General features: G+C 37.5%; 4 protein-coding genes across 8 annotated transcripts; 1 reads left to right on the top strand and 3 right to left on the bottom strand.

Moving 5' to 3' along the window:
• Nucleotides 1–13,886: 13,886 nt before the first annotated feature.
• On the bottom strand, nt 13,887–29,854 carry LOC145778666 (solute carrier family 49 member A3-like). 3 transcript variants are annotated; one of them, XM_082590205.1, is made up of 8 exons: nt 29,374–29,854; nt 22,341–22,545; nt 21,787–22,002; nt 21,053–21,176; nt 19,280–19,544; nt 18,590–18,822; nt 17,324–17,503; nt 13,892–14,468 (listed from the first exon to the last, which is right to left on the bottom strand). In XM_082590205.1, the coding sequence occupies exons 1-8, from the start codon at nt 29,587–29,589 to the stop codon at nt 14,375–14,377; spliced, it is 1,533 nt and encodes a 510-aa protein (XP_082446331.1). In that variant the 5' UTR covers nt 29,590–29,854; the 3' UTR covers nt 13,892–14,374. The 3 variants fall into 3 exon arrangements, with proteins under 3 accessions (XP_082446333.1, XP_082446332.1, XP_082446331.1); XM_082590207.1 differs by lacking the exon at nt 17,324–17,503 and having other exon boundaries at nt 13,887–14,468; nt 18,689–18,822; XM_082590206.1 differs by lacking the exon at nt 17,324–17,503 and having other exon boundaries at nt 13,888–14,468.
• A 9,441-nt stretch (nt 29,855–39,295) lies between these two features.
• On the top strand, nt 39,296–42,438 carry LOC145778652 (uncharacterized). The gene is made up of 6 exons (XM_082590188.1): nt 39,296–39,655; nt 39,927–40,112; nt 40,332–40,575; nt 40,769–40,940; nt 41,083–41,231; nt 41,441–42,438. The coding sequence occupies exons 1-6, from the start codon at nt 39,497–39,499 to the stop codon at nt 41,635–41,637; spliced, it is 1,107 nt and encodes a 368-aa protein (XP_082446314.1). The 5' UTR covers nt 39,296–39,496; the 3' UTR covers nt 41,638–42,438.
• Nucleotides 41,962–43,775, bottom strand: LOC145779049 (uncharacterized). The gene is made up of 2 exons (XM_082590628.1): nt 43,612–43,775; nt 41,962–42,355 (listed from the first exon to the last, which is right to left on the bottom strand). Exons 1-2 carry the CDS (start codon nt 43,773–43,775, stop codon nt 41,962–41,964), a joined length of 558 nt encoding a protein of 185 aa, XP_082446754.1.
• Nucleotides 43,776–44,674: 899 nt separating this feature from the next.
• LOC145778696 (solute carrier family 49 member A3-like) lies at nt 44,675–57,053 on the bottom strand. 3 transcript variants are annotated; one of them, XM_082590250.1, is made up of 9 exons: nt 56,930–57,053; nt 55,657–55,908; nt 54,451–54,655; nt 53,127–53,342; nt 52,163–52,286; nt 51,596–51,860; nt 50,036–50,268; nt 48,647–48,826; nt 44,675–46,566 (listed from the first exon to the last, which is right to left on the bottom strand). In XM_082590250.1, exons 2-9 carry the CDS (start codon nt 55,897–55,899, stop codon nt 46,350–46,352), a joined length of 1,683 nt encoding a protein of 560 aa, XP_082446376.1. In that variant the 5' UTR covers nt 55,900–55,908; nt 56,930–57,053; the 3' UTR covers nt 44,675–46,349. The 3 variants fall into 3 exon arrangements, with proteins under 3 accessions (XP_082446376.1, XP_082446377.1, XP_082446378.1); XM_082590252.1 differs by lacking the exon at nt 44,675–46,566 and adding an exon at nt 47,920–48,013; XM_082590251.1 differs by lacking the exon at nt 56,930–57,053 and having other exon boundaries at nt 55,657–55,945.
• Between the last annotated feature and the right edge of the window lie 14,460 nt (nt 57,054–71,513).

Genomic DNA, 71,513 nt, shown 5'->3' with positions numbered 1-71,513 from the left:
GGCGTTACAGCTGAGCTGATGATTAGCCTATTGTAAAAATAGCAACAAACAGTTTATTACATCAAACCTATAAGCGAATGATACGCTACATTATAGCGATTATAACGTAGGCCTATAGCTCAACAAAATCAAAACAAATGAAATATTCACTAATACTGATGTGATGTCGAAAGGAAGTGGTTTTTTGGTGTTTGAAAAGTATTGTTTTGTTAAGCGTTTTACGAACCAATTTACCTTGTATTTGCTTGCAGGTTTCCTTACCAATGTGGTAAAACCTAATTTTTAAATAACATTTGGACACAGTTTTGACTAGCGTAAAAATGTGATTATCGGTAACGGTGCATTCAAACACATGATCCGTGAGATTAGTAAATATCTTGGAATGATTTACGGTATACGGTATTTCCAAGCACAGCTACCGCAATAGCTTCCACAATGCGTCAATGCCTGGACAAAGAGGTAATTTCCCAGCTGTGGTAGTTAGTAACCGTTTAATGCATTATTCAGTTTCCTCACAAATATATACAACACTGAAAGAAGGTTTAAAAAGTCCACTTCTATCTTTAAACGATAAGAAGCTGGGTTGAACAGGTAAAGTGTGTGAACTCAGTTCAAAATGGCACCTTGCACATGACGTTATCTTTGCGCACATTTTGGCAGCATAACCAGCAATGTACGAAATTGCAGCTTTTTTGTAAACTGACAAAACGGAAATGTTTGGAATGTCAGCATAATGCAACGTTTTGCTACAACGGAGAAAATTGAAAGCAATCAATCTCTATTGAACAGAATCCTGGTAAAAGCTGCGGTTGTGTTGTTGCATAGAAAACTATTTGTTTTGTCAATTATTTGTTCACAACAACTGAGTTTTTTAAGAAACGCAAGTATTATGGGAGAATTACATTTTGTAGAAAGTTAAGTTGTGTTCAGTCGTGTTCTCATTGCTTTAAGAATTGGCGCTCCAGTTGTTTTAGGAACGAGGAGGCGACTGATTCTTAACTAATTCATCTACTTCTACTTGTTTTAAAAGTATCAGGTTTGGTGGCCGTGCTTAACTACTGTATATTTATCGATTCATATACCGCAATATTAGATCCTTTCATGCACGTCTTAAACCATTATGGTTTTGCCACCTTTTCCTTTTGTTGGTTTTGTTCCTGTATTTCTTTTTCACAATATCATTTCTTTTACATTCTGACAAGGAAAAATAAATTGAATTGAATTAAAAACAATGAAAATTCATTACGGGTCCCTACAAAAGCATTGACAAACGTGCGGAATAGGTACACTAACAATCAGTGGCGCGGGAATTATTTTTCTCTAGGGGGGGCTGAAGCTGTCGTAGTGTTGTCAGCTTCTGGGGGGCTTCGCCCCCCAGACCCCCCCTTTGTGCGAGTACATTTATAAAACTGGTAGTGGCCATCCTGGCGCCTCCTGTATAAGATTAACGACGCCAAAACACACACATTGCAATCGAACAAATTAAAAAGTTATATGAAATCGACATTTTGTGGAAATGAGCTCTCACACGCTTCCGAAGATTGATTTTCGCTCAGATGTCGTTTTGTCTATGAACTGTGTCATGAGTTCTTTGACATCGACAGTGTCCAAAATGTTTTGGTGAACATGCATTAACGCAAGATGAGTAGCCTACCGTGAGTCTTTTTTGTGTCATTGAGCTTCTCAACCACGTTTTCAGGCGTCTTAGAGCAGAAAAAGAACGTTGTGATGATGCAGCTGAAACCAAGAGGTAAAGGCAGAGCACGAATTTTCGCGTTTCTTTGAAAAGATCTAGTGTTTGAGGGTTTAGTTGCAATAATAGCTCAGCAACCTTTCGAACGGTGTTTGCGGTTTTTTCACTTACAACATCGCTGAGCAAAGTAAGTTTCGTTTTTAGGCGATGGCATCGGGTAAGCTGATCTCAGTATCAGATCTTTCCTCACCGTTTACACAGCTCAAAAGGGCCTTTTCTCTGTTGGCTGCTGTAAGCAGATCCGCCTGGCCGAATCTTCGATCAAGCTCAGCTTGAACCAAATCAAGGGCTTCGATGTATTGCCGTTTCCAAGCTCCTTCTCCCGCAGACGACAAACTATCCGATTCCTCTGTGTTTGAAATCTTGCTGGAGTTTTGCTCACTCGGGGATCTTTTGGCGTCTTTAGGTTATTAGCAGACGCAAAGACGTTCGCTGCTTCCATAAGCTTGGAAACGAATTCATCTTTTCTGAGATTTCTGATCCGTTCGCGGAAAATGGTGACGATTGATTCCAAAGCTGAAGAAGCAAAGATCTTGTTTTGGAGCTGTCTTGCGATGGCTTCTGCAGGCTGAAAAACTTCACCGCTGCAGGTAATCGCAAAATAAAGCCGCATAGTGCGTGCTTGTTTTACCAAGCCGAATATGTTTGCATGTGCGTCTCCTCTCATTGCACTATCTTCTATCATGTTGGTCAGACATGACAAAGCAATATCATAAATTATTGTAATGTTCAGAAGTAGCCTACAGCATGAAATGCAAATATTGCAGAATGATGTCCAATAAACGATGGACCGCCGTGTTAGTAGGGAGGGTGGCTAGTACCGCTACTGCGAGGTAGCCTATATAGCTCCCTATGATTGACGACTCTTTATTGCAAATCATGAGCGCGACCACACGTGACAAGAACTCGATTCATCGTAGCAATATTATTGTTCAAAAAAATTTTTGAAAATATGATTTAGACCCACCTTAAATTGTCAGAATTTTCTAGGGGGGGCTGAAGCAATTATTGAAAATTCCAGGGGGGGCTGAGTTTGTTCTAGGGGGGGCTGCAGCCCCTTGAGCACCCCTACTTCCCGCGCCCTTGCTAACAATGGCTGACGTCTGAACGTGCTTTCCTCAAAAATCGTAAACGAGAGAAGTGACGATGCGCGGTCTAGTTATAATAAGATGTCAATGCTCAAAACCGAAGTCCGCTGATCGCAGTTTCCGCAAACACTTTTCCGCAGTTTCCGCTAACCCTAACCATAGAGTAATCTATGCTCTAACCCAAACCCTCGCTGATCGCAGTTTCTGCACAATTTTTTCCGCAGTTTCCGTTAACCCTTACCCTAATTCTAACCATAATAGAGTAATCTATGCTCTAACCCTCGCTGATCGCAGTTTCCGCAAACATTTTTCGGCAGTTTCCGCTAACTTTTACCCTAACCACAGAATAATTTATGCTCTAACCCTCGCTGATCGCAGTTTCTGCAAACATTTTTCCGCAGTTTCCGCTAACCGCAGTTTCCGTTTACCCTAACTCTAACCATAGAGTAATCTATGCTCTAACCCAGTGGTTCCCAATCTGGGGTTCGCGGACCCCTTGGGGGTCCGTGAGAAAGCATTTGGGGGTCCGTGATTACCTTGATGAATTTTGGGAAAAAACTTTGTTCTATGGAGCACCAGCTATGCTCGGGAACAAATCCGGATTTGCTGCTTTAGTAAAAAACTAAGCTCCTCGCGTGGTTGTTATCCATTGCTTCTTGCACAGGTACGCCTTAGCAGTAAAACCTTTACCAGTAAGTCTCAAAAAAATTCTGACGAATTGCGTGAAAGTCATTAATTTCATCAAAAGCAGAGCTGTAAACCACCGTACTTAGCGCTCTGTCAAGAAGTAGGGTCAGATGACGGTGAACTTTTGTATCATTCTGAGGTACGTTGGTTATCTAGAGAAGTTTTAAAACGACTGAAGCAGCTAAAAAATGAGGTATCAACTCTTTTGAAAGCAAAAGGAAGTGCCCTTTTAAAATTATTCGAGAGTAAAGGTTTTCTATACGGCATGGCCTACTTAGCCGATATTTTCGGTCATATTAACAATGTTAATCGTGGCATTCAAGGACCAGGTGTGACAATAATTGATGCAGCTGAAAAACTGAAAGCATTTTTAGCCAAGTTGCCGGTTGGAAACGCAGATTGGAAGCAGGTAATTACGCTAACTTTCCAATGTTAGAAGATCTTGATGGATGAAACTCAAAGAGAATGTAGGCTACTCTTTTGATCTCTATGAGAGAAAAATTTTGCGCACACTTGAAACCCTGCAAATCTCATTTCAATGTTATTTTAATTTAGAACACCTGCCGAACGAAGTTGAAACATGGATTCGAAATTCTTTTCTTTTTGACTTGAACAACATTAGCGATGACGATCTCAGTAAAGATGACCTAATCGATTTGAGATCAAAAGAGTTATTACGCATTGAGTTTCATTCAAAAGCTGTGGAAGAATTTTGGTGCTCACAACTGCAAACCTACCCATTCTTGGCAAAGCAAGCGATTATTGTTTTGTTACCATTCATAACCACTTAACCTTTGCGAGGCAGGATTCTCAGCTCTTGTTACAATAAAAACAACAGCGAAATCGCCTGGCCAGTGGACGTTGAAGATGACATGCGTGTTGCATTGTCAAAAACTCAACCACAGTTCAGTCGTTTAGTTCGGTAGGCACTTTTACGTATTGCACTGCCCGAAGAGGCAACCGCAACCATGCGTATCGTATATGACATTACTGGTGTTTTAGTCACAACTTTTCTCATAAACTCCATTGTTTGCAGTCACTACGATTCTTCTTGCACTCAGTTCAGTTGAAGAAGAAAAAATAGTATTTGCAGAGGGTGGGAATCGAACCCATGCAATCGAAATTATTACTCCTCTGCCCTAACCATTAGGCAACGTTGGTTGTGGCGATGCATGCAGTTAAATTTCTTTGTATCAAAATCTTTCGATAAAGACGACCAGTTAATCACGTGTTGAGTCATGTCACGCATGATAGCGCTACCAACGTCAACGATGTCGTATGTCACGCATGGTTGCGGTTACCTTTTCGGGCAGTGCAATACGTAAAAGTGTCTACCGTTTAGTTCAGGAAAGGCAACAACAACCATCTCATTAAATTTGCTTACCTTGAAAAAGTTTCGGCATGGCACTTTGGGTCACTTTAATATTCAAATACTGCTGACATTTCTTGAACAATCCATTCATTTGGTTATTTGAGCAACTGTTTAAGCTGATAATTGCCGCAGGAGTCACAGCGGCAATGCAACATGACACCGTACAGTAGTTGAGTAGCATAATTATTACAATAGTCAATAGTAGGCTACTGTGATTAAACTGACTCGTGTGAAAATAAATTTTTTTGCAATAGTCAATAGTAGGTTAATTTAGTTTCAGGCAAAATTTAGGTAGGGGTCCGCAGAATTAATAATTTGTTTAAAGGGGTCCGTGACAACAAAAAGGTTGGGAACCCTGCTCTAACCCTAACCTTCGCGGTAGGCACTTTAACATTACCCACTGGTCGAAGAGGTACGCAATCATGCGTGACATGTTCATTCGCGATTCAGCTGATTTCAGTCATGTGACTCGTGACGTGATATTCTGATCGAAAAATTTTGATACAAAGAAATTTAACTGAATGCTTCACCAGAACCACCGTTGCCTAATGGTTAGGGCAGAGGAGTATAGTAATTTCGATTTCGTGGGTTCGATTCCCACCCTCTGCTAATACTATTTTTTCTTCTGCAACTGAACTGAGTGCAAGAAGGATTTTAATGGTAGCCACTTTAACAAGTCGAAATTGTGACTAAAACACAAATATTGATTGAACATGTCACGCATGATTGCGTACCTCTTCGACCAGTGGGTAATGTTAAAGTGCCTACCAACCTTCGCTGATCGCAGTTTCCACAAACATTTTTCCGCAGTTTCGCAATTTCCGCTAACCGCAGTTTCCGCTAACCCTAACCCTCGAGTTTGTTTCAAATTGTTCGGGGAAACTCCGATCAGCGACTTCGGCTTTGTGCTATTAAACTGCGATCAGCGACTTCGGCTTTTTTTAATTTTTTCTCTCGATCTTTTCATGGTACAACTTCCCCCCTTTGGCACGCGTGTGACGTCACGATATTGAGAATGATGCTTTCAGTCTAAAAAAAAATTGCCTAATTTTAAACGAAACTGCATTAAAAGAGCGAGTTTTGCCAATACCAAACATTCAAACATTTCAGCCAGGAACTAGCAACAAGAAAACATAGAGACTTAGCTTTATTTCCGAAAAATGCCCAAGAAAACATGATCTTATCCTTTTTCTATGCCACCGGACAGCACCATTTTACAAGAATATTCATACCAGCATTTTTGTTGAAAATACTCTCAGAATGCACTAAATTCAAAGTAATTTTTCAAAATTTTCTGGGGGAGGCCCCCCAGACCCCCCGCCGCTGGGTCGTCAAAACTCCCCCTTTCAAAATTCTTGGCTACGCTACTGGGTCCAGGGTTGCCAGACTAAAAATTGTAAAAAAGGCCAAACTCACCAAAAAAATAGACCAATTTGAGGCCAAACAGGTAGAAAAAAGGCCAAATTTAAGCAAAACTCAAACAAGATAAAATAAGCATTGTAAGTCGTGACTCAATATGCCAGAATTTGAGCTTGGATTTGTTCTTGTTGAATATCAGCATTCAGCAGCAGAGTTGTCAGACTATGAAAAGGTCTTAAAGCCAAAATAATACGATAGTCCGCCCAGTGGTTACGCGCCCGACTCAAGATCACGCGGCGCTGGTTCGACTCTCGAGGTGTGCGCTTGAGCAACGCACGTGAAGGACTGCTCTCCACTCAGCGGCATCTAATGGATGGAATTGTTCCCCGGCAACAACACTTCGGAAACTCCACTCTGTCAATCTCGGTGACTGAGCCAGCGTCAGTGATCCAAAGCCTCTACAAGTAGGCTACCTATGCGAAACTGCCAGGATTAAGCTCTACAAGAAGCTTTCCCAGTCCGAGGATAAAGATTTAATCAATCAATTCTGTCTGCCATAGCCCTGAGAAAGGCCGTAGGAATTTCTCTCTTGAGCAGCCAGGGCCGTAGCCAGACCGCAGAGCAACGGGGGCCAACTTTTTTTAGGGGGGGGGCCGAAAAAATTGAATCATTATAATTGTAGCTGATGCTCGAGAATGTTGAGATTTTGCCAGGGGGGGGGGGGGGCGCGGCCCCCCTAGCCCCCGGCTGGTTACGGGACTATGAGCAGCTCACTGTTCATAGGCTAATAATTGGTATCGGGCCAGAAATCAAAGCAAATTGTCCTCTCAACGGCCCTATTCACTGAAAACCAAGTCACTGTTAGCATGGTTTTGTTTTATAGCTACAGCCCAAATAGGCTTAGTAAGAAACAATAAAAGCAGACAAAAATTGGAAATGTTAACAGCAGATGGGCCTACACGTTTTTTGTTTTTCTTTATTTCTGACACAGAAAATTTCTTGGCTATATAATTATTGCTATCAGAACAAAAACTTATGTTTTCCTAAACCTCGATTTAGACAAAAATAATCAGTATAGGCTACCGTAGCATTGACAGGGGGATCCAAGAAGTGAGGAGATCAGGAACCACTGTGACAAAATAGCTTTTCTTTAATAACTCAAATAATTTTTGAACAATGAATACCAAACCACCTAAAAAGTTCCATCTTTTACTCACACCTTCAAAACATTTCAACATTTTTTTTAAATATCTAATGTTTATGTTTAAGTTTCAAATGCCTCCCTAAAGTGTCCCACTCGTGCCTAACTTAAGGGAGCAGTGGAACACTTCAGAAATGTGTTTATTGCAACAAAAAACAAAGATTTAACATCGCTTTAATGCATGCAATTGTGAATTACAAGGCATCGTTTCGACACTTTACATCAAAAAACACTAAAAAAAATAATTGTAATGGTTTGACTCAGTAAAACTCTCAACCTTATAAAACAAACTGAAAACAAAGCAGAACACACAGTCGTTCATACTGTCCCACAGGTCCTTGAACAAAACGTCCCACTGGTGCATGAACCTGATTTTGAAATATTTTTGCCACTCAGCCGAAAACTTGAAAAAAAAAGCTTTGCAGCTTTTGGTTAATGGAAGTAGGCAACAAGTTATAAGGATTAACTCAATCTAAAAACTTCCTACAAAGTTGCTGTTTGAACCAAACTACAAAAGGAATCTGACTATATTTTACTTAAAACGATGCACTGTACTTAGTATTTTGTATAATTATGTAATATGTTTAATATGTAAATAATATGTAATATGTTTAATAAGTTATGTAATAATATGCCGTATGTTCATTATTTATTCTTAAATGCTCGTGTTGTTGATTTTTCTTTTTTATATTGGTTGTAAGGTTTAGTCGTCCCCGCATGGTTTCATCAACTGGCACACCTCCAGTTGCTTTAGGTAGCCTATGTGGAGCCAACTGGTTCTTCCAACTAATTTATCTACTTTAAACTGTTGGGTTTGGTGGCCGTGCTTAATAGGGTGCCACAGGCGCCCCTCAAAAATTAAAATTGCGTCCAATACACCTGAACTTTTTTTTGTATGTGACACTTGGTAAAAAAAGCGTATGTGAGAAATTTCAATAAGTTTTGATAAAATTTGGACGTGCAGATTAAGTTTAAAGTTTTTAAAGGTAAATTTTCACAATTTCAATAGTAAAATCCTCTCTAAATCATCAAAACTCAGACATTTCTTCTCAGTTACGGAGTATTTGAACTTCGAATACTTTCTGGTGAACTTACTCACTAATTTACAATCGTACAGACCATGTGTCAATTGTATATGTTCAACAATTTATGAAAAATGCCTAAAAATATGAGGTTTCATGCATTAGACAATTCTTCCCGCTTGCTGGCAAGCAGATCAATTTCCTCGTGCGATTTTGATGTATGAAAACAACCTGATGCGCTATCAGAAAGAGTTTGAAAATTGCTTTTAAAGCGTTGAAATATGGAAATGTTGGGTCCACTGCTGCTTTCTATTTTGAGTTCTTCCCAAACATGTGTCAGTATTATCTCCCCAATATGATGCCTGCATGCTGCCCAAAGTAGGTCTTTTCCAAGATGATCTTGTGTTTGGATACAGGCCGCAGTTTTGTGGCCGTATTGCTACTTGTGGTGTCAAACACCATTGCAGCAAGACATGCAGTACAGTTCTAATTGTTTAACAATTCCATGCTTGCATTGGCTATTTGCTTTCCTTTTGGATCGGATGTTTGTGCAGGCAAATAAGGAACACCAAGCAGTTTTGAGCCTCCAATACCTGATAGTAATATCGGAAGCTTATCAACTTGCTTATTAGGGTTTGTTAGTGACTCCATCATTTTACCATCCCAATGAATGGTTCCAACTTCAGGAGGTATCCAACCTTTTTTAACCGCTTCAGAAATATTGAAAATCGTTTCAACTCTATACCTTTGAGCCGTCATGTGGTTTAAGTTTACGCGAATAGTTTCACCAGAACAACTCTTGATTAACGAGTGTAGTGTTGCAGATAATGCAGTTGGTGTTATTCTGTTTAGTAAACTTGTGGCCACTAAACCAGGTGATCGTAAAATGTCGTGTGGTACAAATATTGCGGTACCGGTTTTTACAACTCGACGGCAGGGGCGGATCCAGGTATTCACGTTAGGGGGGGCGATGTCATTGACATTCAGACAAGTGATCAGCCAGGCACAAACAACGACGGGGGTCTCTCCTAGAAAATTTAGATCGAATGTGATGCGTTGAAAGCATTTCGAACACAAAGTATGAGAAATTGAAATTCTATCACTTAAAAAATCTTCAACAATGCTGTTGTTTAACAAAGGGAGGGATGAAGAGCTGATATGCCTTTGCCATGTCAAGTTGAAGCCTGAGCAACCTAGCCGCATTTATAGTTGAGACTGAAGGTTGCACTCTTGATCAGTAGCGTAGCCAGGAATTTTGAAAGGGGGGGAGGGTTTGACGACCTAGCGGCGGGGGGTCTGGGGGTCCTCCCCCAGAAAATTTTGAAAAATTACATTGAATTTGGTGCATTCTGAGAGCACTTTCAACAAAAATGTGGGTATGAATATTCTTGTAAAATGGTGTTGTCCGGTGGCATAGCGAAAGGATAAGATCATATTTTCTTCGGCATTTTTCAGAAATAAAGCTATAAGTCTCTATGTTTTCTTGTTGCTAATTCCTGGCTGAGATGTTTGAATGTTTGGTGTTGGAAAAACTCGCTCTTTTAATGCAGTTTGTATAAAATTAGGCAATTTTTTTTAGACTGAAAGCATCATTCTCATTATCGTGACGTCACACGCGTGCCAAAGGGGGGGTTGTAACCCCCAACCCCCCCCCCTCCTTGGCACGCCACTGCTCTTGATTGTTTTACGGCAATTTAAAAATTGACCTCGGAAAGATAATAACAGGTAATTCTGTTTTCCCAATATTGATACAAACATTGAAGTTATTATTTTGAGGTTTTATTCCTCTGACAAGTTTTGAATTGTTATAAAGAGCAATGAGGAAAGGTTATGCATACACTCAACATAATGAGTAACAAAAGTGGGGGCCAGGTCAAAACACTGGGTCATGCTCCACCCCGTAGAATCGCCACTATAGGCTAGGTATCAATTGTAAATTTTAATTTGGACCAGCAAAACACTACAATTTGTACAATAGAATGGCAGTTAAACATAATTAAATGACGACCAAAAGATATAGTCCTCCTTAAAACGTGTCATGCACGGTCGCTGCACCAGACAAAAAAAAAACTAACAATAACAGAAACAACTATTTCTGTGGACTTCACAAATAAAACGAAAATAAAAAGCTACTTTGCCGGTACGGGTAATACTAACAGGTGTCGTACCTTTGACTACAACACTAAGTCAAGTTTACGGTTTCTACAGTGGCTAATCGACTTATCACGGAGTCTGTGTCAATTAAAATGTCCCGATGCTGGTATAGTAAGGCCAATCCATTCAGTCTTTCCTCGCCGATGTTGTTCCTCAGCCAGGTTTTCAACGACCGAAGAGATGAAAAGCTTCTTTCGGCTGATGCTACGCTGACTGGCAAGGTTAATAGTATTTTTAGAAGAGAGTCTACGATTGTGTACACATTTTCATCACACAATTGTAAAGCTTCTTCCGCAGTCATCGGTAAGACTGCAGCAGTCGCCGGAACAGTTTTGTTTTCCCACTTCTTCCATAGTTGGATCTCTAAACCTAGAGCAGATTCCACACTATATATATGAGGTAACAAGCCGTTGTAGGCATTGCAAATGACTTTTGTCAATGCTATCGGGTCGGTACTTAAGCAATTTCGTGGTAGCAATGATGTTAGGTGTCAAGATGCTGAAGTCTCATTGAAAAAAATTGAGCTTTGCTGTTTCTAGATGCAATTTCAAGGTAGAATTTCAATGGTTTTAGTTCCACGTCTGACCGTCAAAGTTGCCAATAACTTGCTCTGTCAACCAAATTATCTAGGCTAAGGGATTTATCGCTATGCTCTACAGTGCCGGCAAAAAGTTTAGAAACTTTTTAAATTTTAGTAATTTCGTTCGGTAATTAGACTCTGCGACGAAATAATAGCCTTACACTATGTTATTATTGTAGCCTACCCTAGCCTAACCTAATCTTTGAACATGGCGAAAGACTTATTCAGCATTGCTTTCGATATGTTGTTTTCCAAATCGTATACATATAAATGAAGAATAAAGCTACTTTCTTGGGTTTTAGGGGGGGCGATCGCCCCAATCGCCCCCCTCTGGATCCGCCCCTGCTCGACGGTGACTCCTTTTACTTCCTGTGGATGTAGAAGGCTCGGCAGTGTTAACTGCAATCACTTCATCACTGGTATCATTGCTAGAAGAAAGTAAAATGTTACTTTTGCTGCTGGATTCAGCCTCTTGACGTTTTATTTCTTTTTTTCATTTGCACTTCTGCTTCTTTTCTAGAATGTTTTCGTTTCAACATCTTACGCAAAGCATTGTCTCTCCCTGCCATTGACGCCTCTCTGGTAGTTTGCATGCTCCACAAAAATTCTTTATCTTCCTCAATTGACTTCTTCTTCATTACATCGCGAGGCCAGAAAGGAAAGGTCAATTGAATTTCTTTTTAAATTCCTTAATCCTTTCCGATTGCTTTCCATCACTCCTATGGAAGTATTCCATCTGAATTTTGAAGATAAGACTCATTTCATCTCGAAAAGATTGAATTTTTTGAGCCATTTTTTTTGGATGAATTGTTGGAATATTAGCTTTGTAGTAAAACGTTAAGATGTCCTTCACTGTCTCGTTTGCTGCATCTACTGATATTTCGATTTTCCTTTTCGTGGGATTTTGAGATTCAAGCTCCTGCTAAAAGGCAAGAAAGCTTAAAATCACTTGATGATAAGTTGGCAGTTTACTTCCCTTGATTTTCTGATCATCTTTCGTTGGAATAGTAGAAAGAAGATACTGTTTCTCAGCATTCTGAGACTGACTGTTCATGATTGTAATACTAACCAGACCGATTTGTAAAAGCACTACCGTATCAATTATCATTAGTAGAATAACCTAAAAAACAATACAACCATAGGTTTTACAACATTATTAGCCTTTCCTGCAAGAAGCAAAGGTAACACAACCCTTTCTTACAGTAGGTTACCTGTCTTATCTTTGCTGTCTGCTATATTCTCCCAGATTAAGTCACAACTTGCATGGGTTTAATACTAAGCTTTCCTGGGCGCTGCAATACTGATTCAACAGAAGAAGAAATACTAAAGCCATTATTCCAAGACCCTGAGTGAGGTCAAGCCAGCTATGTTGATTCAATGTTGCAAGATGGTGAATCAATGTAACAGGCGCGGAGCTGTCATGCTTGACTTCAATTGAGATCTTGATTCTTGACATACTGGCACTGGTCTCCTAACCTAATTCTTGAATTTACCTTGTTTCAATGTTGAGAAAAAGATGAGAAATAGCAAAAAAACTGATGTTCAAACTAGGGAAATCCCCTAATTTTACTGTATTTCAGTTTAGACTTTCATTTTCAATCTGCACATCCAATTTTTGTCCAATCTCAATCAAACTTTGCAAAGTGCCTTAATATGTGAAATGTCACACCAGAAAAAAAGTTCAGGTGATTTCGGCCACATGAGGGCGCCTGTGGCACCCTAGTGCTTAATTTACTTTCGTGTACGTAACCTTTAAATTTGCATCGCATGCACGTTTTAAACTTTTGTAGTTTTGCCACCTTTTCCTTTTGTTGGTTTTGTTCCCGTTCACTATTTGTAACTTTATCATTGCTGTTGTTTTCCGACAAAGAAAAATAAATTGAATTGAATTGACCACTCTAGTTTCCAAAAATCTAGTTTGCAAAAATCTCAGTCATGTAGCCTACGTTCGCCACGATTCAAGAAAATGGTAGTGTTCCACTGGTAAAGCGTCCCACTAGTAACCCATCTTCTCTATACTTTTGGATTCGGGCACGGGATAATTTTAGGGCCCTGGAACCACTTCAAGGGGTCCAAAAACATAAAAAAACAACAGCGTATTCTGTAGATACAGTGCATTTTTCTTATAAATGTCTTGATTTGGGACCCAAGAATATCATTGGTAGCCTACTGGACCCGAAATATCTTCTCAATGGCCCTAAAAATAATTAGGCTAAAACTTTTGCGCCATTAATGAAATATACATTACTCATGTGAGAAAGCCATAACGGCAATAAAACGACGTAAAAGTTCAGATATCACATTTAATGGGTGTGATTGAACCCCAACCAACGAGGATAAAGATTTTAGTAGCCTAATGCAGAAACTCATAAAATACCTCTAGGTTATCTTTAAAATTCTCGAAAACCGTTCAATCAAACGCGTCAATTTACCTCAGGAGCGGAGTCGCAAGATTGCGTTAAGACACGCACGAGCAAGCGTACGCTTTCGCAGAGGTGTGTTCTGTATGAATAGCATCTGCGCTTACAGTAAACGTGCATTTTTTGTTGCTAATTCTACTTTGCCAACATAACCAACCGAAAACCAGCCTACTAGACAGCGAGCAAACTTGCAATTTTTTTTTCTAAGATGCAAAAACGCAAAGCAATTGTGCACGTGAAAAGAGGTAACAAAGCGATGCGGCATCTGATTGGTAAATCATGGCAAAAATAGTGCATTCAACAACTTGCAAACAACGTTTGCTACTAATATTGTCATCCTAGGTCTACCAACCTATATAGCCTACTGTCAAATTCAATTGTAGGACACACACACAAACAAATTAGACCTACTGGTTAAAAAGCAATAAAAATATCAGTTCTTTGCGCTTGTACGCAACAAAACCTTTCTATCGAAACATGCTGCAGACAAATTATTTTTACTGCAACGCTACATCAAATATCAAACGTAAACATAAAAAATAATCTCTTTAATTTTCAAGTTTTCAACAAAACTTCTAAAAATCACCTACTCTTTTTATGCAGACTGAATACAGTCTAGCTAAAAAGCCTGGGCTATGCAAAACGTTAAGTCACCACAAACAATTCGCCTCAGAAAATTTATAACTTCCAAAAAGCATGGAAAGTTTATTTTCACAGAAACACATCGGACGCAAACTATCACTTTGTTTGGTTCGTTTCTACTTCACTTTCTGAAACGTGAAGTTGCTGAATATCTTCGGAATGAAGAGTGTTCCTGGCGAGTGCAAGTGACCTGTAAACTTTCAGCAGTTATGTTAGAGAAATTTACATCGATTCATTTAATCGTAGCCTACGTTGAAAATAAAGCTATTTGTTTAAATGTAGGCTATAAATATGCAATTACGGTACTAATGTTTTTTTGCCTTCTAAATTTTACTGCCTAAAACCGTCGAAGCTGCAGGGAAAGATTCATTACTATAGGGATGCGAAAAAAATCTTGCCCAAGCCGGCCTAGGCCTATAGGCTAATCGTTTGTGTCCAAATAATTTTTGCGACAAGTTATACAGTAGGTTGTTTTAAACTTTTCTACTGCTATCAGTTGTTTTATTGATCTAAGAAAGAAACGTAAGCTAACTTGGCAATTTTCGTCACATTTTGTACAAATGTATGCTCCACCATTCTATTATCATTAGGTCTCAATTTTGATCAATTTAGAAACTAAATAAAGGTTTGAAAGTTAATACCCAAACTTTTAGCAAATCACTTTAAAATATCAAAAAGTTGAAAGATATTTTTTAAGTCTTACAAAATTAAACATGCACAGATTCAGTTTAACAAGTAGCCCATGAACTTTGTAAGCTAGCCTATAGGCTATATTTGATGCGTAACTTTTGTAATTATTAGGCCTTAAATAACCTTATTTTAAAAAGAAAAACTAAACAGCAGTTTAAAATTTTGTACCCAAATTTTAGAAAATCTGTTTAGAATTCCAGTAAGTTAAAAATTATTTTTGAAATCTTACAAAGTAAACCAAGCACATGATTGTGTCGTTGAATACGGTAACTTTATGTGTAGGTTGCAGTGAGGTGCCGAATTTAATTAGATTGCAGAGCATAGCCTTGATTATTATGCAAAGATGCTGAAATTTCTTGCTCGAGTCCTTGACGAATTGAATGTATCGCACCCCTTGCACCCTCAACCCCCATAGTTATGAAAGCCTCCACTGATTAAGGCTATCACGCAGGAAAGTTTATAAATTCTGTTAGATAAACGCAGAAAGTTCAACAACTGCAGTGTAGTTAGAAAGAATAATGGTATTAAGTTTTCTGTTTCAAATGTTCAGTAAACTTTAAGATTTTTAATGTTTTGTTTGGTACATCATCCGTTGTGTATCATTTCTTCGCTGCACACCATAGCTACCATAGCTACAGTAAGAACAAATAGGCGACAAAAAGTGGGAAGGAAAACTGTTTCCCGAAACTTGTCGCTGGAACAAAGGTTGGCAAAGGCTCAAAAAAACGGAATATTTTCGGTTTATTTTGTAAGTAGACCTACGTGCAAAACTACACGAGCTATTTCAATTAGTCTATTTCTACTGATACGACGCTAATGCAGATTAACGTCAGCCATTATAAAATAAACCGCAGTATTTATCAGAATTGAAGTTGTAAAATTTTCGCTTGTGGGAAAATAAATTCGTTGGTGTGGATTTTTACTGTTCCGCATCTTTAAAGTTGTTTAATATTTTCTTCAGCTTAAGAAATACTTTTAGCCTATATGTTATTGCTAGATGAAATATGCTTTTTTGGTTACAGTTAACCTTTTGAACTCATAGAAACGAAACATTAAGTGGTTTGGCGGGTTTCGGAAAAGCAACTACAACTAGCACTTTACCGCATGTAATTGATGAAGCATAGGATATACAGTATAAGCAGCCTAGTTAAAATTAATAACTTCTTTGTGCCATCATTTGCAGTAGCCTACGTGAGTGTAATCATAAAGGCACTGCAGGCTACACCGCAAGAATAAGAGTTGCAAAAACGTGAAAATAACCTACTGCAGTTGATTCTTTTTTGTTTGCGCCTTTAGGGATAAGTGTCTATCGTTTTACCACCCCGGGTTAGCAATGTTTGTCCTGACTACACTGAGAGGCTACCAGAGAGCAGCTAATATTCGGCCTCATCACCAACAACAAGCAGACTTCCTGCTCTATTTTTTGGTGACGAGGAAAAAGAAGAATCTTTCTTATACAATTAAAAAACGAGAGTTTTCACAGGAATTTGTGCAATTTACAAATAATGCAACTAAAAACATTTAATGTTTTATAAAAAAAATATCATATAGGCCTATCTAGAAAACAAAAAAGTCAACTCTTCATAAGAGCCTACACACAATTCTATACAGTGCTGAATGACTGGACAAGATATTTGAGTTTAAAAAAGAAAATGCGTGAAAGAGTTTTAAACAAGTAGTCTCCTACTCCATTATCTTGTATTTTGGTGAAATAATATTATTTAATCAAAAAATAATATTTTCAAATGAAGATATGCTAGCCTACTATTGTTGTTTGTTGATTGAATGAAAAGTTAACAACCAGAAACAATAAAACAGCACAATGGAAACAAAATTGCAGAACGAAACACGCGGGGTCGTATTTTTCAATTTGACTAAAACGTCTCCTTTTTAATCGAAAACCTTGGTAAATTCCCAAACACTTCTAAGTAAACCTTTGGAATCACTGAAAAATTTATATTGCGTTTCGTTTTCTAATATTCTGGTACTGGCTACTTCCAACCCAAAAACCTGTCCATAAAATCTGTCTTGATTATAAAGCCAACCAGTGGGTTTTCGTACAAGAGTTAGAGGCCCAGGGCATCTTTACAAAGTAACATTTTAAACTGTGAAGGTGTTCGAAAGCATAGGTAGGCTATAGGTAAAGGTCCCAAACTCAGTTACTGAGGTTTGGGGAATGATGAGATAAAGTTTTCATCACACTAAGTTTTCGGCACTAACGAGAGTAAGGTGGCCAGTTCCCTTTTCTCAGTCGCCTAAGAAAACATAACACACCATAAAAAGATCGTAGTGAGAAACAGTGTCTAGATCTTTAGAAAATGCAACTAATGACACATTCTGCATCCATCATCTCACCGTTTTGCTTCTGCTTTTTCTACGTTAATTCTTCTATTTCTAGACCGGTAAAATAAAACAAAGATTAAGCAAACGAAAGCACCATATCCCAGCATGACATAGCACGGTACTGTCATGTTTTTTATTTGGACGGGTTCCTCACCAGACCCAGAAAATACTGTCTCTTCTTCAGTGTGGCACCTACAAAGCATAAAAGTTTGTCGTTTAATTTTACAGCAACACTATGTAAATTGTCTTGCCTAACTACTATTTGTTTAGACCAGTTGGGTGCAAAATAGCGTCAACAAACAGTCTTTGGGATTTTTAGCCAATTCTCGTAATTCTTCTGGGCTGTGTTCTGTAAGAAATTCAATTCTTCGCATGAAAGTTTGTGCTGGTCTTTTTTGGTGGCCTAAGTAAATTATTATTATTATTATTACTAACTACGCCTACTGTTATGAGTTTCATTTGCAATTGCTGAGAGTTTTTATACGTTAAAAACTTTAAGGTGTGACGGTCTAACTAACTTCATTTGTTTGAAAAGTTACAGCAAAGACTTGATGCCTTTGCAATCAAGCCTTTGAGTACATAGGCTACAACTCTCATGGACTCTGCATACTCTCAACTGCTTAGTCAGGTTAAGTTAGAATAAATAAAACTTTTAAAGCAGTACGTTGCGCCATAAAAGGGATAATCAAGATGGTAGCAAAAATCTCTAAGAGGTCATCGAGTCAGTCCCCACATAACAACAAACCCAATTACCCACTCATACACACAGATGTGCAGACTGTTGAGACAGGCTCACTATTTCAATGACCGAAAGAGATATGCAAGCAACCTTAAACATAAGCAACTGTATTTTTGTGGAGTCAAATCTAGAGGTCACAAAATATCGAAGTTTCACTAGGCAACGGAAAAAACGTAACAAGCACCACAATTACGTAAAAACAATGTAAAGAATGGTTTCAGAATTTTTAAAGACTTCAGAGGAACTTCAACTTGGTGCTTTTAAAAAGTTAAAAGAATTTTTATTTTTTCCCACAGTCGAACCTTCCAATACCTACTCAAACAAAAAAATCTGTCATTTTTACATTGATTCAACGTCTGCAGACGTTGAATCAATGTAAAAATGACGGATTTTACTGTCTGGGTACTTTCAGCATATTGACCATAAATATATTTTTAACCTTTCAAAAATAACTTAGACCTTTTGAAGACTTCACCAGCAACTGCCTTTCTAGATAGTATTGACGTATAGCCCACACAAAATGAAGTGCAAGAGTCTACCTTGAGATGTTGCTATATTCTGGAGCCATAGGAGTTGCTACTGCTTGGAGGCCAATTATCAAAAGGATTCCTTGCAATTGGCCGCTCAGGATCACTAACCCGGTAGTGGCTGTTGGTTCTACAGGGTAAGTAGTCTCGACAACCATCTCATTTGAAAGAGGAAGTAATGGCATTCCGAAGAATCCCGTTAACGCACAGCCGATGGCTACTAATGCTTGCTGGTTTTGCTTGTTCTGAAATTTAAGGAATGATTAGATAAGCAACGCAAATGATAGTTGCCTAACTCCTTTGACTAGTTTTTTGGGAAAAAAGGCTTGAAAACCTCCAGAATTAAGAAACGTCCAAACCTTAAAATATTTACAATATTACAAACCATTCGTTCTAAAACATGAACTTTTCCAAGAGGCCCAGAAACTACGACACCACCGAGTATACTTTGAAAAAAGTGCATTTTTAAAAAAGTGTTAGAAGCCGGAGGATCTCATTGGTATATCGGGCGCCAATTATGCTCTCAACGGCCACGTGAGAAAATATTTTCGAATGTTGAGTTTTAAAAAGAGGCTTGTTCAGACAGGGTAACCTACATGAAACTGATGATTGACTTGAACAAGGATTTGCATTGTTTACTAAGCTAAGAACGTTTTGAATCATTAAACAAGATTTAGCAAAACGTTGTAAAATACGTAAAACCTGGAAGATTGAGAAGAGTAGGATAGACGCAGCACAGCCAACATAAGAAGATTTTGTAACCGCCGCAAAGTGCTTGGTCGTGTCAGCAATAATCCCAGCAATCGTTGCTCCTATAACTCCAGCAATCACCAAACAAGAACCGCACACTACTCCAGCAAAGAAGTCAGTGTAGCCCCACGGACAAAGGATTTGCTCAAGGAAGACAGTAAATGCAGTGAATATTCCATAGCCCCCGCCGATTGCATAAACTATTATCCAATATTGCCTAAAGTGCAAAAATAATGCCTAGTTACTGGTTTGTTTGGTTAGTTTTAAATCTTCATCCTCGGACTGGCAAAGCCTTGATTGGTTATTCTTGGTAGTTTCGCATACTTGCAGAGGCTTTTGACGCAGAGCCGGTTACGGAGATTGACTGAGTGAAATTACCGATTGTCGAAGTCTTGTTGCCGGAGATTTAATCCACCCACTAGGTGTCGCTGAATGGAAAACAGTCCTCAGAATGCGTTGCTCAAGCGCTCACCCCGAGAGTCGAACCAGCACCGCTTGATCTTGAAGCTTCTTCGTTCACGAAGTCACGCGCTAACCAACTGAGCCATCGGGGCGAATAAGCTGTTAGGTTAATAAATTGAGGACAACAATAGGTTGTTTGCAACACCAACACGTAGGCTGTTTCAAAAGACACCATTCCAAAAAGTTGATTTAAAATAACAATTTAGAGACATAGGTAAAGTCTTCAGTTTCTTTTGTAGCCGAAGTAGGTCTTATTGCAATTTCCAAAATTGGATAAGACTGTTCACCAGGGATCTGATTTCAAGCATAAGGTTAAAACATAGGAGCCTATTCAAGATGGTACGGGATGAAATGAAATATAAGACGTTTATTCAATCTTGCATCCTGAGATTTTCTTCCGTTTCGTTTCATCATAGAAATCTTCCATTCCACCTCAAAAATGTCATTTGCCTATTTTCTGATTTCTGTATTACATTTATTTCCAGAAAGTAACAAAATGGTAACGGCACTTCTTTGCTCCATCAACTTATTAAGCTGAATTGAGCTTAAACGTTCAATTACATTGATGTATGACAAAAGTTTCTTATTTCATTCGAAGCACACCAAGCCTTCATCACATAATCCTACAGTATTACTGCATAACAGTTAGCGCTTTGGTTTTCAAAGCGAATTGTTTGTGATTGATTGTTAAAACGTGTGCATACAGAATCATTCAACAGGGATGAAGTGAGTTCGAAAGAATGAATTGTGAAACTATACTGCATATGAGATGTGAGTGTTGTCGAGTATCTCGAATAACCATATAAAAGGGCAACAGTCGCGCAACAAAGGATGCTAGTTCGACACCTCTAAAGAGCATGTGGCCGTGTCTTTGGCAAGATACTTAAAGACATGCTTGAAGGAGGACATGAAAAAAACTGGCTTCCTTGCCTTCCCATTCATTTAATCTAAATCTTCTACCACCGAGCTTAAGCTTAAATACAAAAAAAAAAACGAAGCAAAAATCTAAATACTTTACAGTACTTTTACATCGAAGAAACGTAATCAAACAGAAACTTTTGTTCAACTTATTTTACAAGTTTTCTATGTCTTGATATGGTGTTAGAAATTCCATGACAGAGTCGGGATGGGAGATGGAATGATGGAAGATTGTCTTTCAAATGTTTCTTCCTTGACATTTCCATCTTTCATTCCATTCAATACCATACCCCGGCCATCAAGCAGAAAAGAAATAATTGAAACTAAATCGTCGCAGCTGCTTACCTATTTTTCACCAATTGCTTAATGCCTCTTTTGAGCGGAATTGGTTGTGTAATGGCACTAAAAGAAGGTGGGAGAGGAGGGGAGCTGGCTTGAGTCCCGACAGAGGCAAGAACTGCTCCAACAACTGGGTGAAAAAATAAAGATATGGAAATACATTTTTCTTTTCTGACTGAGTTGAATGATTTGAAACAATATTAAATAAAATATGTAGCACGTAGGCTTACCGTATCTTAGCATATAAAAAAATAAAATACTGTTGTCCTACTAGTGATTTCAGATGTAATCTAATCAATTCTCTTCTCCATCCAGCTCACAGATTCAACTGTAGAGAATTAACTTTACGTTTCGTAGAGTTTTTACAATAGCATTGTAATACAGCAGAGCGTCTGTGTAGCAATTGGGGGATAAGACAAACCAATAGAAGCAACGCAAAATCCATAGATAGCCTACGACGTTACAAAACAAGAAATGAACGTCTTTACAAGTAGAAGTGGTTTCTGCTATCTACAGTATAGGTTAGTTGCTTGGCATGACGGGGATACTCTATGAACGTCATAAGTTTTCGCCTCGTTTGGCATTCTTCGTCGAAAAATGCACGGTACTTTGCCAAAAACATTTGAACTATTCCTTTATGATACAGAGACATTTCATCTTTATGATTTATGATACAGAGACATCAGGTAAATGTTAACTACAGTAAGATGTTTCAAACTAAAAAATTCCAAAGTCCGCACCTGCAGGAATGGCGTATATGATCAACATCAGTAGAATATCATCAGGCTTTCTCACAAGAAGTGGAGAGAGTATGTTGGCGGCCATTATTCCTAAAGGGTTTCCCATTACCATCATAGTGTTAGCAATTGTTCTTTGATTTTGTGGAAACCATATCGCGGCCACTTTGGTCGGTGCAAACATCAAGAAGGGTTGAGAAATTGCTGACATTATGTGACCTTCAAAAATACACAAATTTTGAGTCCATTGTGTTCTTTAACTAACTTAGTTTCTGGTGATCAAACCCACCGATTGTTAATCAGTAAAGCAAATCAATACACTTTGCATGAAGCAAACTTTATATTTGCATGTCGTCGGTCTAAAATGATATAAATAGTAGCGCCAAGTGGCCTAGCTTTTTCGGTCTGGTTGGGTTTGAAAAATTTGTGAAAGTTTTTTATGAAAATGACTTTATAACACTTTTGTGCACTTGGACTGTAGATATTACTTCCTTCTAACCAGTAGCCTATAAACATGTTAAACGTTATAGGTTACGGTTACGTTATCATAGTCTTACCTGCAAAGACTAAGGTTAATCTACTGGTTTTGGAAATGCTTGTGATTGCGCTTAAAATACGTAAAATACAGCCGAGACAATGAAGCCAAGAGGCAAAAAGCAGAGAATATCGAAGACCAATCTTCCCCATTATTCCAGCCACCACAAATCCACATGGTATGCCAAAAATCATATAAACGAGAGCAAACCAGTTTATTACTCCAATCTGAAAACAGCAAACTTGAAAAACCTTGCTCCACAGCACACGACTTTACACGCAAAACCATTGTTTCCAAAACAGGTTTACAAAACTCTGCCCACAAGAAAACTATTGTGATAATAATGTTATGGTTTTATTTATTGTCACTCAACAACAGCCATAAGGTCTTTTAGCTACAGAGCTCATTTTTAATTTTATGTCAGGTTTACGATGTTATCACATTATTACCCGACTTATTCTCACTACGTTACGCAAAAAAGAACACAGTCGGTAGTACCGTTTTTGGAGTCTTCGGTTTGACCCGACCTGGAATCGATTTCAGATCTACCAGCACTAGAGTACTAGACCCATTGGCGAAACCACACGGCCACTTAGCTGGTAGAAAATCCTTGTGGACATGGCTCAAATGTTTCACAACACAACATTTTATCATTTTTATGTTTCTAAAGTATCGAGCTAATTGCAATGACAAGTGTTGTATGCGTGCTGATCGCGTTAACTTTTCATCCATATTAACTCCCAGATAATTGACTACTTTTGATCTTTCTATAATTGTTTGCTTAATGTAGCCTACCTACAGACTAAAGTGTGACTCTACCGCACAGTTTGGCATTTTAATAATTAATATGTTATAATAATATATCAGATGTATATTTGTTGGTTGGATTTTTATCTTCGGACTGAGAAAGCCTCCATTGCCCATACTTGCAGAGCTTTGAGCCACTGACGCAGGTTCGATCACCAAGATAGACAGTGAAGTTTCCCTTGTTGTGGGAGCGTTGGTGTCTGTGAAATATTCCATTAACTGAGTCTGAGTGCCGCTCAATAAAAAACTGTCTTTTTACTGTGCAGCTCAAGCGCACACCCTGTGAGTCGAACCAGCACGTCTTGATGTGTTTTTTTCGATAAGTTAATTATTATGCATCCTGGCTCTCCTGGTCTTGATGAAGACACAGTGCTGAGCCGAAAACGTTCCGTTTATTTCTTCGAAGTAATTGTGCATTGTTTATTTGTTTGTGATATGCGATGTGTGATTTATAGTGGCCCCATTTGATTAGAATGTGGATGGCCCGATAGGGTAATTGAAATGTTGTTGACTTGGTGCTGTCGTTTCGGACAACGATAAATAACGACCCAGACTCTCTTTCAATTTCCACTTTTTATCTATGATGGAAAAAATCCGTTCCTTTTTATTTTGATTGAATGGGTGCAGACGTTTAATCAATACAAAAAGGTCATCTCGAGAGCAGAACCATTGCTCTTCTTTCTTGCCGTTTGTTTAGTATCTGCAAAACTGGATGTCTGTTCATGCATTGACGTCAAGATAACAATTGAAAAAAAAAGTCTGCAATTTTCCAGGAACGGTGGAAAACTGTTTTGTTGTGAAAGTTAAGACTGAGAAAAACTTTCATTTCGTCTGTTGTGAGAATAATACGACACAAAGATATAGGCTAATCATCATGAAAAAACTAGTAGCCTACTGTACCATGAAAAAACTAAATTCCACAACTAAGCACTAAGGCGATGTGAAATTTGAATGGACAAAATCGAATTATCACACAGGGTGACTACTGTTGTGTAGAGTATTTTTGTGAAGTTTTATGCAATAAAATCCAGTATCCGTAAACATGTAAGCGTTTTAAGGTTAGTATTTTCTAATTCTTGCAAGGTGATTCCACAAAAAATGCTATCACAACGCATCAATCCACGTGATCCAGATAGCGCGCTCTGAATGGCTAGTTAAGGAAAACGCGTTGTGTGCCGCACACACGCGCGCGCGAGCGATTGCTGTCTGCTGCTGAGAGATTTATAGCTTGAGATGCTGAATTGCTGATAATTATTATTGAAGATAAGGCTGCAAAATTCAGATAAGAAGTTGTGTTCAGCCGAAATGTTTGCTATGATTTTATGCTTGGTTGTTAAATAATCGTTCAGGCTTCGGTTCAAAGTTAGTTTAGGCTAGGTTTTCCAAATTGTGTAAAGTAGGCCTAAGAGGCAGTGTCTGTAATTATCAGGTCTTCTGGAATAAGAACTGCTTATTCAGGTGAAGTTGCTGTTTGTGGTTCTGCATTTTTTATATGTAGCTTTGAGAATGACACTAATAAAGTTCATAGTATTACGGAAGGCTCAGACAACTAAGTTTTCAGCACTTAAATTCTTAGTTCTGTGTACGGTAAGTGGGCTATGTTTATTTTTTTAAAAATACATTAATCTCTTCACATATTATCTTTAGTTCATAAAGCTGACCTTGTTGTGGGTAGCATTGTTAACTGTTAAATCATGCCTAAAAGTTCTAAAAAGAGAGTAAGAAGCATGGAAAGCTCTTTTGTCATTGGACCCTCCAAGGAGCTTCCCACTGCTGATTTACCAACACTATGATATGTTCTTGCATTCTGTACTTTGTTAAAGGTGATACTCAAGTACTTTATTACGGCAACTTTTTCTCTGACCGGTTTTAATTAAGCTTGGTAGTGACATAAAACATAGACCAACTCGTATATCTTCGTATGGATGAAGGGTACCGGTAGTTGTTGAAAATACTAACATATAGCTTGCATGAATGAACAGTACACGTAGGCTACAATAACCAACTAGCAGACACTTTTCAAAACCTTAATGTGTTGAAATAATTAATTGCATGTTTGCAGAGACAGAGCACTCATAAAAAATTAATTTTTCAGGAAGCTGGAAAAAAAGCTAACTATTCTCTTTTCAAATGAAGATCGCATTCCTAAAACAATTGAGGTTTCTCCTCTCCCAACGTTATCTTGGAGTAGAAGCACCGTTATACCAAATTGGGCCTCTTGACAAAAGAACAACGAAAACGCTTCAAAAGAGAGTTAACAAAAGGTAGGCTAAGTTCTTACATACGGTATCTTTTCAAACTTTTTTGTCTAGTAATTTTCTATGAAATGTAAGGCTTTTATAAGTATATTCTTTGATAACAGGGTCAATGGGTCATGTATAGACATGTCCCATGTTGTGTACTGGGGTTGGTCAGTTGTTGTCATTGACATGGCTCTTCTAACAACATTTGTTGAATGGAGCCATATGAGAAGGAGAATGGGTTACTGCCAATTCTACAACCCCACTTCACTATTGCAGATGTAGTGCAACCAACTCTAGATAGTAGGTGGTTTAAGGATTTTTCGCTTTCCTAAAGCATTTCCTCGTAGGGAAAGTGATTCAGATGTTCTGATTTCTATGTCTGTAAAGGCAGGCAGCTTGTGCTTTCACTATAAGCTAGTCGTGCTATGGCGAGAAGATTTTTCTTGACTATCACTGATTTTTACTGTCATTTGTCCGAAAGAGTATTATTTGTTATGCTTGGCATATATTGTTTTTCGTTGTGATAGTCAGAAATAAAAACAAACTGAACTGATTTACATGGATTATTTTGTGTTCTTTACATTTATCACTCACACAAAAAACTTGTTTTTCAAGAGCCTCAAACAACAGCGAGGAGATGATTTCGCTGCAGCAAAAAAGTCACAAGTGATAGAGGAAGAGAACTGGAAAAAAACAGCAGTTTTCTGCAGCAATTGATGAAGAAATTGACTCTCCTTGCGAACCAGCTGCACCTTGTACATCTGAATGTGACAATGCCCCGGTATCCAGTGATGATCCTGCTCTGCGATCTTTTTCTGTGAACATGTTAGAAAATATTCGCAAAGGCAGTAACTCTTGTGATGTTTCTGTCCTCACTTTTACCCAACCGAAATTAAATTTGGATGCCAACTCACGGTTCTCTTTGATTGGGACCATGCCACGCTTACTGAGTCTATCCTTACTTCACACTTGACCATAGATGAACTAAAGGGTTTGATAAACACAAAGTTTGAATGCCCTCATTTTCCTGCCCATACTCAGGCTGTGCAGCGTATCATTTGGGAAGTCACTAACGACTGTGGAAGTGTTGCTGGCCATCAACGACGGTATAGTTTCATTCGGGCGAGAATTGCTTCGCGTAGGGTCTTGCCGAAAGCAGACACGAAATCTGACTTTCTTTCATTGGCTGCAGCATAGCCGTACGAGCCAGGGGGGGCAGCTGCCCCCCCTGTTGTTTCAAAACGTCGCGAATTCGGGCAAAATCTTGAAATTATTAGGGCAAAAATTGCTATATAAAGCGCTACAAAATTGCATAAATTAAGAAAAACTATAAATTAATATCTTTTACCTATCAAACTAAGTACAGCCTCTTATTTGCACAAGAAATGTGCCGCAAAATTTTCATTTGGCACACCCATATTGATATATTGTATTGCATGGTGATCAAACTGCAGTACGAAATGCATTTAACCAACTGCATCATGCCAATTTGGGCAACCACCAAAGTATGTCTCTAATACTTTTGTGAAACTGCCCAAATCAAAACGCAAAATTTGCTATATAGCTAATTTTATTAATTTTCACAAATGCATCGTGTTGATTTGGGCAGCTGAAAACATGAAATTATTTGATGAAACTGATTAGTCTGTTTATGCAACTGCCCAAATTAGCGTGAGGCAGTTTCCCCAAAATGAACAAATTCATTAATTTTCCCATTTACATAACTATATCGTTTAGATTTGGGCAACAAAAAATATGAAATTGCAGTATCTGATTGTAGTCTATTTATAAAACTGCCCAAATTGGCATGATGCAGTTGCCTCAGCATCAACATTTACAAAGTCTTTAATTTTTTTCATAATATCTATAAATGCATCATCTTGATTTGGGAAACTACAAAATATGAATTTATATAAATCTGGTAAATACTTTTATAAAACAATTTGGGTGGGGAGGTCACAGTACTTTTTCAACCATAAACGAACATAGCTAAGCAACACCACAACATTTAACAAAAACATTTCATACCTGTTAAAAGTAATGTTAAGGTGTTGCTTAGCTTTGTTTGGTTACTTTTATAAAAGGTTCTGCTACTATTCGGCGAGTTCCCTATTCGGCGAGATCCTTTTTCGGCGAGTTCCCTATTCGGCGATTTTTTGAAAATCCAACGACGCCTTCTGCAAATCCGATGATTGAATATTATTCAATATTCAGACATTGAATTAATGTAAATACGTACTGCTAGGCTAATTGGGTTCTTTGAATCCTACGTCACCGTCTGTATGCAAACTTAGAATATATCAAGCTTAGTTATTTTTGTCATCAAATTACCTAGCCTAACTATATTTTTAGAAGTAGTGCTGCCAGACCTTTTTATTTTTGTACTAAAATTCGTATCATCAAAACTACTTTAATTAATTGAACAAAGTTTATTTGAACAGAAGTAGTATGTCTGTGTTTTATTACATTTAATTATAATTTCTCTATTGTTATGTACTTTTTTCTGAATCTGCATGGTCCCCCTGAGCCGGTTTCCTGCAATGTTTATTTTTTGAGTCTTTTATGACATCACAACTGAATATTTAAGTGGCGTTGTTTATTATTTGTGGTGTGTAAAACAATATTTGTTACTCCTACTTACCATGCCAAAGTGCAGGAGCATCGAGCAATGCACAAGCAAGGTATCTTCAAAGACGAATTCAGTTGTTCTATCTTGATTACTTTGGTAAGAAATTCTAGCTAGCTGGTGATCAGTGGCGTACTGGCGTAGCCAGGGGGGTGGGTGGGTATTGCAAAGAGCGAGTTTTGCCATTACCAAACATTCAAATATCTCAGCCAGGAATTAACAACAAGAAAACATAGAAAACTGTAGCTTTATTTCCGAAAAATGCCGAAGAAAACATGATCTTATCCTTTTGCTATGCCACCGCACAGTACCATTATACAGGAATATTCACAACCACATTTTTCTTGAAAATACTCTCAGAATGCACCAAATTCAAAGTAATTTTTCAAAATTTTCTGGGGGAGGCCCCTCAGACCCTCCGCTGCTGGATGTCGCCATAACCGAAACACGCCATCAAAACCCCCTCTTTCAAAATTACTGGCTACGCCACTGCTAGTGATCTTGGCTTGGCTTGGCATGGCTACGCCACTGCTAGTGATCTTGTTATGTTAGTTTTTCACTGTTATCATGCACCGCATACATTATATTTGGGCAATTTCTATAAAAGCGTGCACATTTGGGCAAATTTACGTTCTGCCCCCCAAAATGGTTTGGTCTCGTACGGCTATGGGCTGCAGTACAATGTTTTGATATTCACCATTGTTTCTTGTTCATTGTCTTTATTTTTCATTCGTTTGTGCACGTTTTACAAGCACATATAAAGTTGGTTGGTTGATGTGTAAGCTACCATTGGAGAGTTGCAGTTACTATATCTGTCAAAAAACAAATGTAAATCGGCGAAAACAATCGAATATTAATGCAGTGCGTTGTGTGATTATGTAATACATATTACTACAACAAAACCAAAGTGTCATCTTATGCACAGTGCATTCCTACTCTTGCCATAGAAGTGAAAATGGCTTTAATATCATCAGTTTTTGCTGACCAAGCAAAAATAGGGTTGCCAGGTGATTGTTTAATATCTTACCGTACACCGCCAGCCTTTACCTAAAAGGGCAACTAGCAGTCGCATCATATGTAATTGTTGTTGTGGTTGTTAAAGTTGGAAATTTTTACAATTTAAAAAAGATAAACAAAGTTTTTTCTTCAAAAAATTTGTACCAGGCAACTCTGTGCTGGCAACAAATGCCAAAGACAAAATCGACTACATGTTTAAGGTTACTGAATATTTTTGCGTGAAATTTTACAGAAATACTCTACATAGCAATAGTCACCCTGTGTGATAATTCGATTTTTGATTTTTTTAAATTTTTTGATTTTCACATCGCCTTACTAAGCACAGCTAGTATTCTTATGTAAAAAATTAACCAAGTGCTTACCTCACTTTCGTAAAACGTTGCACTTGTATACGCCACTGGTCCAAAGGCAATGCGTGACATAGAATTTGAGAATACAAGAAGACATAAAACGCCGGAAATAAACCAACGTAGTTTGTAACTTCGGATTTCCACTAGGGGACCTGTTGTCGAAATTTCTTCTAAAAGTTCACAAGTTTTAGACTCAGTAAGCGAAATTCGTACTCCTTCACCTTTCATGTTCAACTTAATTGCAGCAGGGTAGTCTATGACTCAGGTTTTATACATATAACCCACAGCAGACAGCACTCTTAATCTTTTTGCAACAACAGCACTGAGATCGTTCTTTTAAAAACGAACAGATTATGAAACTACTCTTGACGATGGGAACTTGCTAAAAGCAAAAATCAAGGCATGATTGCTAACATTTTTTAGGCCACTTTGCGTGAATCTGAAGACAAGAAAAATAACATTCATCCAGTAGCACATTCTGCCTACGTTTTTTGATGCAACAGTTTTGCAAAACTTATAGCTATAAGCCAATAGTTTTTCTTTATCTCGCATCAAGTAAAGCAACAAATATATAGTATTTATATTTAAGATATATAATATATAGTATTTAATATATAGTATTTTAGTATTTAAGATATTCATCGATATAGTATAATTGAAGTAGAGTAGATGTTGAGTATTAATAGCTCAATTAATCTACGGTAGTTTTATTATCTTGGCAGTGACAAACACTGCATTGTTGTTTAACAATGGTTAATAATCATTACATGTGGTTTGCAAAAAATAACTGCCAAATAGCTCGTTTTCTTCGACCGCTGAATATCAAAATTCAAAACAAGTTTTTGAAAACTTCTAGTAGCCGTTGCAGTAGAGACATTCAGTTTCGCAATGAAGTACTGTATGTTACCATGGCGACCGATATCGCCATGCTGGTGTGACCGTATTGATGAACTAGACGCTGACCAATCGACCATCGTCAACCCACTGACCCATTAAGCTTGTCAGATCAGGAGCTGCTAACAGCTAAGCTCTTACCAAGCATTCCAGCGTTTTAAGCATATAGAATATAGATAAATAATATCGGTAGACGACAAGATGTTATTACTAGTCTAGAAATATTCCTAAGCTTTAGGTTACGGCTTTAGGCTATCCTTTCAGTTTCATCTACTTTGACAAAAATTTGAAAAACAGCAAGAAACTTTTGTAAACAGAGCTCTGCAATTAACATCAACCACGTTCGCCGAGTAAGTCAATCTCAGTTCAAGCTACCCAGACAGCAAATCAACCATTTTTTACATTGATTCAACATCTTCAGACAGTTTTACATTGATTCAACGTCTGAAAACATTAAATCAATGTAAAAAATGGTTGATTTGCTGTTTGGGTAACCACTGCAAGCTCAACATAGGCTACGGCATTCCGTGATTGCCCAGCTTCAGAGATTATAATTTAACTATAAGCAACGAAGCGTTTCCTTATTCTGAGGCTTGGTAACTTTATTTGAAAATGTGGTGCATCTTTTGCAACCATAACAAACTAATGAAGCATAGCAGGAAAGTCTGCATATGACACTTAAGTTTAAACTGAAAGCACAACACATCAGTAGGCTATGTTGCCCTGATGTTTCACTTCTTCGCTTTATCTCACTGTGATGAGTTTTCTAAACTGTTGTGATTTTATTGACTTCTGTGACTTCAGTTTCGAATCGGATAAAATACATTACTGAACCGAACAAGGCTAGCTCTGCCATTTCACGCATCGTGAGAACGTGCGAAAAGCCCACAGGTTGACTGAATAGTCGTTGTTATTATCCGTTTCACCAGAAGAACCTGCATTTCGCTCTGTTGCTTCAGGCTTTATTTTGAACTATCTAAGTGGGCTAATCTAGCCATGTCAGACAAGATCATACCGTCAGTGTTGAAGTTTTCTCATTTTTGTAACAACCAGCAATTGTCCAACCAATTTCAACAAAGTTTTAAAAACTGAGAAGAAATTATTATAAGAAACGGAATTATCTTCATCCAAAAAGATGGTTGCAACTTTAAAGTTGAAACCCAGAGTTTTGTATATTCCGGTTGAAAAGAACTCAAAAACGTCAATGCCTTTTTAAAGCTAATTAAACGAGGTTAACTGATCTGGTTCACATTGCATTATTTTGAAGACACGTGGTCCAATCGGCTCAAAACTGCATGCCAGGCGGCTGCAAACACACTGTCGTCCAAATGTATTATTTATAAAAATCGAGAAATTGCCTAACAACTTTCACTTCAGTGTTATTGATCAACTTAACTACGAATTAAAACAGCTTCTAACTCATGTCCCGGTATGATTTTAGCTAGGTTTTAATTTTTTTTTATTGGAAGCTTTGGGAAGCAGAGATTCGTGCCGCATCACTTACTCTCGTTCTTGCTATAAGAAGAAACAATTGAAAAACAAAGAGAAAGGGCAGACCTATGTTTGATCGATTTACGTTTCTTTTAAGTAACTAATCTGTGGAAGCAATTTCTGAATCGCTTACCGGTATTCTGTTGGGTATTGTACCGGTACGTAGGCCTAATAAGAAAATCCAAGGCGCTGTTAGGGTTATATTGGCCTCGTAAGGAAACGATTGAGCCTAATGTCAGCTTTACACTGTTATCCTGGCTGGATAGACTTTGGCATAAGACAGGATATGTGAGGTCTAGGCTAAACTTGACTGAAATGAATGCTACTACAGCAGTAGGTAGCTGAGCAGTTTAATTTCATGTATAGGCTTTTGTGATCGCGGTAACTTAAAATAAAAAATTACACTTCAGGCCGCTGAATAACCAATGAAGGTGGAAGTTAATCTATTTTATGGTCTGTATAAGCTATAGCTACAGTGACAGAACCATATGACTTAATGAGTAGCCTACATGTAGGGCTGTAGGCCATACAGTTCCACACAGAACCTTATAAATTTAGTTATGTTGCTTCTTAGTAGGCTAAGCCAGTATAGGCTACTGGTGCAGCACAAGTTAGACTTTTTTGTAACATTATTAGGACATTATAAAGGACTAAAAATATTTTTTCTTCATGTTTAGAGTTAGATCTCTTTAGAAAAGTCATGAGTGAACAAGGGGTAGGAAATTCTTCTTGTGATGCTGATATTATTACCAAGTTAAAACAGAAAAGTTTTAGCTCTTGTACTTTCGCAAGAAAGACTGAAATAATTACTACTGGTAGGTTAACACCCCTTTTAGATCTTGCCAAGCAAACCAATTCGTGTGTTCGAAGATTTAACTGTGATCTCTACAACAGTTCATTGTGGTTGTGTGGAAGTCAATGCACAAACAAATTACAGAATATTCTTGGCCATGTTTGCTTTTTTGAAACGACAAATCTGCATGGAGTTTACCAAATGGTGGTTATCGTGATCTCAACAATTTACACAATTAAGCTATTATTGGAAGGCACAAAAAAGAAAAATCTCATTTGAGTGCATATGTTAAACGGAAAACGTTCGGAAATACTAGGATCGATGTGCAGTTAGATTAGCAAAGACATGCTACATTACAATAACAGAACACAATCAAGAACTTAAAAAGAACAGAGACATTTTAAAAAGGCTTATAAGAACAACGTGATTTTTGGGCATCCAGGAAATTGCGTTTCGTGCCCACAATCCTCCAACAACAGAGGAAACTATATTGAATTGGTGCATTGTTTGTCTGACTTCGATGAAAAGCTACACAATCATTTAGAAACTTCTACATGCTTCACAAGTCTTTCGCCAGCCATTCAGAATGATCTCATAGCGTCAGTAAATTTAGCCATCCAAGCTGAGATAAAAAAGGAACTTGATGAATCTATGTAGTCTATGTGGCATCAGTACTGCTGGATGAAATATCAGATGTAAAGTGTTTTTCACAGTAGACAACGGTTTTGCGGTATGTGAACTCGAATGAAACAATTTGTGAAAGATTTTTTAAGTTTGATGAAATGTGAGTAAGTATCGCAGTGCACTTGCTATTTCTTCATTAGTTGTAAATGATTTAACAGAACTTGGTTGTCTGAAAAAGTTAAATGCTCAGACATATGATGGTGCAGCTGTAATGACTGGTGAATTGAATGGTGTCCAGGCTAAGATAAAAAATTATGTTCTTGATGGAGTGTTTATTCATTGTTATGCTCACAACTCAACTGTAGCCTACTAACACAACCTACATCTCGAGTTCCCAAATGTAATGTGTTGTTTTCAACATTGGGAGGCTTGTTTTCATTTTTCACCTCCTCTTCAAAAAGAATGTCTATGTTTGATGATATAGTGAAAGCAAGGTTTCCCAAACTTGCACCGACAAGATGGAGTTACTCGTCTTGCCTTGTGGAAACTTTCAAAGCGAACCTAGATGACTTGCTACAGCTTTTTCAACATATTCTGAAATCCGCTCAAAACTTTGATCAGAAATCTATTAATGAAGCACAAGGCTTTTTGGCAATTCCTGGAAGTTTTGACTTCAGCATCCTGTTGGATCCACTCTTCTTTGTATCTTTTCACTGACTATTTGTTTAATGTACTGCAATCGAAATCTATGGAAATCTTGTTTTGTGCAAAAGAAATTGCTACAACGATGCGGAAACTCCAAGATATCCGAGAAAACAAATTTGATGGTATCTGGGAATCAGTTGCGGCACATTGTGGCTGTAATATGTCAAACAAAAGGAATATGAATTGCGATTTGTGGTGTTGTCTTACAATTGCATTAAAGAGTAAAATTATGAACTTGATAATTTTGAAAGTAAAAAGATTGAATTGCGATTGAAGTCTGCTTTTTTCAAGGCTGTGACTGCATATGTTAGAAACAAAGTTACTTGAGTGAAACAAAATTATTTACAATAAACAAAACTAAGGCATCGAAATAATGTATAGTATGGTAGTGTAGAAAAATTCTATGTTTTTATGATTTAATAAACTCTCAAACATATGGCGCAAGGAAGTTAAATTTTAAGCTTTCTTTAGTAGGCTACCGTGTCTGAGATGATCATGCGTTGCCTCAATTTTGAAGCAAAATCAAAATCCAGAGCGAAACAACTTTGCAGTGAAACGACATTTTGTTTCAAGAAACGCTCGAAATATTTTGCCTCGAACAGCTCTGCTCTCCATCAAAGTATCTTAAAAATCCAAACCCAATCAGCAGCAGTAACGGCATTACTGCATCAGCAATCAGAATACTCAGTGGCGCCGCCAGACCTTCAACAATGGGGGGCAAAATATTGACACTGCAAGACAGTAGCGTAGTCAGGAATTTTAAAAGGGGGATGTTGACGGCCGACGGACGAAACCCGATGGCGTGTTTGCCGAAGGCGCCACTTAGCGGCGGAGGGTCTGGGGGTCCTCCCCCAGAAATTTTTGAAAAATTAATTTCAGTTTGGTGCATTCTGAGAGCATTTTCAACAAAATTGTGGGTATGAATATTCCTGTAAAATGGTGCTGTCCGGTGGCATAGCAAAAGGATAAGATCATGTTTTCTTTGGCATTTTTCGGAAATAAAGCTAAGTTTCTATGTTTTCTTGTTGCTAATTCCAGGCTGAGATATTTGAATGTTTGGTATTGGCAAAACTCGCTCTTTTAATGCAGTTTCGTTTAAAATTAGGCAAACTTTGTTTTAGAGACATAGGTTGATTGCTTTTTTTGCGAGATTATTACAGTTTTATTATTTATCAATTTTCTCCTTGGTTGATCCATGGCCACCTAAAAATACGGCCTGATTTGTCACATTTTTCAGAAATTTCCAGGTTTTTCTAACTTTGGGCGAACGTTTAAATAAATTTTTCTAAAAATTATATTTTTACGCTTTCTTTTCTCTTTTCCCCAGATGACACAATAGGTTTTAACATTCTCACATGTTGAAAAACAAAGAAAATTTGATTTTGTAGACTTTAGTCAGACTGTTAATTTTCAATAACAGTCTGATTTCGCGTTTTTCAACTTACTTTTTCTCATTTGCTACTGCTTCCCCAAGGCAACAAAAAAGTTTTTTGTCATTAGGAAACCGCAAAAAGTAAAAACATCTCAAAAAATGTCAGTCAAGCACTAGCAGTAGCTGTAATCAAAATCTGCAAAATGTGACAAATCAGGCCGCATCTCCAGGTGGCCATGGTTGATCCAAAAAAGCGATCTTATTCCGGTAAGTCACTAACTTTATGCTTCAAAGTTAACCCAAAGTTTAGAAAATGTAACGTCAAAGACGTCATACATCTTGATGAGTGTCAAACAAAAAGCTTTGAGACAATGAAGTTACTTTATTTCTGACATATGTCTATATCGGTTTTGTATAACGAATAGCTGTTTAGACGTTAATCTAGATCAGGGGTTCTTAAACTTTTTTTTAACGCGGACCCCTTAGAAACAATTTTGGTTTGCGTAGACCCCCTTTGTGGTCTAGTCCGAAACTTTTTTGATCAGCATATGCGAGCCATGGCTCTCTTTACCAAAAGAGGATATTTGCTTGTGTCAACGAACTCCAATAATCGCCAATACTTTTCGAATTGAAGGACATTCTTAACGATTCCATTGCCCTTAATTCAATAAACTCATCTTTTGTAAGGTCCTCATCACTGATAGATTCCAGTTCTACGAGGAAAGGGTAACATATCCATGCTGTATATTTAATATCCTTTGCGTCTAAGCAGTAACCTCTGAAAGAGTTTTACAATGCTTCCAAATGTCTGCACATGTCTGTGTGCAGAGAAGATGGTAGAGCATTACAAACTGCAATTCCATTTTAAAGCATCAATTCTTACAACGTTGAAATATTAGAATAGTCGTTAGTCTCCAATCTCCTTTTCCACAGAGATAACTTGTCCTGAAAAGCTTTAAGTTTTTCAGAAGCGTCCTTACTTGTAACGGCAGGGCCTTGAATAGAACGATCAACGATGTACCGGTACCTCATTCATATGAGTAAAAACATCAGCCAAGTAAGCTAACCCTCGAATAAACTCTTCACTGTTAAACTGCTTTGAGAGTTCAATATTTTTGTCTCTTAGAAAAAAAGAAAAAGCGCTTCAAAACTTGTCCCCTTGACAGCCAGCGAACTTCTGTACCAGTGTTATAGAAGAGAACTTCATGTTCCGCTCCAATTTCTTGACATAACCTCTTGAATATTCGATGGTTCGAAGCACAAGCTCTGATAAAATAAACGATTTTCACATTACCAGACAAAATTTGTTGGGAGAGTTTTCGATGCTAATGCATGGCGATGCAAAAAGCAATGAGTAACGATGACTTAAGGAAAATCATCAGCGTTGTTTGAACTTAATCTCTTTTCTTTTGAAAGATTTATTCCATTTTGGAATTATACACTAAGATTTCCATTGGTCCTTCATGGACCCCCTAAAACTAGTCCGTGGACCCCTTGGGGGTCCACGGACCCCAGTTTAAAGGGCTAGGAACATGATTTTTTCGATTGAGGTTTTTTGTATTATTTTTGTAGGGAACAGTATCATGAACAGCCCCTATCAACAAAATTGGCTAAAACAAGCTGGAAGTGTGCGTTTTTATTTTTTGAAATCACGAATCCAACACATAAGGTTTTTGTAGCCCCTTTCCGAAAATGTCTTCGGGAAATTCCCTTTCTACGTCACACCGGTGAATTGACGAACGATTGTATTTTCACTATTCAGTTCAGTTCGGGTGTTTTTATTTCTAACCATCAAAGCAAAAGGAATACACGACAACATAAAGACATATACTGCAAGAAGACAGTTGAAAGCAACGTTTCATTTGCTTAGTTGAGGTGTAGGCTACAAAGTAAACCGTTAATTTGTTCATAAAAGTTATTTGTTGGAGCAAAAATGCCTGGAAGATGTGTGGTTTGGGGATGCAGCAATAATCCGAAACCTGGGATAAGTGTTCATCAGTTTCCCAAAGATTCAAACCTGTTTAAAAAATGGCAGAAATTTGTTCAACAAAACCGAAAGTACTGGAAGGCTAAAGCAAGCTCACAAATTTGTTCCGTACACTTTGATAATGACCAATTTGAAGAATCGAGTCTACAAGTACAATTGGGGTTTTCAGGCAGGTAAGTTTCTACAGCCTAGCCTGGGTTAGACTGCATTTCCAATAGTGCTCACTGCTGCATTGCTATACTAAACTACCATAGTGTTATTAAGCTAGACTACCACTGTCACACATTAATTGGGTTAGTCTGCTGTCGTAATTTCAAAGTTGACCTAATTGTTAAGATTTGCAGCAGGATAAGAAACTTTTTTTTTTTGAAATAATCTTGAGAGGTAACTGTAAGATAATTAAACTTTCAGTAAAAGGATTCTCAAGAAAAATGCAATTCCGTCGATTCTTAACCTGCGGCAAAACGTAGCTTGTGCGTCTAAGGCGGAACCACACGCAAAGACAGAGAGGAGTGCTGTCAGAAAGCGCCAAGTTCGACAAGTAAATAGGCTACCATAGCTACCGTAGCTTATTAATTGCGAACCTACCGGTACTAGTTATATTCTCTCATACTATTCAGGTTTTGTGTTTGTAGTACTTGAAGGTTAGTAAATTATCTCGTATATATATTATATAAAGGTGTTAATGATCAATTTTCTTTTACTCAAAAGACTGCCTTAAGTACCATACTTTTTCTTTAGTTAACACGTATGTTAAGTGCTGTACTAGCATGTTAAGTGCACTGCTATACCAGTCTACTCAGAGAGTATTTTACGTGGTGCTAATGCCAAAAAAAAATGTTTCAGCTCTTGCAAGATGAAGTCACTGCAGTGCATTCAAAAGAAGCCCAAAATATTGATAGCGGCCTTGTAGATCAACAAGTAGTGTCTGTGGAAACAGAGTTAACTGCTGGTCAAAACCCAACTTTTACAAAAGAAGCAATTGATGAACAGGAACAGCCTTTGATGATTTATGAAGCCATGTTTATAAATCCACAATGCAAAGTTGCAATGACCCAAACCGTTAATGTTTGCAATACCAGAAGTATAGGTAATAAACTTGTTAAATAGGTTACTAGATGCTAGCCTATCGATTTTAGTCGATTTCATAATCATGCTACACTCATACACTGCCCAAGGTTTAAAATAAATTCTTTTTTCCTTCATCAAGTTGTAAATAACTTATATTATAGTACTGCAGTGAAGTAGCCTATATTGTATGTAGGCTACTGGTAATGGTAAATTGTTCCACAATCCAGATGTGCTAAAAGTTTTCAATGATCCACTAAAGTTATTTTAGTGTTATCAAATAGTTAACATTGCATTAAAAGTGTCAATGATTAATGTGAGTGTTACAATGAAAAGAAGCAAATCCTTCATTGAGACAATGCCACAATCATAGTACCGTAAACATTATTTAACATAACATACATATATACTAGTTAACATAATTTCTGACTAGTTGTATCAGCCACCTTTGATTTCTGCAATGTTTTAGGTATTCAATGCAATGTACCGATAAGCTGCAGTGATGCAGCAACTCAATGTGTATAATAATACCGGTAATGGATTTTATTCAGTCTTCTACTCCCATCCATAGTGAAAGTGAAGAAGACATGCATGAATGTTTGGATGAGGATTACAATGAATCTTATGATTCCATTTCTTTCGAATGTAATGAGTAAGTGATACATAATATCATTTCTGGCTTGTGTTGACACTTGCAATGTCTAACTGGAGTTCATAACTGCCTATTGAGCTGAAGTAGGTCAGGTCTTTATCAGCAGAATACCTCAATTTGTCCAGCTACATCCACTTTGAAACATGTATTGATATTTTTTTTGTATTTTCCAGATCAGAAGCTAATCAAAAATCAATACCGGAAAAGAAATATGTGATTTTCCATAGCATGCTCATGAGTTTGTTTTTAATCTGTCAAATATGTGGTAAGGCAGGAGCAACAACTTCCAGTACATGCAAGGGAACCCTGTTGGCAGTTAAACAAATCTGCCATCACTGCCATCAGTCTTACAAATGGTTTAGTCAGCCATTTGTCGGTGGAATACCAGAAGGAAATATTTCGTTAAGTTCCTCTATTTTGTTCAGTGGAGCACTACCTACAAAAACTTTACGTTTTTTACGCTTTTGGGGTGTTCAGTGTTACGAAAAACATACCTTTTTTCGACATCAAAGAAAGTTTTTAATACCTACTGTCAACCATGTCTGGAGTATGAAGCAACAGAATGTACTGCAAGAAGCAAAGAAGGATGTTAATCTTATTTGTGGTGGTGATGCAAGGTGTGACTCTATGGGCCACTCTGCTAAATACGGAAGCTATACCCTGATGGATGTGAAGCAAAACCGTATTTTAAGCATGGAAATTGTCCAGGTAAGTTTACATGTTGTTACGATGCTACTTGCAACAAAATTGTGTCTTGAATTGTAACGTTACGTTGTATTTTCATCCATCAAATGGATATATATAATATTACATGGACTTACCCACAATTCTGGTATCGTAATTTTGCTATTTCCGCAAATCACAAATGTAGTGGAAAGCTCCCCAAAACTTACATGAACAATTGAACATTGTATATAAAGAATACATGTTTTCCCTCAGTAGTTACTACTGTTCTGCCTAATGTAAGATGTGTGTTTAGAGTAATGAGGTGAAGGGAAGTTACCACATGGAATTAGAGGGATTGAAGAGGTGTCTCCGTACCCTTTCTAGTGGTGGAGTCAACGTATGCACATTGATTACGGACAGACACCTGCAGATACAGAAGTGGATTAGGGAAGATCATGAAGAAATGACGCATTACTTTGATATATGGCATGTTGCAAAAGGTAAGCGCTAAACATTGAAGCAGAGAAAACCATAAAACTATTAACGATCTAAATGACAAGTTTAACTCTATTAGTCTACTCATTTTGTATGTAGTTTAGTTTGTGCCAAAAAAGATCTTGCCAAATGTAGTAGTTATTGCAATGGAGCATTTAGTAATCTAGTCATTTATAAATCATTTTAAACTGCAGGCAACTCGCTAATTCTGTAAATTTCCTTTGGTCTTTCGAAAAAACTTGTTGCTGTAGAAAAGAAGAAAGGATTTGAGCTTGTTTCGAAATGGCGACAAAGCATTATAAACCATCTGTATTGGTGTGGTTTGACAAGTGATGGAAATGGTGATTTAGCTTTAGCTAAATGGGACTCTCTGCCAAATCACATATGCGACATCCACACTGGACACAGTGAGTTGTTTCCTTCGTGCTTACATCCGCCACTTGCGAAAAGGAAGTACTTCACAGCAGGTTCGTACTGTACTTATTGTCTTTGTTTACCTCAATTGTGATTGCAGTGACATAAAAGAAGGCTGTTTCAGAAGCATGCTAACTGCTCATATTCGCTCAGTGTTGGATAAAGTACCTTGTCCAATTTTCGACTAGACTTTTAAGTGTTTTAAGTTGACATGTGCAATTTAGCAGCAAGACTCTTTATTTTCAGGGTCTGAATGTTATGAAGCTTTGACAGGATTGTTGGGAAGCAAGAATTTACGAAAAGATGTTACGAAATTGTCCCCGGAAGGGCAGACGTTTTCCATCGAGGCCTACCACAGTCTTGTCAATCAATTTGCACCCAAAATGTTTCACTTTGGTTATGCTGCCATGAAATGCAGGTAAGCAATTCAGCAAATATTCTGCCTATCCATTGTTAAACAGACTTTTAAGAATGTAATAAGCCCACAGAGTTATAATGCAATGAGGTTGCTAAAAAACAGCTTGTCATCATTAGTAATCAATGCTTATATTTAACTTTAGATTGTTACTTGCTGCCCTCCATTACAATGAAAATAGCAGAAAGGAGCAAGCTAAAACAAAAGATGGAAATTTGCAGTTTTCTCTTTCCTTTCCAAAAAGCAAAGGAGGTTCTCACACCCTAAAAAAGATAATGCAAGAATGTACCTTCAGTAAGGATATATGTCTGCTAAAATTGAAATATGTGCTAAAGTCTACTTAAACAACCTAATAGTGCGTTTATTCGTTTCTAAAACTCGTAAGCATTTGTTAGTCCCTTAACACTCAGTCAACTATTCCTCGACAGTTGCAGCTGCTTGCTTCGGTTAAATTACGCGATGAACCTTGCCTAGAAATATATTTTATGATCCTTGCTTTACAGGTTACGTTGCCGAACTTATTGCTGAAGTAACTTCAAGAGTTGAAGATGCTAGTAATGACATTCCAGAGGAGTTGTCATGGGATACCCCTCCTCCTTTATGTCACAATCTCAAGCGTCCAGATAAACAGAGTGTCGTCAGCAATCATATGTCGCGTTTTTTTACAAGCGCACCAGTTAATAACAGTGAAAGTTTGTAACCTTATAGATGTACTTCTGTGTTTTTTGAATGTACGCCGTACACTATAATATAGTATTTCATATTTCGCTTTCGTTTAGGATTGGCGGTCGTATTAGTTTATCTTTCATTGATTTCAGTTTTCACCATTGCCATTTCTTTGACTTATTGCTTTATATCATCGCGGACATACTTAACCGCTATAAAATAACTTACAATGCAACATAGCAGCCTATTGTACCATATTTGTATTAAACTAGATACCGGTAACACACATTGGTGCGCCTTGTAAAAGTACTTTATTAATGAGCGAAACATTGATAGTTGATATGGCTTCTTCAGGTATCTACAGTTTAAATCCAACGAAATCATCCTCATTGTTTTGGAGTGAGAAGTGGGTTCTTATGCAAGTCACTGCACATGCTGGAAGAACCACTCTAAGGTTTCGACCAAGGTACCCCCAACACCAACGGGCTAATTGCCTATATGCAATGTGCCTATGGCGCTTATGCTCAGGAGCCCCATCAACCCCATACTGCTGCTTGTATTGCAGCCAGGCAATTTCCAACACATCCACATTGAGACAGGCTGCCTGAAACCCAGGGTGCTCTGTTATGCACTTTATTTCGCAGCCATACGTCTCCCGTCCTTGTCTCACTTTTCGGGCAATACACTCTATCTCGGTGCAACACCTGCATTCGGCCACTGTTGGAAGGATGGCGCAGTTGTCGCACTTGCACCTGTAAGTTTTTGAAAAAAAATTCAAATTGCAGTAGCCACTTGTGTAGTGTGTACTGTAGTGTTAAAATAAACATTGTTTTGATATCGATGAAGTGGTGGTCTGCTTCAATCCAAAGTCTCAACCAGGGAAAAGCTGTGAGCCTTTTTTAAACAAAACATTCTCAACCAACAGTCTCATAATTTTTGAAGTAAGTTTTTCATTACCCTTTGTCTATTTAGGCTAAAAGACCTCTCGAAATGCACAATTTGACAACTGGTCATGACAAACCTGGTGGGTAACGTAGTCCACTACCGGTAGGCTACTTGTAGAATTGCTTGGGCTGAATACCGTACTGGCCGCATCGATTGAAAAGGAATATTTATAGAAGGCTACATGTTGTTAAATATTACCTTCAAAGTAAACTGAGTAGCCTATTGCGCAATGCTTCACAGCAAAAAAGTTGGTTTGGTTTTGGTTTGGTTTGGTTTTTGAATCTTTATCCTCGGACTGACAAAGCCTTGATAGGTTATTCCTGGTACTTGTTCGCATACTTGTAGAGGCTCTTGACGCAGGGCCGGTTACCGAGATTGGCAGAGTGAAGTTTTCTGATTGTTGAAGTGTTGTTGCAGCGGAATGGTTCCATTCACTAGGTGCCGCTGAATGGAGAGCAGTCCTGAAATGCGTTGCTCAAGCGCACACCCCGAGAGTCGAACCAGCGCCGCGTGATCTTGAGCCCGACGCGTAACCACTGAGCTAACGGGGCGGACACTGAGCTAACGGGGCTATTGCCTTTCCCACAGTTTACGCCATTTATAGGCTGCAGACAAATGTTTGTTTACAATTGGTATCCTAATTGTATATAGTCTGTAAAAATACAAACGCTGACAACATACCAGTTTAAGCTGCTCGTTCGAAGCTCAATATCAGAATCCATTGCTTCACACACAGTTGCTTCACACACAGTCGGCAGCAGTGGCCGAGTGGTTAGCGCGTTGGGCTCGCAGTCGAGAGCCTGCATGTTCGACTCCAGCTACCCGCAATTGCTGTTGTTTCTCTGGGCAAGAAACTTTACGATAATTGCCTCTACCCAGTGATCGATTTCGAGTAATGGGTAGTACCAAATTTAAGTCATAAGCAGAGTAGACAACCGGAAACAGACATTGCCGTCGGCTGCAGCGTGGGTCAGGTGTACGTCGGAAGGCGTACACCGATGCATAGCGCTCAAGTCCGCTTTCCCGCAATGCAGGATAAAGATAAACAAACAAACAAACAAACAAACACACTGCAATCTCCTCTTCTGAGCTGCTTGCCAAAGGCTCGAACATGTACGGTTGAACATGGTCGTAATCAGATTGCATCGGAAGATGTTCATTTCCAAAGTCACAAAATACTTCAGCATCTTCATCAGAACCGCTGCTAAAATCTTGCAATGCCTCCATACATACAACGTTGTTGAAACAAAATAACTTGACTTGCTGTTTGTCCGAATTACTATACTTATTTCTGCAGTGCGATCTGACATCTACGCGAGAGAATTCCCGGTGAAACGTCATCGCTCAACAGTCGCCTTTACGCAGTCACGCGTGTCGGATCGTCAACTCTCCGAAATTGAAAATAAAAGGCCCTCAAAGCACCCCAAATACAGCTCAAAAAAACTTTTTTTTTTCAGGCATTCTTATTGACCACGTATAAAATCAGAAAATCACTTTTGTAGAAAAATTTTTTTTTCATGTTCCTAGCCCTTTAAGAACCCCTGATCTAGATCGAACAAACGAGCTCAGCAGTTAGCCTACAGATGGCTTGCATCCTTGCACAATTTGACGTGAAATTACATCATAGGCTAAAGCTTTTCTTGCAAACAATGTATTAACATCCGTAAACTCAATTTGAAGGGTTGAAACCCCCAAACCCCTCCCTTGGTTACGCCACTGGTGAAAGACATGCAAAACAGTGATATATTATTTAATTTCACTTGTTTTCTACTGCTATTGTCTACTGCAATATAGTCTACCAAAAGTCCCACATTTTTGACATGTTTGATCTGTTAAAAAAACTAAAATTCAAAATAAATCACTGTTTGATTCCGCATGGGACTTGCAACTGTCATAGCTAGCGAAATTCTGCGTAGCTTTTTTCCAGATTGAAAAATCATTTTTTACAAATGCACTTTCTGACTATCCAGCAGTCTGTTAGTTAAATATGCCTCATGATTTTGACTAGTCTGTTAGTTGACGGAGAAATTATCAAATACTGTACTGAAACGCTGTGAAAACGTTTCTCCATGCTTGGAAAATACAGATGTCAAAACATAGTAGATATATCAAACGCAGAGGCGGTCACATGCGTATTGCGTAGCCTATGACATTGTGAGAATTGAGGCTAATAAAAGTTAATGGAATAAATATACTGTGACAGCCACCGGGCGTATAGTTCAACTGCAATAAATACTCAGCGGTGTTAAATGATTTTTTATTCTTAATATTTCTTCTTCCTATCCACGAAGATTTCATCAGGAAAATGCATAATATCAAATGATAAGTTGAAAACACAACATTAGAGAACAATTTTTATATTTCTTATTAAGATGCCAAAAATGCAGTGTGACGGAACAATACAGTTAAAGTCAACATGTTTCTACGTTTATTAGACGTAAAAACAAACTTCACTGAAAGTAAAAATAATCAATTAAAACGTCAACCCCAGCCAGTTAAATCTGCTGATTTTACATCGATTCAACGTTGTAGGGCGTTGAATCGATGTAAAAAATGCACAATCTTGCTCTCGGGACGCAAGTCTTCCAATTTTAAGGCAATAAGCAACGCAATATCTTCAGAAATAAAAGAATGAGAAAGCAATTTTACTGCAAGTGAAACGTATTTTAACGTCTAATAAACGTAGAAACATGTTGACTTTAGTTGCATTATTTCGTCATATTGCATTTTTTGCATCTTAATACGTATATATTATAATTGTTCGCTTATTTTGTGTTTTAAACTTTATCGTCATTATATTGCGCATGAAATCTTCGTGGATAGAATAAAGAAACATTAAGAATAAAAAATCATTTAACACCGATGGAGCAAAATTGCAGTTTAATAGAATAAACTTTAACTAATATTAACAGGACTATAACATACCAAGCTATTGAAAACTCGACAGGGAAAGCAAAATGCGGTATCCTTAGCTTCTGAATACTCCAGCTAGAGATAGTCATCAAACCACTGGTTACTTACTGTATGACTTTAGTAGAGACTTCGTTAAGTTAAATCTACAATTCTACATTATATCCTTGAAACATTGAATGACCCACTGCTGTATGCACTGCCACCACTCAACAACCAAGCAAGAGCCAATCTGCTGAACAGCCGGTAACAATTGTTACGTGACAGGCAGCATGCAAAGTACGTGAATAGAATCACAAAATCGTAATAATAACAGCAGCAAGAAGAGCAAGTTTAAAATAAAAAAGAAAGCTTTTACCCCCCACCCCTTGCAACTTGAGTTGACTTCAGGTTGGGATCCAAGTATTAAAAAAATATCAATATGTAATAACATAAAAAAATTAAAAAGATGGTGCCCAAAACATTGGGGGGCAGCTGCCCCGCCTGCCCCCCTCTGCCGGCGCCACTGAGAATACTGTACTGCCGTCTATGTGTGTTGTTGACAATACTATTGTATCTTAATGCTGATTCTAGAACTTTCAAACAGAAACTTTGCTTTTTTTACTTCGTTTTTGCATTTATAGGCTACGACACATGCATATGTTCTGACGAAATGAAAAACATTTGAATGTATAAAAAATGAAAAATATTCGAAAGAAACAACTAAAATGCTTTAAAACTTAGAAAGCAATTTTCAGAGTTAATCAGCGCAAAAGCCGCTGATTCATTCTGATGATATGAAGCTTATGTGGAGAAGCCTATTTGCATGGGTGCAAAACCGCCTTGAAGGTTTATCTTGCCCTTCAGCTATCTTTCAACGTATTCGATTGTAGAAACTTTCATTTCTAAAGGTTACGCGTTTGCTGTGTGAGTTAATTCCGTATGTGACCAATGCTGCTGGCCTTTGTCATCTTGATTGGATAACAAAACTTCAGATATCTTGGCACAAGTTTCTACAGAAATCGATTTGCTGTTGCGTCCCGTTTCCTCGTCTTCTGCATCAAAGTATTGAGAACTTGCTTGATATGGCACTATGGATTCTTTCTTAACAGTGGGATACGTCAGTCGTCTAAGAAAGTAAATGTAAAAATTTGTATTGGTTGTTTTATTGCAAATGTTGTGTGATCATTGTAGAACAAGCCTATTTTGATCTTGCGCTGTCCTTTCTCCTAGAAAAAGGAGGGAAAAGCCATACATAGACCTAGTTTGTCATTCACATGCGTGTGTCTTGTGGTTGCGTGTAACCTACAGGTTAAACTATTTAAATCCAGTTTTAATTTTAGATTTACAGCCACAAAAATGGGCTTAGCCGGAAGCATGTTCAAAATAGAATCATTTTTATTTGCTATTTCTCCTTACTTATAGGAAACTTACACCGACAAACATGTGTTTCAAAATAACATAAAATATATTAAGCTTTTAGTGTTAGACGATCTAACCCTAAATTAGGCAAAAAATTTCAAAGTTGTACTAAATCAAGATAGAATTAAACTTTACATAGCCTACGGTACATGAATAAAACAGAATGAACATCAATAGCTCAATTGGTTAACGCCTGGAAAGCTCAATTGGTTAGCGCGTCACTTCTGGAACGAAGGAGCTTCAAGATCAAGCGGCGCTGGTTCGACTATCGGTCTCTTGAGCAACGCACGTTAAGGACTGCTCTCCATTCAGCGGCATCTAATGGATGGAATAGTTCCCAAGCAACAAGACTTCAACAATCGAAAACTTCACTCTTTCAATCTCAGTGACCGGACCTGTGTCAATGATTCAAAGCCTCTACATGTATGCGAAACTGTCAGGGTTAAGCTCTGCAAGAAGCTTCCCCAGTCCGAGGACAAAGATTCAATCAATTAATCAAATACAAAAACTCATTTCAAGGTTTTTGACAATCGTTTTACAAACTAAAATTTATTTCTATTTTATGTTCTCATTACGAAAGATTAAAACACAACAGTTTGTTGAATCATTAATTTAGCTTTTGCTTTGTGGGCAGGGCCGGATTTAGCCTAAGTGCTGCCCTAGGCAGATACGAAAAGTGCCGCCCTCCAAAAAAAATTTTGCGATGGTGCGCTACGATTCATATTTTCAATTCCTTACAAAAAAGTTATTTGCACTGTTTATTTGAATACAGCAATTCACTTGACTGTCGCAGCAGTAAACAACTTTTTGTTTTCATTTTTTACGGAACTTAAGCTTATCCTATTTTAACGCATATCTTGGTTTCAACGTAATGCCGATGTTTGACATTTGTCACATTAAAAACACGGGAAGCAGCTGACTCGATGACTAATATAGTCTTTCGCTGCTTCCTGTCTGTTGTAGATTCTAGTTATGGTGCTATTTTATTTGCATTGTCTATATTTTGTACCGTATACTTTTCTCGCAACAGACAAAATAAAAAGTTTCTCTCTCTCTCTCTCATCAATGAATGTCATTGTATAATGAACTAATTGTTTAAAATCGCTTCCGGCGGGTTTTTTCTCTTGCAAACAAATCAATAATTTCTTCAAAGTCTGTAGAAACAAGTAAAGACGAGTTAATCCTCAAAAATATGAGACCATTCATTGTTTACATACTTTAAGCATCAAGGCAAGTACACAAAATAGCCTGCAACTTTTCCATCAACCTAACATTGACTAAAAACATTTTTTTCTAGGCTCCTTTAAATTTACTAACAGTGAAACAAACCGAACAAAGATTAATAAAAATTGCACAGACAAAGCCTATAGTCCTCCATAGGCCTACTAAGCGAAACAGATAAATAAAAGAAGCGCTAAGCAGCACATATTGTTGAAAACCAATCAAGCGTGAAGTACTCTAGGGGCGATGACTTGCCATACATGACTTGCCGCACTGTTTATAAATGTGTGTGATGTGATAACATATTTATTAACTCCTATATATCTGTTGTGAATTATTATATTCACGTACAGTATTATCAATGTAATATGTTCGTATATTTTTCCGACCCAATAATTTGCCGCCCTAGGCAACTGCCTACTCTGCCTACTGCTAAATCCGGCCCTGTTTGTGGATCTACATTTTTATTTTTTTGAAATAAAACAAAAATGTAATATGTTAGTTAGCCTGTTACAACTTTAAAATTACGTATTTCATGTATTGTATAAGCTGCAAGATAATCCCACCTTTCTGCAGCTTGCTTTTCCATGTTTATTCTTCTATTGGCAGTACGATAGCCCACAACAAAAATTAAAGAAACAAAAGCAGAATAAGCCAAGAAGACATAACAAGGAACTGTCATATTTCTTATTTTAATTGGTTTGTCCCATATTCCAGATGGAGTTATTTCTTCTTCAGCTCTGCATCTGAAAATACAAACCTGACCGACTAGAAAAAAGAAAGAAAAAATGTTTGATTGTCAATCATAGTCATCTGGATCCACCACTAATAAGACTCTTTGTTTGAGTTTAAATACAGTAGGCCTACCTGCTTGGGAACAGGCAATGTTGGAGGTAATACGCGCTTGTAACAATTTTTTGTTTTGTTTAAAGCTGCCACTCCTCGACCAGAATACTCATACCATGCTGCCACTTGGGGAGCAGTATTTTCAACTATTCGCAAACACTTTTACAGGAGATAAACTTTGTGTAGCAGGAAAATTATTAAGTGATGTGAAACACTAGTAGTGCATGACCAGAATGATTAAGTATTCTGATCTAAAACTTATAGAAGACATGCCCATTCCTAGCAATAGCTTATGTCACTGGCTGCACTGCTGTTGAGCAGTAGCCTACTGCAGTAGGCTACATAGGCTACATGATTATGCACAGCGAAGTTGTTTAGAGGAGAATGTTTTTCTGAGATTTTCAGTTATTGGTAATGCCTTTCGTCTGCTTTTGCAGAATTCAACGCAGAATATTTAATAAGATGTTCTGATTCTATGATTATGAGATTTTAGCATCACACTTTATACACCGTTATTTGCACACATTAAAAACAGTTTGCCGGCACGAAAAATCCGAAGTAGGTGAATTAAAGATGAAGTTATTCAATGCATTAGTTAGGGTTTTAAACCAAGAAATGAAAAAACAAATTTCGTCCAAAGCAATTTCGACGTGACGAACGGTTGATTGTTAAGCTATTAACCTTGTACCAAATTAAAAATTAAATTTTCCCTTATCGTTTTGTTTATTGAAAGAATTAGACCTCAATTGGGAAGAAAGGCAAATTAAATTTGTTTAAAAATCGATAAAATAAAGCGGTCTTTTTAATTAAACTACAATATAGATTAACATGAAAGCTTGAGCTTAAAAACTACTTCAGTCACATTTTGTGAAAATTGAGTTATCTTCAAGATATGTTGCATAATGGTCAAAGTATATCCCCGCGCAAAATTTGGTTTAAAAAATTTCTTAATTTTGCTACAACACCCGCTGGTGTTCGCATAGAAATAAGAAATTGAACAACTTTCAAAGAACGTTAACTTGCTTTATATCAAAAGTTGTGTTTGTGGCTAAAGTATTTCTTAACCCAGGTCTTCAATTTATGTTCATCCAGACCATCAATTATCTCACCTGGTAATATTAGCTAATTCAGATGCAATAGGACTTGCCACTGCTTGTATAACTAAGACAAGAAACATCCCTTGCAATTGGCCGCTCAAAAATACAAGTCCAGTGCTTGTGGCCGCCTCAACTGGGTAGGTAGTCTCCACAACAAGTTCATTGCCTAGCGGGAGTAAAGGCATGGCAAAGAACCCAATCAGAGCACAACTAAGGGCAACTAACACTCGCTGATTTTGCTTGTTCTAAAAATTAAAAGGATAAAATGTTTAAGAAATGTAAAAACATAGGCAGCTTTTAATGGCGAGAACTCTCGCTCAACGTAGGCCCTACGTACTGTGTCGTACGACTGGGCATCTAGATTTAAATTATTTTATAACAAAAGAATTTGAAATTGTACATCATCAAATTCTTCTAGCTTACAGGCACAGTTTTGATCATGTGTGCATAATTGACACACGTAACGACAGCCATAATGGCGTGATCTTTTCTGAGCAAAGGACTTAAACATGTTATATGTTCAATCTTATCAAACGTAGATGTAGCTATCACGCATTTTACTTTTAGTGATTTCTACGTTTGACGTCACAATTTTTTATTAAAAATCGGCAAAAAACGCTGCACCAACCATGGCCACCTTGAGATGCGGCCTGATTTGTCACATTTTGCAGATTTTGGTTACAGCCACTGCTAGTGTTTGACTGACATTTTTTGAAATGTTTTTACTTTTTGCAGTTTCCTAATGACACAAAACTTTTTTGTTGCCTTGGGGAAACAATGGAAAATGAGAAAAAGTAAGTTGAAAAACGCAAAATCAGACTGTTATTGAAAAATTAACAGTCTGACTAAAATCTTCGAAATCAATTTTTTTTTGTTTTTCAACATGTGAGGATGTTAAAACCTATTGTGTCATCTGGGAAAAAGAATAAAGAAAGCGTAAAAATCTAATTTTTAGAAAAATTTATTTAAACGTTCGCCCAAAGTTAGAAAAACCTGGAAATTTTTGCAAAATGTGACAAATCAGGCCGTATCTTTAGGTGGCCATGCACCAACTAAATATGAATGTGGGTGGGCCCCTAAATGGAGATGTATAGGCCCACTAACTGCGATTTTGGAAGCGGCAAATAGGGCCTTGCGTGAATTAAGCTATTGAATATCTAGCTTCTGCAGCAATATTGACAAGATTTTTTTCATTTTAAACAGCCAAAAAACATTAAACAAACTGAAATGAAAGAGCCTCTAAACAACCGTGATCACCCACCGAGGGTACGAGGGGCAGTTAATACGGCCCTGCTACATGTTTGCACTACACAATCACAATACCGCTAAAAGCAAATCAACATTTTTAAAGGGTGGAGGCCATGGCCCAATGGCCCCCTTCTGCGTACATCATCGCACAGAACCCTTTACAACTTGCTTATTTGTTTGGACTTCAAATTTTGTATTGGTGATTCTCTTAAATTTTGGTTTCTTCGACTCGCTGGCGTCCTGTCAAATGTTTTTCTGCTTCTGGAGTAGATTATTTGACCCAGGTTGTGTAATAGGCTAACAGCTTGCCGTGGTTCTACAAACCTGAATGACAGTGAAGAAAGCAACCGAACCGATACAAAGTGTGTAGAAGACCTTCGTCACCAAAACAAAACGCTTTGTTTTGTCAGCAATAACTCCTGCAATCAACGCCCCAAAAGCTCCAGCCATCACTAAACAAGAAGCGCAAACCACTCCAGCGAAGAAATCAGTGTAACCCCACGGGCAAAGAATTTGCTCAAGGAAGACAGTCAGGGCTGTATATATTCCAATGCCGCCTCCAACACTCACAAAAACGATCCAATACTGCCTGTAAAATCACAAAACTAATATAGGCTATCGCAGAAGAAGAAATTCATATATACGTTTACCTGCAACATTACAACATGTGAAAAATCAAGAAATGCGAGCTTTAGAAATTATCCAACAAATTGTTCGCAACAGTTTGCAAAAGTAAAACTAGAAATAAAGAAAAACAAACAATTCAATGTAAAGGTGTGGGAAAAAGCTTTTTTTTTCACGCAATAAACTTCCAGTGAAGTTTCAAAAGCATTGTCAGGATGAATACGAAACCAATTACTTCAAGCGCACAATAAACGATTTTCTGCTTACCCATTTTTTATTAATTGCTTAATTCCGACCCAAAATGACTCAGGTGTTTTTTCTGCACTTAAAGATGGCGGTAAAGGAGGGGCACTGGTGTGAATGCCAAATGTTACCAACAACGCCCCCACAACTGAAAAGAAAAACATGCAAATAAACTTTCCAAACACAAGCCTTAATTGATGAGCATGTACAATGTACATTAGTAACAAATATTATGGTAACAACTATTTCGAATTATATGTTCAGCTATTTTTCTTCCTATTTTCATTAAGTTACAAAACATAAATGCGCTTTGCAGTAGTGATCAGAGTTCAAAGGTATGTTGTCATAAAATAGTGAAAAAAGTTGAGACCGAAAAACTTATAGTATTAAAAAAGTAAATTAAAAAAATAATACTTCAACAATTTGTCTATTGTTAACATTTTGAAAAAATGACACATCAGTTGAAAAACTTCATTGAACCGCTATTTTAATTGCAAAAGTGTTATCACAGCAGCTAAACTGTTTAAAATCTGGTATTTTTTTGCAACACACTGTATGTAGGTGCACGAGAACAAATTTATCTGATGCAGGGAAGAAGTGATGTGTTAACACGTGACAAAGTTAACGCTTCTCAATGAAAGCAAATACTTTTATTTTCTCAGACTAGTGAAAGAACCTCAATAATGTGCCTCTTTCTTTATTTATCCAATACGGTGCAACAACAACGCACAATCGGATATGAATTAAATTACTAAGAAGCATTGAAATTCTGAATAAACCGACCTGCGACCATTAATTTAACACTAACAGTCAAAGATAAACTTAATATTGATCATTGGTAAACGCGTGAGAGTGAAAGTTTTGACGATCTTCGTTACATGACTGAGTCACATGTAGCCTACGCAGCCTACGTTACGTTTGTTCGTTGCCTACGTTACCCACATTACGTTTGTTTGTTACGCAACGTACGCCACCTTTGAAAGCTTACCTGCAGGAATGGCGTATATGATCAACATCAGAAGAAGATCATCCGGTTTTCTCACAAGAAGTGGAGAAAGTATGTTGGCGGCCATTGTTCCAAGAGGGTTGCCCAATATCATAATTGTGTTGGCAATTGCTCTTTGATTGTCTGGGAACCAAACAGCAGCCACCTTGGTTGGTGCAAACATCAGGAAGGGTTGAGAAACCGCAGAAAGTGCGTGACCTGAAAAAACAGTTTTGCTTTCGAAAGGTGCACAACAAATGCCATTAGATAGGACTACTGTCAAGTAATAAATAAAAGTTTTGTTTTCTTGTTTTTAAAGGATGCAGAATAGGGTGGCTCGTTTTTGAACTTTTTTTTTAAATTTTCTCTGGGTAGTGGGGAAATGGTGCCAATGAGTGAGAAAACAATCATGACAAAATTTGAGATTCGTAAAAAATTGTCTTCAGCCTCCTCATGGGGCCCAAAATCGAAAAATGGGGTCAAAAACGCATTTTTTTTCAAAAATATTTTTAGTTTGGGTAGATACAATATTGTTTAGATATATCTAATTAGCATAAGAAAAAAAATTGGAGTCATTTGAAGTATTCCTTCAGCTTCCTCACAGCTTCTGAAAATTTCCATTTTGCTGAAAATTTGCATTTTTGTGGGTGGTTACATGATACGTAATTGCGTTAGACATTTTGCCAGCTATAAAACGTCATTGTATTTCTCTTTATAGACCTGCCCTGAGCTGTTGCGTCATTTTTTAATGAAATTGGGTTAATTTGGTAGGAAAAAGTGACGTCTTTTATTTGAATTTACGTCACTGACGAAGTTTGTAGTTATGTAACCACAAACAAAAATGCGAAATTTTCAGCAAAATGGAAATTTTCAGAAGCTGTGAGGAAGCTGAAGGAATAGTTCAAATGACTTCAATTTTTTTTTTAGGTTATTTAGATATATCTAAACAATATTGTATCTACCCAAACTAAAACTATTTTTGAAAAAAATTGCGTTTTTGACCCCATTTTTCGATTTTTGGGCCCCATGAGGAGGCTGAAGACCATTTGTTACGAATCTCAAATTTTGGCATGATTGTTTTCTCACTCATTGGCACCATTTCCCTACTACCCCGAAAGAATTTTAAAAAAAAGTTCAAAAACGAGCCACCCTAATGCAGAAAGATACGATAAGCCAAAAATAAACAATGGCTCCAATTATTTTCAACTCTATCTATCCGATAAAAAAATTAAACGAGAAAGATAACATGGAAATTAAACATATGGTAAGTTTAATTCTATTTGCATGTAAATTTTGCAGGCTTATCTTTGAAGCCAAATCCGCCTACCTGAAAAGACCAAAATAACTCTCAATGTAATGGAAAAGGCTATCACAGCGCTCAAAGCGCGCAAAATGCCCCCTAAACAATGCAGCCAAGAAGCGAAGAGCAAAGAATATCTAAGGCCAATTTTGTCCATTATCCAAGTGGCAACAATACCACAGGGTATTCCAACAACCATATATACAATAGCGAACCAGTTGATCATTCCAATCTGAAATATAGGGGGATGATGCCAGTATGTGATAGATCACTCGTTATTGAAAGTTGTATTGAAAGCTATGACAATAGAGAGATTCGCGTTTTCGCACAATTTTTCCGTATTTTCAATCAACCAATGGTTTATTTGCACAGTACAGTACATCCAAAGTGCAGTTCTTATTAATTTGCATTGTAATGCGATGCGATAGTTGAGCTGATTGTAGCCTGTGTAGGTCAGCTTTTAGTCTGCTGCATAGCCGAGTGGTGAGAACACTGGAACGGCAATCGAAAGGGCGCCGGTTCGACACCGCTCAAGAGCATGCGGCTGTGTCTGTGGCAGGACACTTAAAGGCATGCCTGAAGGTGGACACGAAGATTGGCTTCCTTGCCTTCCCGTCCACTTAATCTAAAATCTTCAACCACCGGGTGTAAGCCTGGATACGACAAACAAACAAGGTTGGCTTTGCAATGTCGTGTGAAAAGGTAAACTAAGGAATTAGAACCTCGTTACAAGTTATAACACAAGTTACATTTTTAGTCGGATGTTCTACTAAGAAGTAACATTTTTCCAAAGAAAACCCTTTGAAAGATATTTTTAGATGACCTCCCATTAGATGTTTGAAAAAAGAGTATCGTATTGGCATTAATTTTAAAGTGAACGATAAGATATACTGTACCGTCTGTACGTACGGTAGAAAATCGGTTAATTTTAAAATTGTAAATTTATAAAATATTAGAAAACACCCAGTAGCATTGTTAGGGAGGTCCGGGCCCGGGGGGATACTTTTAGACCCGGGATAATTTTAGGCACCCGTAACCTTTTCAACGGGCCAGGGAACTTGAAAAAGCTACAGCGTGTTCTTTGGGTGTAACGCGCTTTTTCTAGAAGTGTCTTAATTTTTGGGACCCAAGATCTCATTAGCACCGAGCCTTAACTACTGCATCTTCTCAAAGGCCCTAGCAACACCTACTACAGTGCATATAGACTTATGTATTGGCGCTGTCTATTCTTACCTCACTTTCGTAAAACGTTGCACTTGTATAGGCCACCGGTCCAAAGGCAATGCGTGACATAGAATTTGAGAATACAAGAAGACATACAACGCTGGAAATAAACCAACGTAGTTTGTAACTTCGGATTTCTACCAGGCTTCCTGAAGAATCCGTTATTTTGTCTGTCATTGCCGCTTTTCCACTTATTGAGGAAATATTTCCGGCACGAAGAAAAGTTTCAGAGTCAAAATCTTTTGACATCATGTTTTGTACCTATAAATAGGCTAACTTAAAATTACACTACACTTTAGTTAAAATCTGCAAAAAATATTGTGTTTATAATAGGCAATTCAAACGTTGATCTCGTCTAAAAACAATGCAACGTTAGTCAATATGAAAATATCAAATAAATTTAATTTTTGAACTTAGGTTGCCGTACCCAAAACGAAGCAAGTGATTTGAGTTTGCAACTTGAACTCAGAAGAACAACTTAAAAGCAAAGTCGAAAATAAACAGATTCAACTAAACAAATTTTACCATAGGTCTATTACTGTAAACTGTTTTAATGCAACTAGTTTCAAGGCTCCTCTGAAACAACTTCACTGTATAGGCCTATGTAATGCAATTGACATACCGTATTCTAATAATATAAGAGTCGTCCGTGCACTGTGCAAACGGTAGCGTAGAACTACCACACTTACAGTATAACCTACACTGTTTACTACCACTTTAGTTTATTTTTAAATCATATAGATATTTTGTTGTGAACTGTCAAACTTATATATATATATTTTTTTATTTTAACTGCGTGAACTTAGTGCAACAAATTGCAACTTTGTTGGCCTTGATGTTGTCGCAATTCAACATCACACAGCATTGACCTCAATAATGGCGTTTTAATCATGAGATTTTAATTCAGATTATTCGCGATAAAATAAAGGTTACATAATCAGGTCATGATTTGTTCGTTTCGTTTTTCTAAAAACTAAAAAGTATGACAGCTAATATGTGTTCTTTGTAGCTTAACTTAGCCTATTTAAAATTTAAAAAATAAAATCTCCTTGAACTCAAATGGGTTGTACCTCAATTTTGACAACGTTCTTTATTTAACACGTTTTCACCAACATTGCTAAAAATGCTCACAAATGATATATAATATAATAGCTGTTAACTTATGTTTTTGCATTCCATCAAAAAAACAATGTTTGAAACAAGCAGCTCGCAACCATATTTGCTGGACAAGATACTGCTACTAAGTACCACGGACTTTAAAAGTAAAACAAGAGTTGCTTACCGTGTGCGAAGCGTGTGTTATCGTTGAGAAAAGTGACCCACAAGCCAAACTAATACTGTAGAGATCACCCGCAGAATGTGAGTAGCCTATCTTGTAATGTATACAGACTGGCCATCGTATAAATGTTAATATGAATTAGGCCTACTAGTCAGGGCAAAATTATTTGAAACAAAAATTAATCTAATTCCAATCCTAATTATTAATTCCATTCCTTTTTCATGATGATGTAATAGAAGCGTTTGTTCTAGCTTTCACCAACAAAGCATTTCTGTAATCCTACTGATTAGTAAATTTTACTTGAGTTTCCAACTGTTTGCCGTTACTTGCTCAAGCTAGGTCAAATTATAGCATTCGATAGTTGCGTTTTTGCCAAAACAACGAAGAAAAGGAAAAGAATATGGAGGTCATGAACATTTTATCTAATTAATACCGTATGTAAATTTTCGTTCGTTTTGATCCAGTTGTGCTGACATCTATTATTGTAAGCTAATTTTTGTTTCAAATAATTTTGTTTCGATCCAGTTGTGCTGAAGAGTTCTAATGAACGAAAGCCGGCTCCACAACATAAATTAAATTTTATTGAAATACTTTTGTGAGTGTTTGCCTGGACAAATGTTTTAAGGTTCAGACTTTGGGAAAAAAAGCTATTGATTTGTTTTTTTGTTTTTTTCTAGGCTACATCGTTATTTTTTTTCGAAAGTTCTTTTTTTAACAAACTCTGGACTAGTGTTTGGCTATCCACTAATTGTCGATAACCTAACAAAACTCCATACGTATGCTAATCGGGTGTAAGTTGGAAACGACAGCACTGGATCGCGGTGGTGTTGCAAATAAACCACAATATCAGAAATTTCCAAGCGCATCTATGGTCAAACAAAAAAAGAAGTTGGAATGGCAAGGCAAAGCGTGGCCGACTACTGATGATCATAAAAACACATACGGTAGGTTGTCTAACTTGTCAACCGTTTTCACATTTCAATACAAATTATAGGTCATCCATAGCGGTAAAATCAACAGATCTCGAAATTTTTAAGTGAAAGTTTTACTTTCTAAATAAATTTGACGGGCTATCAAATTAATCTTTTGTTTTCGCGTAGGCTACATAAATAAACGTTCCGTAATTTAATCAACAGCTGTAAATTACATTTAGCTTATATAATAATTATTGCAATATAATTACGTATACAATAATAATTATGCGAGATTATTCCTTGAAGTCATTCACAGTTTATTTCACATCATGAGAACAAACAACACTGCCAGGAACGAAATTTAGCTTAGTGAGTCGCAATCCTGTTATTTCAAATTGAATTTATAAGATATCTCGTTGGTGTTGCCAGTGGTGAAGACAAAATAAACACTTGAAACAACTAATTATTAGTTTTCTTATCAAAACATTTCTAACCATTCAGCAATTACTGTTTTTCTAAGCAAGAAACAATGCAAAATTACGGTTTGTGGACTTTAGCCTAAACATAATGCTGATACAGTCTGACTATATATTTTGTACTTGTTTTGTGAATTTTGCCAGAAAAATAGGTTACAACCCGTAATCTAATGTCAAAAATTGTTTTTAGATTTTTGAAAGATGAAAAAATTATAGCATGTCATTGCTGATAAATATGGCTTGAAACACAATTGTCATTGATTTTAATGCCGAGTGATTGTCAAAAGTTCTAGATTCAGTAAAGTTTACTTTCCTCTAAAAATCACATTTAGCCTATTTTCTGCAAATCAGTCTGGAAACTAAAAATTTTATATGACGTACTTTTAAGTAGGCTACGTATTAACCTATATTTAAAATTACACAATACAACCTCACACATCACACTACGTTATGCAATGAAAGCGTTTTGAGAGTGTTTTGTTTGGTTTTGAAGCTTTATCTTCAGACTGACAAAGCCTTTACAGTAAAGGATATTCCTGGTAGTTTCGCATACTTGTAGAGACTTTTAACGCAAGGTTGGTTATCGAGATTGACAGAGGAAAGTTTTTCCGATTGTTAAAATGTTGTTGCTGGGGAATTATTCCATCTATTAGGTGCCGCTGAATGGAGAGCAGTCCTTAGAATGCGTTGCTCAAGCGCACACTCCTAGAGTCGAACCAAAGCTGCTTGATCTTGAAGCTTCTTTGTTCACGAAGTCACGCGCTAAGCAACTGAGCTATTGGGGTGGATATTGTGATTATCTTAAAAACATCACCCCTCTTAACGAGTCGTAAGCTATGAAGCTAATCGGTAGGCTACAGACTCTAAATTTTACACTATTTCAAGGACTCATTCCAATTTCAACTCTAGATATGATAAACTCAGACTTTAAAGATTTTGAAATTTTCCTAGTGAGCTGCAAATTTCAAGGCTGGTCAACACCATTTAATATGAATTAATAGTAGTCTGAAAACTTTTTTCAACTCTTTCTGACACCGTCTTTTTCGTTAAGTCCACCGAAATCCGAATTTAAAAAAGTACAAAACATCTAATAATTATCCCAAAACTAACAGAGAATTGCTGCTGAAACCTTTCACTTGCAAAGAATTTCATTTAATTTCGAACCACCTTTCATAAAGTAAAGTCTCGCTCCAGTCCACTGAGATTGATTTTAAACAGCTTGTACACGGTCTTATGCTAAGTGTATTGAAACCAAAAAAAGTTGATAGCAAACCTAAACTCCATAGGCTTGTTTTCTTTCTTTGTGACAAAGTTTTTGACAGAGTGCGAGAATCGTCATACATTCATATTGACGCGGTGCAGTTATTTATTAACAACACCTTCTTCTGCATGTGTTTGAACAGAAGCTGCAAATCGAAAAATTGACTACTTTGAAATGTAAGTCAAAAGTTACTCCATTCTCATTAGCTGGAAAAGCAGTTCATTCAAATGCTTGATTTGATTTTGACGTCATAACCGCACATACAAAAACGATAAAACTCAACAAATACCATTAACACTATCATAGACTCTCACTTTCACAAACGATCATCCTTTTATTCAATCACTTCTGACTTCTCGTACCTCAGTTATATCTTTTATATAAGAACAATCGAATGTGCTCAACTAAACTTCCGAATTAAAATTTTTTGATTTAACTTGACAGTAAGAAAATGCATCGTTCAGCAATCTATAAGAAAATTTCCTAAATTTACTCAATGCAATATTCAAAACAATACTATTCTTCTTTGCACTATTATTGCGTAGAAAAATCTTGTAATTTTGTGCTTTTCGAGAAAATAACTAGCCCACTTTTTAATCAAAACATCTAGAGGAGATTTCATTTTTGAAGTAGGCCTATAGTTAATTGAAGCTTTGATAAACCGCAAACCATTTAAGCAATGCAAAAAGTCCTGTAAGCTAAATATCACGAAGAAATCTACCAATGACACAATGAACACTTGAACAGTCTCATTTCCTACTTGAATTAGCCTACACCTCTCTTTTAAAAAACTACCATATGTACAAAAATACTATTAGGCTAATTTCTTAACGGTGGAATACACTGCATCTGCATGTGAGTAATAAGTGTCTTTGTAGTTTTATTTAGTGATTGCAGTTGACAGAAGCAGAAACCTAAACCGTAGCAACAATTTCCGCTGTTGATGGAGAAGTTTCCTGTCTGATACAAAGCTTCTTGCACGCTGTATGTCGTCAGTTTGTCTAAGTTTATTCAAGCTTACGTAAGTATAAAAACGCAGACTTTTAGCGCCAACACTTAATGTTGAATCTATACACCATCTTTTTCACGAAACGTTCCATGATAATTCCAAAAATGAGCTGTTCTCTGAGTGCACATTGACAACTTAAGATGGTAGAAAGGATGGGCCATCGTCCCTAAAAGTTCAAAGGACGACAAAATGAAACCGTATAAATACATGTACAACAAAGTCGTGGCTACGTAGGGATAGATTTTAACTCGCCAAAATCTTTCACAAATAATGATGAGCTACATGAGATCGTGTTATTTACCATACCATTCAATCTGGAAGTACCTTGACATGTTTTAGTACAAGTATGTTCAAGTACAGCACAAAAACTTGAGCAGTAGCTGTTGAATTGAAATACGTCTCAGTCATAATTTCTAAAAAAAAAGTTGTTTGTATAATTTTCTATCTCATGCTTAAAGCTAGAGGATAATTTTGTGAGAAAAAAACATACCAAAAAGCATTTTGATATCAACCTTTTCACATATAAATTTATGCGTAGTTGTGTTAATGCACTCTCGACAAAACTGTGTGAGGGACACGATCCTTCCCGGAATGCAATTGGGAGCCGTTTTATAAAGATGAAGCTTTGAAACGTGATAGTGCAAAAACCAAAAAATGTGATTTAACGATTGCGGAAAGTGTTTTTTTTTATATTCTGCAATCTGCATCTTGTATTTTCATTCATTACTCGACACTACGAAAAATGTTCCAGTCGTTTAAGGAATATGAAAACAAAATGCTTCTTGGGACTCCACTGGAACGTAATGAATATGTAAAGAATGTTTTCATGTAAACAAAAAGGTTTACATGAGATAATTGCATTTTTTAAACAAGATTTGATCGAATTTACCTTCGATAATTTCCATTATGCATGTTTTTGTGTAGGGTAAGCAGCAGCCACCCACACATTTCATCGAGCACAAGATCTTGACAATATTTTACCGCCCACCATTTTACTCCTATTTTAACTTATTTTACTATGCAAGAAAATCCAAGAAACTCGTCTCCCTTAAATTTTTAACCTTAGCTAGAAATTTTGCGAAGATTTCAAAATCATTAGAATAAAAAAAAAAAAAAAACGAAGACTAGACACTAAAGCTAAGTTACGTGGGCGCAAGCGTGAAATCTATTGTACGCATTGCCGTTCGGCTCACATTATGTAATCTGAATTGTGTTATACAAGCTAATTATAATCAATTGGTCATAGCCATCAAAATTAATCCTTTGTTTTTTCTACTGACAAGCATTGGATGTGTAGCTGAAGATACTTAACAAAAAACACGCTGAAAGAAATAAAACTGATGGTAAATAGGCCAACATCAAAGCAACGTTTAAATTCGGTGACTGGATCAAGCTTGGCTGTTAAAACCTTCTGCAAGAAAAATGGTATAAACTCACTTTTCTTGATAGCCTATGCCCAGTGGCGTACGCAGGATTTTCTCAAGGGGGGGGCCATTGAGAGTAGCGTAGCCAGGAATTTTGAAAGAGGGGTTTTGACGACCGGCGGGCGAAGCCCGACGGCGTTTTCGCTTAAGACGACACCCAGCGGCCGGGGGTCTGGGGGGCCTCCCCAAGAAAATTTTGAAAAATTACTTTGAATTTGGTGCATTTGAGAGCATTTTCAACAAAAATGTGGGTATAAATATTCCTGTAAAATGGTGCTGTCAGGTGGCATAGCAAAAGGATAAGATCATGTTTTCTTCGGCATTTTTCGGAAATAAAGCTAAGTCTCTATGTTTTCTTGTTGTTAATTCCTGGCTGAGATGTTTGAATGTTTGGTATTGGCAAAACTCGCTCTTTTAATGCAGTTTTGTTTAAAATTAGGCAAGTTTCTTTTAGACTGAAACCATTATTCCCAAGCATAAAGAAACTGAAAGCATCATTCTCAATATCGTGACATCACACGCGTGCTAAAGTGGGGTTGTAACCCCCAAGGCCCACCCCCCCCCCCCCCTTTGGCTATGCCACTGGCCATTGATATCCCAGACGTCTTCATGATATCCCAGTATGGTTTTAGTTTAGACTTTATCCATTTCGTTTTCACTATAATAGGCTTACAGAACACTATGCTACATTGGCATACCTGGGGTGGGGTAGGTGGATTGGGCCATGTATTTCGTATTGGCTTAGTCTATAAAACAACATTGTTACAGTAATTGCTTTGACAGAGCAATGCAAAACATATTAAATGCCTTAATCTACGTCGTTAACTACTAAAACATTTTTAAGGGGGGGGGGGGGGGGGCATGGCCCAATGCCCCCCCCCCTGCGTACGCCACTGCCTATGCCTATGACTCCACTCTACTGAACAAATAATGGCTCGTTCTTGACAAAGTGCCAATTTCATCTGTTTGAAAGCAACTGCCTTACTTTAACTTCTGCAACTCCTGAAACACATAAAATTTGCGAATGGATTGGAATAGACCTTGTCGTCATTACGACTGGATATTATCAAAGGCCTGTGTACTTTAAACTGAGCAATATGTCAGCAAGTAACCTTTGTATACTCTAGATTTGTTTGCCAATGTGGCCGATGGCTAGGCTTACGCAAGGCAAACATAATTCAAAACAACAATCTTTGGTACGTTGAAACGACGTAAAGTGAAATGAAATAACTTCATGAGCTAAAGCCACTGTTTCTCTCTGCAACGTTTGCAGAAACAAAATGAAGCATAAAAAATAACCAAGGATCGTGCCATATTTTAAACTGATTGTCCTAGTTTGGTATCATGCACGTTATAACGTTCGCGTTTTGTCGCTTCTATCTTTTTCTAGACCTCTGCTATGTTTGTCATATATTGTTTTTTCGTTGTGATGGTCAGAAATAAAAACAAACTGAACTGAACTGAACTCTTCACATTCAATCAATCAATGGTTTATTAGCCAGAAACAGAAACAGTAGGCCAACATGGTTGAAATATGCAAGTTGTATAGCCTCTACACTGCAAAAGTGGCACAAGTTCCCATACTGACAGGGAGACAACGAAACGACCATACGGTCTACTAGTCAATTGCAGACGTCATCGTTTGCAGACGTTACATCATAGTAAAGAAATATTGGTTTTGATAAACTGGAAAGAGGTGCAAAAGTCATCAAAAACCTCAGTTAGAGTAACACGTAAGTTCCATACTTGATCCAAGCATCGTGGAATGAGAAGACAAGGTTATCAAAGTACGAAGCCTTTGGTACTAACGAGAGTAGGGTGGCCAGTTCCTTTCTCTCAGCCATCTTTCCTTCATTTAGAGTAGACTACTATCAAACCCTTAAAGAGGAACGTATAAATCATACATACACAAGACAAGATACTCAATTCAAGCCAGCTCAAAATGACCTGCTATTAGCATTTCTACTTTTGCATAATACGTAAATGTGTATCTGTTGTGTGTTTCTTTGTATAAATGAGCTGTATGACACGTTTGTAATACGACATTTAGGCTATTATAAATGCGAGTACAAAAGTGAATTACTCTGCAATTGCAGAGAAGTTATTTCATGTTTATTACTTGGAGGCAGTGGCGTACGCAGGAAAAATGTTAATTTTTTTAGGGTTGTTATGATTGTGTAGTGCAAACTTGTTATTGTTCAAGAGTGGTCTTGGGTAGCAGGGCCGTATTAACTGCCCTTTATACCCTCGGGGAGGAGAGGGATTCATGCCGGTTTAGGGGCCCATTCATTTCAGTTTGTTTGATTTTTTTGGCTATTTGAAATGAAAAAATGTTGTAAATATTGCTACAGAAGCTCGATATTCAACAGCTTAAATTACGCAAGGCCCTATTTGCCGCTTCCAAAACCCCAGTTAGTGGGCCCACATCTCTGTTAGGGGCAAATCCATATTCATATTTAGCTGGTGCAGCGTTTTTTGTCGATTTTAAATAAAAAAAAATGTGACAATACTGATACAAAAACTCGAATTTCAAGCTTAGGGTGCATCCATCGGTTTTATATTGCTGAGCATCATTTGGAATGACCATTTTAAGTCAGCGAAACCAGTAAATCTATGTTATTTTGTTGGAGTTTACGGAAGAAATAATACTACGCTCTCGCTTTAATGGAAACTGTTTTTCAACGGTTGATAGCATAAAACTTGTCCAAAATGAAATGCTCATAAAACGACGAAGATGCTCAATGCGTACATAATGGCGACCAGATACCTTGACAGAGATTATCCAGCGTATACTTTTGCATTCGGGATAATTTTTTAATTCATAAACTTTTTAGGAGGGGGGCTTGCATGCGGAAGGAAACTTTATGTCGCTAAATTCTTTATACTACCTTGTTAAAGTAGGCTGTCTTGCAATCTACCCAGCGTCTTATTTTTTATTTTTTTCAAGACAAACACTGCGTTATTCTTTTTCCTCATTTTTAGTTTTTGTATTTCAAGAGTGATACAGTTACATGTTTTAGATACGGCCTTTTTCATTGCCAAATTATCCTCTAAAACGGCCCTGTAAAATCATTTAGTTATTTTCATTAAACTCCATAGCCCTTTGAATTTTTATGTAGTCAAAGATGGTGTCCCAACAGATTGTGGAGTCAGTCTGATGTTTTTGATTCGAATTCACAACCTTTGGTTTGAAAATCATATTAGGCACCTTTACTAAAAAGTAAAGACCCACTAGTGAATTTTTGAAAAAGGGGGACGAGCTGGTGCTCACACGGCCCTGAAAAGTAGGCCTTTTTTGTTTTATTCAGTATGTTCAGAGTGCGATAATTTTTGTTTTAAGTACGGTACCGTACCGTAATAAATTGCACTCGATATTTAAGCTTTCATAAAGAGGTGCGATTTATGCTTTAATCTAAGGACATTGCCTGTTAATCGAACTATTGCAGTTTTTACTTATCCGTTTTTTAGGCTTAATGTTATGCTTTTCATATTCGCATATCTAATAATTCAATCAAAAAGTACAGTGATACGGTGTCCGACGTTTTCTTTGTAAACAGTTCTTCGTAAAACAATTATTCGTAAACAATTCTTCGTACATAATTCTTCGTAAAATTAATTCTTTGTAAAGCAATTCTTCCCAAAGCATTTCTCCGTGCATGCAATTGAGATTTGATGTATACGAAGAAATGCTTTACGAAGAATTGTTTTACGGATTTCATTTCACCAACAACTGTTTACGAACAATTGTTTTACGAACAACTGTTTACGAAGAATTGTTTTATGAACAACTGTTTACGAACAATTTGCCTATAACCATATACTGTAAAGTAGCATTAGGCTACTGGTAATAAAAAAATGTAAAATTACTTCGAACGCTCCCCTCTCCCTGTAAGAAATCCTGCGTACGCCACTGCTGTGATCTGTTCAGGGCTTCAAGCAAAGCTTGCGTTTAGAAATCTATCTAGGTCAAAAGATGACTTTTAATATTGAACTTGATGGAGTTCACTCAAACCTTTCTTGTTACTCCAACAACTTTGACACCGGTGTTTTAACAAACTGTTTGGAAGCGTGGGAACATTCAATCTTGTTTATGGTCTTTTTCTCACGAACACCGAAGTGCAATTCGTTTCAACGAAAGGTTGTCAGGGTTCAGCAAAACCAATTACAGAACTTTCCATTGTAAACAAAATGATAAAAAAAAATTAAAGGAATTGAGTTCGTGGGTTGAAAGGATGGCATAATACGAGTTTGCGGTCTTTCAAGAAATAAATCACTATTTTACACGGACATTGTATTTAAGCAAGTTACAATTAACTCTATTTACACTATTATTGTGTATGGTACGCAAAGTCATAGAAATTCAAAAACAGCAAACAAACTTAAATTTTGTTGAAAACATATTTGCTGGCTTGACGTCACTTTAAAGCTATTTTGTTATTAGTAAACTTTTACAGACACAAAACATAGTAGGCCTACTGTAATCAAAAAGTGATATTTATGACATGATGCCGGTGAGATAGCGCAGCGGATAAGACACTCACTTTCTAATAATGAAATGCTGGTTCGATTCCCAGCTTAAGACGATTGTTGACCTACACCGATCACATCTACCCAAGATGTAATAAATTGGGTGGTAGTAATTGCTGAAGTAAAGGCGGCCGAGAGAAAGGAACTAGCCACCATACTCTCGTTAGTGCCGAAGGCTTATAAGTTACAAGAACTAAGTATAACTAAAACCTTATCTTCTCATCACTCGACGCTTGGATCAAGTATGGGACTCACCTTATCTTACCAAAGATTCAAGCGGAATATAAAGTGAAAATGAAATGAGAAGAAATGATCACCAAGTTTTAAATAAAAAGGCCAAACGGAATAATTATTTAGTGTAAATCTTTGCGACAAAGTTTTTCAGATTCGGGCCATGTTCCATAAATTTCGTAAATTTTCGTATCTGCTTGCCTTTTCCAATTTGGTTCTAGTACACAATTTGACTCCTGGAGTTACTCCGGGTATCAAATCAATTTTAGGGTCCTGGGGTGAAATAATATCTTACACTCGACTAATCAGTGGCGGATTTAGGGGAGGATTCGCCCCTTCCTCTAAAACACAGAAAAGTTACTACATTGAAGGTGTATTTGCAAGGTCGGATAAACGCAGACCTATACTTATCATTGTGTTTTGTTGAAAGCTCCACCTACGCCTATTTGCTGTATCTGCCACCCGGGACTGATGCAAATGATTTGTTATATTATAGACACACAGACTACTTGACAAGCTGGGATGTATTGAAGTAAATTATTCATCGAAAAAACAAAATTGTACTTTTGAATTATATAAATTACAAAATTACGTAGAATTAAATTTGAAGTCAGTTTTCCTACTTAAAACCACAACGTCAATAACCGAAAACAGAGACTCTCCTTTAAAACTTTAATAATCTAACCGCAAAAGATAATAATCCAATCAAAAGTAGATTTAAGCCAGCAAACCACTTCTGTTCTTTGCACTGATTCAACGACTGCAGATGGTGAATCAATGCAAAAAAAAATTGATTTTTTGGCTTACGTTCTTTGAGCCGACAAATTCGCTTGCCTTGCCCCAATCAATTTCCGTGGGTCAGTGATTCGTATCAACAAGACTCCCTCAGTTGGCGTAGAATCGTAGATGAAAGAAAAGTCGCCGTTGTTGATAGTTAGCATCAAATATATAAAATTGTCCATTTTTTAATAACGTTAAATATTCTTTTAACAGTATTTTCTACCATATGGAGTACTTAGCTCATGTTTAATGCAACAAAGAGTTAAAATTTCGAATGTTGGGTTAGGCTATTTAGGATAGCCTACTATTTTAGTATAAATGCCTGACATCAGTGGCGTAGCCAAGGGGGGGGGGGGGGGGGGGGGGTTGGGGGTTACAACTCCCCCTTTGGCACGCGTGTGACGTCACGATATTGAGAATGATGCTTTCAATCTAAAAAAAAATTGCCTAATTTTAAACAAAATTGCATTAAAAGAGCGAGTTTTGCCAATACCAAACATTCAAACATCTCAGCCAGGAATTAGCAACAAGAAAACACAGAGACTTAGCTTTATTTTCTAAAAATGCCCAAGAAAACATGATCTTATCCTTTTGCTATGCCACCGAACAGCACCATGTTACAGGAAAATGCTCTCAGAATGCACCAAATTCAAAGTATTTTCAAAATTTTCTTGGGGAGGCCCCCAGACCCCCCGCCGTTGGCTGATCAAAACCCCCCCTTTCAAAATTCCTGGCTACGCTACTGCCTGACACCACCATTAAAAAGTAGTATAAACAAATTTATTTTCACTTGAGTCAGTTCAACCATAATGAGATTGCTTTCTTAATCAGTTAAAAGTAGGTTTCATTATAAGTTATAAAATAGGCTACTGTAATTTATTGCTGTTTAAACGCAGCTCTTCAAAACAGATATTTCAAGATAGTTTACTTCGACGCGGATTCTTTGCTTTTGTTTTGAAATCAGTCAGTTGTCTGCTGTAGAATTTGGTTCAGTTTTGTTTCGAATTTACAGTGTCTTTGGTTCATTTTCTAACTTTGAAATTGTCACTTGATTTTTGGAACATAAGTCAGCTAAATCCCCCCGGTGTTCAAAATAGACTCCTTTAATTTTTTCCTTCAATCTTTTCTAAGGTTAAAATTTGCAAAATTTGTTGTCTTGGCTTCGTTTGTATTAAAATTTGAAATAAATAAAAATCTTTTTTCATTTCGTTTCAGAAGAAACGTGATTGTGTTTCAGTGGCAATGGCAACTGAAAACGAAGTTTACCAGAAATTCTGAATGTAAAAGCAACTGGTCACAGCGGTAAACCATAATCTCTTCGTGGGAAAATTGTAACGTAAGATTCCCGAATCCGTTCGTCTGTATGTAATGACCGAAAAAGAAACACTCTTTGAAACGTCTATTCAAAAAGTGTATTCCTGTAAAATTAGCCCGCGGCTATCGAAATCGGGATGCAACGCCGTACACCACTAAAAACTGTCACTACAATACAAACTACTTAGATAAAGACGGAATTTTTGTCCAGCTAGCAAGCACTAAGCAAACAGTTAAATGTGCGACTAACTCTCAAGCAACCATTTCACGAATGACCAGAATAGATATCAATATCTCAAACTCACGTACGTAGTACTGTGACGTAATATTGAAAGACATTGTCACGCAATTCAAACAGGTGTTCAAAGGTGGTGATGCCATGTTTCATGTTTAAACAGGTTTGACACAAGTCTTACGAACGATGATGCAATTTTGGCTCATTTTCTAGCAACTTCCATGACGTAAGATGCCAGCTAGGTTAAGTAGACCATAACGGTTTTTATATGACGTTTGATTAGGTGAACCATTGTCGGGAACATAGCGGCCCCTAGTTATGACAGTCTGACATGGCATAACTAAAAAAGAATTGACGACAATTGTGAGCCAATGAATAAAAACACATGATACACAAATTGTTTGAATCACTCACGTTTAAGTTAATACGCAAATACAAAGGGCATGCAAAGAATGAACAGCAATAAGAATAAACACGACGATACATGAAATTGGTACCATAGGTACACGCTAAAATGACGCTATATACAATAGTTGCGATAATAACCGACTGTTCTGGGCTCAGACAAGTGTCGGCCACCGCAGACAAAACCAGGCTCAAACCCTAACACTTAAGTGTTCTTTACGGGGGCGAGGCACGAAATATCCCTCAACACGTAGTCTACTTTCACTTTCCCCGTACTCTCATCATAGTTGCAGACGGCAACTTTGGTTCTACGAACCACAGGCTTCCCTTTCCTAATTTGTGGAACTACCCCATGCACGCTCGCAAGTTGATACTTCCCACGTTTACCAATGTCTTGGAGAGAACCCACCACTACAAGTTGACCAGGCTCCAAACTCTCGGCCATTTTTAGCCATTTTTCCGGCCCTGAAGACCTGGCAAGTAAAAATCGATCCATTTACTCCAAAACTGCTGAGAAAGTGACAAATTGAACCGATAATCCCTTCTTAATTGGTCACGATCATGTGGTTTCCCAACAGCACAGTATGGGTCTAAGTATGGGGTCAAACGTGAGGCAGGGGTAATGACAGTAAAATCCCTAGGGTCGTCACTCAAAGGTACCAAAGGGCGTTCGTTCACGATCCGAACAGCACTGCCTGTGTACGTAAGCAGTTCAATAAAATTGGGCTTACGTATTGAAGAGTCCAAAATGTGAAAAAAGTACTTAGTCATATCAGCCACGAAACCAAATCCACTAAGCCGAAATCTGGCCAAGAGTTCTGCCAGAGGGTTTAACAAGTCAGGACCAGAAAACATTACATCATTAACACAAGTTTCTCGAAATTCAGACTTGCCATCATAAACAATACGCTTTTTTAATTGTGACGTCACAAAGTATGGTAAATACCATTCAAATCCCTTTACATTTTCTGCTTCACCAGCACGCTCAATATAGCCTTTAGATTTAAGATCCTTCATGGTGTCAGTAAGGAAATCACAAAGTTCAGGTTGTTTTAAAGCCTTCTTCCTTAAAGCAGCAGCTCTATCTGACGCCAACACAAAATTGTTAGGTAGATCAATATCTTCCTTCAACGGAACAGGTATCTCAAATCGACCATCTTTCAACTCAATATTCGGTTCGACAAGTTCTCTAGCCAAAATATCATTGCGAGACAATTCACAGGTTTCATTTTGCAACGTCAACTCCTGAATGACTTTGTTCAGGTCTGCTATTTCCATATCACGAGACTCAATTTTACGCTGAAAGCCAGAGATGACATCCGACTCTGAAGACGTCTGCACTCTGCACACATTTGCAACGCTTTCATCTAAGGGTGACTTACCACCACAAGCCAACCAACCGAGAGGAGTGAGCAAAGCATGCGGTTCACTACGATTCTCACCAACACGCTCTTCTTTGGCCCACATCAAATAAGCGTTGTCGTTGCCAATCATTACATCTACAGTACTACAATCATTCAAATGAAACATATTCACGTCATGAAAATGACGGAAACCACTTAAATCCTGCTTATGCGGTAAAGTCATCGTCAGCCCAAGCTGGGTGAACAACCGAGGATACATCACAAAACAATTCATCCGTCTCTAACGACTGGATGTTGAGTTTAATAAGGTCAGCACAAGTAGCTTTCTGACCAGCCAGAGTATCCATTTTAAACGACGCTTTATCATACAGTTTAAGGCCAAGTTTGCACACCAAATCACTCGAAGCAAACGTCAACTGCGAACCAGGATCATGCTGACAATACACCAACTTGGATTTACCCGTCATTGGATTCAAAACACGAGCAGCAGTAACGCGATTAAAGGCTGCTTTAACATTTCCAATCTTAACATTACGCACAGGAACTCTGGCACCAGCATCACCTTTGCCGATCGAATCCAGAGAATCACGTGACGTCACATAAAAATCATGCAGAAGAAAATAGTGTTTCCTATCGTTGTTAGGCCC

The sequence above is a fragment of the Aplidium turbinatum genome, chromosome 10, assembly GCF_918807975.1.
Source record: "Aplidium turbinatum chromosome 10, kaAplTurb1.1, whole genome shotgun sequence".
In the NCBI taxonomy this organism is placed as follows: domain Eukaryota; kingdom Metazoa; phylum Chordata; class Ascidiacea; order Aplousobranchia; family Polyclinidae; genus Aplidium; species Aplidium turbinatum.
Note: the sequence above shows the minus strand (reverse complement) of the source record. Positions and strands in the feature narration are given on the sequence as shown.

What these genes read in the sequence shown, in the direction of transcription:
- LOC145778666 (XM_082590205.1), bottom strand. Translation starts at nt 29,589, where the DNA reads ATGAAAGGTGAAGGAGTACGAATTTCGCTTACTGAGTCTAAAACTTGT. An exon ending in ATTAACCTTAGTCTTTGCAG is followed by an intron (nt 22,003 to 22,340) that starts GTAAGACTATGA and finishes GTATTTTTGAAG; the next exon opens with GTCACATAATGTCAGCAATT. An exon ending in CATATACGCCATTCCTGCAG is followed by an intron (nt 21,177 to 21,786) that starts GTGCGGACTTTG and finishes TTTTTCACCCAG; the next exon opens with TTGTTGGAGCAGTTCTTGCC.
- LOC145778652 (XM_082590188.1), top strand. Translation starts at nt 39,497, where the DNA reads ATGAAGCAACAGAATGTACTGCAAGAAGCAAAGAAGGATGTTAATCTT. An exon ending in ATATATGGCATGTTGCAAAA is followed by an intron (nt 40,113 to 40,331) that starts GGTAAGCGCTAA and finishes TAAATTTCCTTT; the next exon opens with GGTCTTTCGAAAAAACTTGT. An exon ending in AATGCAAGAATGTACCTTCA is followed by an intron (nt 41,232 to 41,440) that starts GTAAGGATATAT and finishes CTTGCTTTACAG; the next exon opens with GTTACGTTGCCGAACTTATT.
- LOC145779049 (XM_082590628.1), bottom strand. Translation starts at nt 43,775, where the DNA reads ATGGAGGCATTGCAAGATTTTAGCAGCGGTTCTGATGAAGATGCTGAA. An exon ending in GAGGAGATTGCAGTGTGTTT is followed by an intron (nt 42,356 to 43,611) that starts GTTTGTTTGTTT and finishes AAAAACTTACAG; the next exon opens with GTGCAAGTGCGACAACTGCG.
- LOC145778696 (XM_082590250.1), bottom strand. Translation starts at nt 55,899, where the DNA reads ATGATGTCAAAAGATTTTGACTCTGAAACTTTTCTTCGTGCCGGAAAT. An exon ending in CATATACGCCATTCCTGCAG is followed by an intron (nt 52,287 to 53,126) that starts GTAAGCTTTCAA and finishes TTTTCTTTTCAG; the next exon opens with TTGTGGGGGCGTTGTTGGTA. An exon ending in GAAAAGCAAGCTGCAGAAAG is followed by an intron (nt 46,567 to 48,646) that starts GTGGGATTATCT and finishes TTACTTTCTTAG; the next exon opens with ACGACTGACGTATCCCACTG.